Source organism: Schistocerca nitens, chromosome 6 (assembly GCF_023898315.1).
Source record: "Schistocerca nitens isolate TAMUIC-IGC-003100 chromosome 6, iqSchNite1.1, whole genome shotgun sequence".
NCBI classification, from domain to species: Eukaryota; Metazoa; Arthropoda; class Insecta; order Orthoptera; family Acrididae; genus Schistocerca; species Schistocerca nitens.
This window is the reverse complement of record NC_064619.1, coordinates 474,914,556-474,986,644: the sequence shown is the minus strand read 5'-3', so window position 1 is coordinate 474,986,644 and position 72,089 is coordinate 474,914,556. Positions and strand designations below refer to the sequence as shown.

At 42.9% G+C, this 72,089-nt stretch overlaps 1 protein-coding gene across 1 annotated transcript; it reads right to left on the bottom strand.

Annotated features, from left to right (window-relative positions):
• Positions 1-20,070: 20,070 nt before the first annotated feature.
• On the bottom strand, positions 20,071-28,095 carry LOC126262775 (ejaculatory bulb-specific protein 3-like). Its single transcript, XM_049959590.1, has 2 exons — positions 27,867-28,095; positions 20,071-20,332 (listed from the first exon to the last, which is right to left on the bottom strand). Exons 1-2 carry the CDS (start codon positions 28,054-28,056, stop codon positions 20,148-20,150), a joined length of 375 nt encoding a protein of 124 aa, XP_049815547.1. The 5' UTR covers positions 28,057-28,095; the 3' UTR covers positions 20,071-20,147.
• Between the last annotated feature and the right edge of the window lie 43,994 nt (positions 28,096-72,089).

Genomic DNA, 72,089 nt, shown 5'->3' with positions numbered 1-72,089 from the left:
AGTAAGTCTCTCTAGACCTGCCGTGTGGCGGCGCTCGGTCTGCGATCACTGACAGTGGCGACACGCGGGTCCGACGTATACTAATGGACCGCGGCCGATTTAAAGGCTACCACCTAGCAAGTGTGGTGTCTGGCGGTGACACCACATGGTATCCTTTCAGAGTACCGCCAGAGATGTGGACTAGGGCAGAGCGGGTCACTGTATACGAAACCGGAGGGAGCGGCTATTGGCAGCTGTCTGCACGTGGCTTAGCGGTGGCGCCCTCGCTGCGCGGAATAGCCGCCGCGGAGGCGGAGCCCTCTACGGGCTGACCACGTCCATTTGTTCTCCGGCGTGTTCGACTTCCACGGCGGAAGGTACTAGAGGCTGAGCTGCAGGCCTCAGTGGCGTTACCGGTGATTTTTATTTCAATGATTTCTTTAATTACACAGTCCCAGAAGCCGTTAATGGGAGCCACGGCAGAGATTTCTGTCAAATTTGATACGGAGACTGTTTTCTAAAGCACCCACAACTAAGGCAGATTTCTCAGGCTAGCGTAGGCTATAAAACGTCTCATGCCTCTTCGTGCTTTGAGCTACAATGCGTACTGTCCGTCCGACGTAAGACTGGAGACCCTCGCAAGGGTTCTGAGACCTGATGCATCACCCGTCGGAGGTTCGAGTCCTCCCTGGGGCTTGGGTGTGTGTGTTGTCGTTAGTGTAAGTTAGTTTAAGCTAAATTAAATAGTGTGTCAGCCTAGGGACCGATGACCTTAGCAGTTTAGTCCCATACAAACGTACCACCAATTACCAAAATTTTTCCATCTCTAACTGGTGTCATTAAGCGATCGATCTGATCTAGCGTATTTTCAGCAGGCAATTTGTCTTAGGAGACACAGAGCTGCAGAACCCCCAGAAGGAAAGTTTCTTTTCCTTTTCCTCGTCGGTGGTCTTATTATGATTCTTGCTTGGAATCACATTTATTTGATGAACGTTGTAGCCGTTGTTCCTGGAAGTCTTGAGTAGGTGGTGGTAGCTCAGCACAAGGGGTAGGTTAGCAGCTTTTGTGATATCATTGCACAATGCGACAATATTTGTAACACAGCGCACTTCTGTGCCGGGTGATGCTGAATGATGGCGTGCATGTACAGATCGCGATAAATGCAAGCTAACAATTGTCGTACTCTCTGTAAAACCGAAATGGGATTCCACTGGCTTTCAACTCTTTCAGTTGATTCTCTACGTCAGGAATGACTACTACAATGTCCTCTATCCGGGGGTCTCTACGATGGTCAAATGGCGGTATGTTTGTGTGATAATCTCGTGTGAATTAATTATTAAACTCGAAATTTCGAACTTCAGATTTCTTTCTGCTGTCTTCTACTGCTACTCCAGACTGTGACTAAGAGTGAAAGATGCTTTCGACCCGTTTAGCGATTTTAAGTAGGATCAGGATTTTCTCGGGCTCTTGGCAAGATATTTTGTTAAAATATGACCGTGGAAGTCGTTGTATGCTTCGCGCTTCGGTTTCTTTACAGCCGCACAGATTTCTACCAACTTTTTCTCGTTCATTTCTAACCGGGAGTGCAACGGTCTCTACTTTCTCAGAAATTTCCCAATTTTTTTATTAAACTGTTCTGGATCTTTTCCGACTTTAATCCACTTGGTCGCCACATATTTCTCCAGAGCGTGATTCACAATCCGTTCCAACTTTGGCCATAATTCCTCTACGTCCAGCATGTTGGAACTAAATTAAGTCCGTTTAGTATCTTAGTGGGCTTGCTAATTACTGTTTATCTGCTATTTCTGACTGAGATAGCTTGCTTCATGCATTTATTAACTATGGTGACATCATGATCACTAATCCCTGTCTCTATACTGACACTGTCAAAAAGGTCAGGCCTGATTGATGCTACAGGGTCTAAAGTATTTCCATTATGTGTAAACAGTGGAGGTAACTGCTTAAAACAGTTTTCGGAAAACATGTTCAAACCTTCTTCGCACTACTTTCTGTGCGTATCACCCGGAGTAAAACTGTAGACGTGCCAGTCTGCTTAGATTATGCTCGGCGTCAAGCGCACCGATGATGCAATGAGGCATTTAACTTGCAGTGTGTGGGGGTTGTGGTTCAAACCAGAGGTTGTTCTGTAACTTTCTGCTGATGTTTTCTTATTTACCATGACCTGGACCCACTCAGTACGTTTCCTGAACGCGATACCCATGTCAGTGTTATCGGTGGTCGGATGTTGCCCTCACGACTAACCGTGAAACCGAGCGTTGCGCAGGTACTTATTTATAGCTTTGTCGGAGACCTCATATGTTTGCAATTTATTTTTGAGCTACTAAGATTCTTTGTATAGAAATTTGGAGTAGACTGATTTGGGGCACGAACGAAGAGCTTTTATGCTTCACTGACACGGGATAGAGCCACGAAGTGCTGGCCGTGTAGTAAGTAACTTACACTAAGGTCCACGCCCGCAAAGCGCAGCGTCTGACCTTGTGCTTTATTTATGGTCATGGCGTAACGGAAGCTCACTGGGAATTGTAGGCTTTTCAAGGTATTGGTACATTGTTAGGAATAAGTAGGATTATGGATACAAAGCTCACTCATCTGCTCCACGTTCCATCAGTATTTCCGCTTCTTCGATATTACTTTGGAGAGAAGTAACTTTCAGCCTGTGTGTGAAGGGGTTTGAGGACCGAGGTAATGCATGACGCACTTGATTAGAAATACCTTACGCCTCGTTTTCGGAAGCTGTTTCCAAAGAGCAAGGTAAAGCTGAAGCCACAACAAGTCCTGCCTCATCATCTACATCTTATGCTTGAGACCACATAGTGCTCAGTCCTTTAGCCGTTCTGGAGTATTTAAAAAAAGACCCGATCATTTTCTAGGCATTGTACACTACTGGCCATTAAAACTGCTACACCAGGAAGATATGCAGATGATAAACGGGTATTCACTGGACAAATATATTATACTAGAACTGAGATGTGATTACATTTTCACGCAATTTGGGTGCATAGATCCTGAGAAATCAGTACCCAGAACAACCACTGTTTATCAAGAGTAGTGAGTGGCGTATTGTGACGAGCCAGTTGCTCGGCCACCATTGACCAGACTTTTCAGTTGGTGACAGACCTGGAGAATGTGCTGGCCAGGGCAGCAGTCGAACATTTTCTGTATCCAGAAAGGCCCGTAAAGGACCTGCAACATGTGGCCGTGTACTCTCCTGCTGAAATGTAGGGTTTCGCAGGGATCAAATGAAGGGTAGAGCCACGGGTCGTAACACATCTGAAATGTAACGTCCACTGTTCAAAGTGCCGTCAATGCAAATAAGAGGTGACCGAGACGTGTAACCAATTGCACCCCATACCATCACGCCGGGTGATATGCCAGTATGGCAATAACGAATACACGCTTCCAATGTTCGTTCACCGCGATGTCGCCAAACACGGATGCGACCATCATGAAGCTGTAAACAGAACCTGGATTCATCCGAAAAAATGACGTTTTGCCATTCGTGCACCTAGGTTCGTCGTTGAGTACACCATCGCAGGCGCTCCTGTCTGTTCAAAAATGGTTCAAATGGCTCTGAGCACTATGGGACTCAACATCTTAGGTCATAACTCCCCTAGAACTTAGAACTACTTAAACCTAACTAACCTAAGGACATCACACACACCCATGCCCGAGGCAGGATTCGAACCTGCGACCGTAGCAGTCCCGCGGTTCCGGACTGCAGCGCCAGAACCGCTAGACCACCGCGGCCGGCGCTCCTGTCTCCGAGCTGATAGTCCATGCTGCTGCAAACGTCGTCGAACTGTTCGTGCAGATGGTTTTTGTCTTGCAAACGTCCCCATCTGTTGACTCAGGGATCGTGACGTGGCTGCACGATTCGTTACAGCCATGCGGATAAGATGCCTGTCCTCTTGACTGCTAGTGATACGAGGCCGTTGGGATCCAGCACGGCGTTCCGTATTACCCTCGTGATTCCACGGATTCCATATTCTGCTAACAGTCATTGGATCTCGACCAACGCGAGCAGCAATGTCGCAAAATGGTACACCGCAATCGCGATAGGCTACAACCAGACCTTTATCAAAGTCGGAAACGTGATGGTACGCATTTCTCTTGCTTACACGAGGCATCACAACAACGTTTCACCAGGCAACGCCGGTCAACTGCTGTTTGTATATTAGAAATCGGTTGGATACTTTCCTCACGTTAGCACGTTGTAGGTTTCGCCACCGGCGCCAGCCTTGTGTGAATGCTCTGAAAAGCTAATCATTTGCATATCACAGCATCTTCTTCCTGTCGGTTAAATTTCGCGTCTTTAGCACGTCATCTTCGTGGTGTAGCAATTTTAATGGCCAGAAATGTATTTATAAGCAAAACGAAATGAAAATGTAATATGTAGGCATCCAAATTACAAAGTGACTTTATAAATTTTTTTTCGTAGCAAAGATTGTAATTATAACCTATGAAAGGAAGCAAAGCAATATCATTAAGCCAAATCAGTAAATCTGTTTATCCTAGCCAAGTAAGGTCGATGTTAGTTAGTACTTTGTAACCACCGCACACGTAATAATGAAATGAATTTAAATATGAATAATGAATGTGATTCTAATTTAGTGTAACCTCAGAACAAAATTGGTCCCCATTTATAATCTCCGTACAGAAATGCATTCACATTTAATGTACCCACAAAATTCTTTTCTCATTTAATATAAGCTCGAAACAGAAAAATTCCTAAACCTCGTAATAAAAAATAAATTCAGTAACCTGGTAAAATTTGGACGACAGCAGTGCTGCGTCGTGGCCCTGTAAGATCATTCTGAATAAAAAGCAAAAATTCTTACCTCAATAAAAACGGCGAATATATCTGCTCTTACTTAACATTTTTCCGGCACAGCTCCGTGCAATGCTGGCCTATACATTTCTGATTTGTGAAAGGAAGCAACTGATTTTTTTGAAATGAATGCTTTTTAAAAAAAATTACTTTATATTACAAAAATTATTGTTAGGACATTTTTTTAAAACATTTGGATGACAGTTCAGATACATTACTAGATATGCGCGAGGCTGCTTTTTAACTTATACAATAATACTCAGGCTCCGGCATCGCTGCACCGCGACTGGCCCAGCCAACACGATACACCAGACCAGAGCAGACTAGCGACAACCGCAGACAAGCGACTAGCAACAACTTACTGCTACAGCTACACAGTTCCTATCACAGTCTAACATAGACTGTGGTTCCTACCACTGTGGTTCCTACTCAGTCAACACTACTCTCTGGTGAGCGATTCTCTTATACCTTGCATATCGCAGGCAGCGCAAACCTCTTACAACTTGTAAAGATAAGATTTCTATGCCTAGTACCGCCATTGACGTAAACTTTGGAAAATCTACTCCAAGAAAAAAAAATTGATGAAGAAAGCGAAACACCGCAAAGGAATTACCCGAATCGGGCGGAAATCTTTAGAGGTGATGTACCTCTACATACAAACAAATGATTACAATTTCATAAAAAGTGAGTGATTTTTCGAAAAGAAACAGTTTAACAAATTATACGAATCAGTAACGTGTTGTTCCATCCCTGGCCCCTATGCGAGCAATTATTCGGGTTGGCAGTGATTGATTAAGTTGTTGTATGTCCCCCTGAGAGACATAGTGCTAAATTGTGTTCAATTGGCGCTTTAGATCTTCGAAATGCTGAGCTGGTTGAAGGACCCTGCCCAAAATGCATCAGACGTTCATAACTGTGGAGACATACGGCGACCTTCCTGCCCAAGGCAGGGTTTGGCAAGGACGAAGACAAGCAGCAGAAACTCTCGCCCTGTGTGGCCGAGCATTATCTTGCTGAAACGTAAGCCCAAGATGGCTTTCAATGAAACGAGACAAATCGGGGTATCGATTACCTTCGACATACCGCTATGCTGTAAGGGTGCCGTGGACGACAACCAAAGGGTTCCCGCTATGAAAAGAAATGGCACCCCTGAAACTCTTGGTAGTCGAGCGGTATGGAGGGCGACTTTGAGGCTGGTGTCCCATCGCTGTCTCCAGACATGTCTGCGCTGCTCATCGGGGCTCAATTCGAAGTGGGGCTCATCATTGAAGACAATTCTACTCCAAAGAGATGCCAGACCGAAGACGTGTATGGAGCGTTCTTTCGACCTGGTGAATTTCTACAAGTGAGACTTCCTGTTCTCCGCGGAAGTTGTGTGATGCGGTTCGGGCGTAACAGGGAAAGGGTTAATAGCTAGTATCCATGACCAAATTGTTGATCTGCAGGTCTTGCTACTTGGTTTCCGCAATATTAAATTGATAGGAGGGTATCAAATTGAGTGTCGGGTCTTGAGGCAAAAGGCAGATACCCGGATATTGAATGAAGATCGTTCACTCATGTTGAGTTGATTGGTTTTACGTCGTACCTTCGCTCAGCTGCTGTTATAGTTCAGCGTCGTTACCGTGGCAGTTGATTGTTTCCGTAGAGACAATCTCTTCGGCGAGATTGTGACTGGTGTGCAGCTTGGATTTTGTACAGCGCTGCTGTTCCTACGAGCTCCTTGGCTTCGCTGGTTTGGTGAGTCTTCACTATTGTTTAAGCGACATATAGCGAAAGAGGGTGCTAATGAGTGTGCAGCAACCGGGACAGGAATTCTGTTGTAGCCCCTGGACAACGGACGCTATACATTAACTGCGAACGTCGTGTGGTGGTGTATGGGCATCATCAACAGGCACGGGACAAGGTCAGCATTGTCTATGTCTGATGACACTTGCTAGCGCTGAAGTGCGGCCACGTCACTTGTACCAGCGCTGTCACACGGTATTGCTATTATTCTGTTTGTCTGACTTAAGGTTAATAGCAAGCCGTGGGTCGTAAATTTTCTTCCTCCCTGTGCTCATTGCTATATGTGTCTTACAGGAACGTTTTCCACACCTGTGGCGGGACTATATCACCGATTTATTTATGTGTGCTGGTCATGCAAGACTTACTTGAGATTCTTGTCCGCATCTCGTGGTCGTGCGGTAGCGTTCTCGCTTCCCACGCCCGGGTTCCCGGGTTCGATTCCCGGCGGGGTCAGGGATTTTCTCTGCCTCGTGATGGCTGGGTGTTGTGTGCTGTCCTTAGGTTAGTTAGGTTTAAGTAGTTCTAAGTTCTAGGGGACTTATGACCACAGCAGTTGAGTCCCATAGTGCTCAGAGCCATTTGAACTTGAGATTCTTGTTCGGACTCGCTTTTCCGGCGCCACACGTGACATAAAAGTAGAGCATTGCGCCCTTTGTGGCAGTACCTGTGAAAGTATTACACACCTTATGTATCGTGGTAAAATATACTAGTAATTTCATTGGTAGTTTTCACACAAAGTGCGAGCAAAGAAATGATTGTTTGGTAATTTGGAATGAGCACAATATACATATCCTTTAGATATTAGTTGACAGTGTGCATTGAATTAAAAGTAAGAGCGTAGGAAATATTGCACCTAAATGCGTTGGCCCCTAATTCTAACTTGTATGTAGTGCAACACACTCCCCTAGACTAGTTTATTCGTTAGTTATCTAGAGTAAGTGCTGTCTATGTAAACTTAGCACGGTCGAATTGGCCTATTTCAAAATATATCTATATAATGGCGCGTTAAGCTCTTAAAGTTTTGCTGTGCAGGAAGTAACTAATTAGGCTATTGCTTTTGGACGTATAAAGCGTAGTGTGAAAGGCTGTATCGCTAAGTTGATGCGATGATGACTCGTAGTAGTTGTGTTTTGTGTTCTCCTGTGGGGATTGGTGACCAGACGTTCATCAGCTGCTAAATGTGGTGTGATAGGGAAAAGGGGGGGGGGGGGAGTGATATTAGTGTTCAAGGTCCCATCGGCAACTATGTCAATAGAGACGGAGCACAAGCTCGAATTAGGGAAGGATGGACTTGAAAAGCGGCTGTGCCCTTTCGAAGGAACCATAGTGGCATTTGCCTTCGTAGATTTAAGGAAATCACGAAAAACCTAAATTAGGACGGCTGGGCGAGGGTTCGAAGCGTCTCCACGAATGCGAGTCCAGCGTGCTAACCACTGCACGACCCCTCTCGGGTTAAAAGTGGTGTAAATTTTTATGGTATGTTAAGTGTGGAGTACTTTATGGTGGGACATTTCACGTCGACGAGGATAAACTGAATGCAGTTGGAACTTACTCGTTTTTGAGTATTTTGAAGTGAAAACCAGTTACAGAAATGTCAAGTGTTGCTATCGGTCACTTAAATTGATTTTTCATTGTTACATGATTCAAGTAACTTTCCAACTAATGATCGAATTTAGAGAATGTTTTACTTTTTCGGTTAAATGAGGAACTGTCAATTTTAGAATTTCTTTTTTGAAAGACTATATAAATTCGTTAATTGCTTGATGAGAATAACTCACAAGCTGCAAGAATATAACGAGAAAATTCCCAACTAGCAATAGGACTGACATTCATAAAAGAAAAATATGTTTACTTTCATATACAGAGTCATTATTATTATTATTATTATTACTATTATTATTATTCTTGATTGTTATAATTAATTTTTGATTGTTATAATTATCATTGTACTACGTTTATAATCTCTATTTTTTTTCTTAACATTAATACTGTATAACATGTAATATGTCCTTAATGTTCTGTAGAAACTGAAATTTGTGGAATCTGAGTATGCCTGGTTAGGTGTAAGAAAGGGCCTGAAGGCCCTAATCTTGCCAGGTAAAATAAATGCATAAATAAATAAATAAATAAATAAATACAGCATTTACGGCATTGCAAATGTAAAATCATTTCAAACTATCTTCGATACGAAGCCTGTAGTCTAGCTGTGTTATCTGACGTATTAGAAGGTTGATAACATCGTATGTGGACCCTGGTTCGTATACCGATCTCAGTTACAGGAAGGTGTCTGTGGCTCATTACTGGGAAATCGATGGTGCCCGACGTCGCCTCCCAAGCTAGTGGTCCCGCAGCCACGACGGAATCTCCACCGTAGCCTCCGTAAGTGGGTTCTTCAACAAATACTACTCAGACCAACCTTGTCAGTGCTGAAACTCCAGCCCTCCACTGCCAACCACTAAAATGTAGGTGCAGTTGGTAGCTGCAGAGCGTGGTTGTGCTTTGGAGCTGTTTGAGGTTGAGCTAGTAATTTAGAGCTAATTCGGGATACGGTCTGAATTCTTTTAGCACGTGCACACGTATTCTGCGGGATCCGCGACTGCTACGTACTCGAGGAAGCGATTACGAGGGTACAATGTGAAAACAAATGTTCTTAAACAAATCATCGGCGTGCCGGTGGTCATCCCAGCCAACTGCAGTAAGGCAGTCAGATTCGTGCTGACATCTATAAAAGCAGCTGTTGCAGAGATGCAACCTATTAGAGAAGTTTTGGTGTTGGGCCATCGCCTTAAGCCCAACCTATCAAAATAGGTTGAGAGAAGTAAGCGAGACTAGTGGAGTCTGGAAGGCAGATCAACAACTGTAACAACTGAAGGTTTTATTATGTGAATTAATGGAATGGTTAGGATCGGGTAGCGAAGGAAATGGAAGTGGAATTGAGGAGGGAGGTCGGACATCAGTCTAGTTATACTAACCCAAGTGGTTAGAAAGATTAATGTTCCTACTAAGGTGCCAAATCGGTTGGAATTAGTAATATGGGAACCTTGGGGACAGGTCAGTTATTGATGTGGTGAATTTTTTATATGCATTGGTGGATTTGCATACTCAGGGTCATGTTCTTGGCATGAGAGACCGAAATTTGTTGACCTTGATTACCACTATGTTTGACGGGGGATTGTTACAATTTCTGAAGGACGCTAAAGATCAAGTGCAGCAATGGTTTGTTAGCGACATAATACCTGGACGTAACAAACAAGAATGGGAGCTGGATGTTCATGAGATGATGGGTGATTATGTCCGCAAGACGGAAAGAAGTGTTAGGACTCTTGGATTAATTTACACGGAACGACAGGCAGTTGGACACATTGTGGAGCGTACAAGACCAGAAGTTAGGCAAAGAGCTTTCTTGTGTCGAATGTCCGAAAACCACCGACACCATATTCAAGGCTTGATGAATACGGACCAAATACGACAAGTTCAAATGGTTCAAATGGCTCTGAGCACCATGGGAACATCTGAGGTCATCAGTCCCCTAGAACTTAGAACTACTTAAACCTAACTAACCTAAGGAAATCACACACATCCATGCCCGAGGCAGGATTCGAACCTGCGATCGTAGTAGTCATGCGGTGCCGGACTGAAGCGCCTAGAACCACTCGTCTACCACGGCCCGCGACAAGTTAATTGCCAACCTGCATTCACGGTACAGACTGCGACGTGGCAAGGCACTTCGCGCAGAAGTGAGGCTAAATGTTATCAGTGCAGTGAAGGGAAACATTCGGCGATACTGTAGCCAAAGTGAAACTAATTGTGGGAGCTGACAATTAAGAAAACGGCGAAGGCCGAAGGTTATCCGTGGCATACGCACTGAAGTAGGCACCTTGTTTTACACGAACCCGTTTCTGCGCTTCTGCTTTTGGGAAGTGCAGTCTCAGCTGACCATGGGGCCTACATCAAGACACTGAGTGGGAGTTTGTGAATTTCTTGACCAATTTCAAGATTGGTCTACTCAAGGTAAGTAGAAAGCTAAGTCATTATGTGTCAAGTTTCCTGAAGTGTTTACCGAGAGGTTAGAACTTACTACAACTTATAAAGAATAAAATTGTGATTATCGATAACTTTCCTGTGAGTAAAAAACCATATCAGTTGTCACCCCACATATGAAGCAAGTTATAGAGTATATGTTACATCAGGGGATAAATCGGTGATCCTCACCTCCTTATTGCTCAGCTGTTTTTACTGTGAGGAAGCGCCAGGGAGGTGTAAGGCGGCTAGTTCATTATAGAGAACTCAACAAGACTATTCTACGTTCCGTTCCTGTCCCCGATTATCATTAATGCTCACTACTCGAGATCTGAACCAGATACCCCTCGAGCCGTTGACAGCTTGTAGCACAAACTGGAACCTATCTGATTTTAACAGCGTCCCTTTTCTGCTGTCCACAGAGGCGGCTGTTCTGCCTCACACCCAAGACACCGTGTTTGAAGAAATGAAGCTCGAGTCCATTTACCATACGTCGACGAAATGGTGGTGTACAGTGGCTCTATGGAGGGGCATCTCAAAGCTGTATTTGAGAGATTTTGTACGGTGGGACTGAGAGATTATGGAAGGCGGGACATCCATTCGAAGGGTTAACTGTTTACAGTGAGACGAAAATATCTATTATGAAGTTCCCTACCTCTTCTGATATAAGACAGGTGGCACGATTCGTCGGGATGGCGATTTTCTTCGTGAAGTTATACAAGGATTTACGCAGAAGGTGGCTTTCCATAATACAGTGGTGTTCAAATTTAAACCAACAAACCGCTATTTCCCCGTCCTGCGTCTAATTCTCGATATAATCATAAGCCTGTCAACCAGATACCCGTACGATCGTGTTCTGCACGGAAGATGACATACTGGTCCACTGACAACCATGCCAACGATGACATCAGGTCATCCTTGAAAAGAGGTAGTGTTTGCCGCGTAGTCCCACATCCACAATCTCTGGGTACACAACACAGACGGTGTGGTATGGCACAGAGGAAATAGCTACCAGACTCTCTACGGTAGAGGGCCGTAGAGAGAAAGGAATCAGGACAGTCACAAATTGATATGGCCTGGTGGCTTAATGTAAATCGTTCGGTTGTTTCTCGGATGTGGCGACAGTTCATTGAGACCGAAACCGTATCCCGGAGACCAGGGCAAGCCCGACACATGGGACTTCAAAAGGGAGGACCCTTATTTGACTGTAAGGGCACGACAGTACCGCCTTAGTACCGCACGGAAGCTGGCATGTGAGCTCGCAGCATCATCTGGATGTGTCGTATCGAGGGAAACGGAGTGCAGAAGGCTTCGGCAGAGTGGCCTTTACTGTCGGAGACCTGCTGTTGTCAATCTCTTAAGCGTCTTCACAGAAGGTAACGTTTAGATTAAAGTCATCAACTTGCCACATGGACGGTCGAACAGAGCATGTTTTCACAGATGAGTCCCGATTTCGTCTGGAGAGTGATGATGGATGAATTTGCATCTGGAGGGAACGTGTGAAAGGTATGTGCTGAGATTCGATCAGGATAGAGCCAGTGAAAAATGTCGATAGTTCCCAACCGCAAGGTTGGACGAGTAGTACATCTTCGAGTAATAAGATCTTTGACAGCTAACAGAGCTAGGTGCACGCGGTAAAAGTTTGAGTAGTGGTGAGGAGATGCGCAGAGACAGCAGACGTGTTTCGAGTCGGAGCTAGATGCCTGCAGGAGGCAGCCGGGTCGTGACCGCATCAAAGTAAGAATTGGCACTACGCACATAATAAGCTATATATTGAGCGAAACTCGGCACACACCTGGGGAAACTAGAAAGAATAATTAATAACATAGGTTTTCTTTGGTTAAATAATGTCTAAAAGCTAGATAGAAATCCCATTGTTGATGCAATAAGCGTTTTGTGAAACTTTCTCATAAATCCATGGTATAGAAGTTTTTTTTTTTAGTTTTTCACATGTGCCTTAAAATATTTTTTAGATAAAATTAGAGTTTCATCTCACACCTTATGTCGTTCTCCGCATCCTGTGCTTGCATTGAACCAAAAAGTACATTAAAGTAAAGTTCCCATAAGTAAAGCTAATAATTTCATTAATCAGAGAAATTGCACAGTTGGCAAATTATTCAGATCAGGACAGAATTTTTATTAAGTAACAAACAGGGCCAAAATGAGTAAAGTTATCTAGAATGACAATTTTATGCCATTGCACTACGGCTGAGTTGAATATATGTTTTATTATCGGCTAAACGGGAAGGAGTGCACGAGCTAAGTCCACAGACGCAGTCAGATGCAGGTTGGTGACTCTCATTTATTTTTACCACTAAACTTTCATGCAGTCAGATGTGTATTTTGAGTATTAATTTTCCAACAATATTTTCATGCAGTCAGATAAAGTTCAGTTCAGTTAAATACGCAGTCAGATGCAAGTTTTATTAAAGACTAAAGCAGTCACATGCAGTTCAGTCTAGTTTAAATAGAGAATTTTTATTAACAACACTTTCACGTGGAATGCAATTTCGGGACCTAAACATTGTGGAAAGAGGCTGATATCGAGGAGCATTCCTAATGGTGTGGGAAGGGCTTACATTTACCATTCAAACCTCTATGCATGAAATTGTACGAGTAAATCGGTAAGGTTGAACTGCTGTCAGGTATCGTGACGAGATCTTGGAACTTCATTTGCGGGTGTTGCGATATGCCCAGACTTCATATTGATGGAGGATAATGCTCGACCTCATAGAGCACAAGTGGCTGATGTTTTCTTGGAAACGCAAGATACTGCCTGCTGAGTCTCCCGATTTGAATCCCGTAGAGCATGTTTGGGATGCATTAGGGAGCCGCCGTGAATCATGTCAGCAATCACCAACCACTCTCCAAGACTAGTGAGCAACCGTGCAAGAAGAAAAGGCGTTATTGCCCCAATATGAGACTGATGACATCATTTACGGCATCCCCCATCGTTGCTAGGCCTGTAATGCTGCCAGAGGTGGTGACATCCCATACCGAGCACAATAGCCAGTTGTCTGAATGTGTGTGAAAATCCGTTAAACCGGAAAAAAGAAAATTTTTGTCTGCCGTTATGGATGTTGCAGTTGTTCACGTTTTTTTTTACATTGTTTCTACCTTACTATCACCTTTTTGTACTGTTTTGAGGCAAAAGAAAAGCAACCTTGCAAAATTTCCATTTGTTGGTTTAATTTTGGGCGCCAGTCTATATTAAGAAAGAAAGGTGTCAATCTTGAAAGGACTGAGTCTCAGAAGGTTGCTTTTTTAGACCGTAAGGACGCACATACGCAACAACGCATATCGCTTCGACAGACTTCGATAAGATCTCCACTGGTCAAATTGATGCTTTGTATAGGGACGTGGGGGCCAGTCTACTGCAACAGCATGAGAAGAGCCGTACGTCAGTTGCTTTTGCTTCATGTTCCTTAAACCATCTGGAATAGTGGTATTCAGTCTATGGATTGGAAGCTTTGACTGTGCTGTTTGCGTTAGAGTAGTTCGGGCTATATGTTGAGTACACCCATTTTGAGCTGGAAACTGACAGTCAGGCAATTAGAAGGGTTCTAGGTTGGCCCAGGACAACCGGTAGGGTGGCGAGATGTGCTCACGTATATATCCAGGTTTGGCATATTAAGGGCATGTATAATAGTGTGGTGGATGCTTTGAGACGCAAGTTTGAGGTCCGACCGCTACATGAGCAAGAGTCTGAATTGTTAGTGGAAAGTTCTGTGGATATTAATGTTATGCCATCAGGGTTCTCGGTGCTTTTTGGGAGCATAGAGAGTTCGCAGAATGAAGACCCGGAGTACTGTCGAGAAAATAAATTGAGGTGAGGATTGTTCTTTTTATTTATTAAGGAGAGGTGTTTTCTGTTTTCAAAAAGGTGGTGTGCACGGAACAAATGACGTGGTCTCTGCTGATACTGTCACCTGTCTTTTGCGGTATTTCCTCAGGTCGCATACGGGTTGACATCTGAGGGAGGAGGTGAAAGAGCGTTTCTTTTGGACCGGAATGGACACTGAAGGATTGTCAAGTGTATGCAATGAGTAAACTTGCTCAGAATATCTTAATCGGATATCTGCCTTCCAAACTAATATAGGAACCAATGACTTTGTTGGGCCGTTACTTCTTTCCAAAAGAGGTAATGTGTATTTCTTTCTTGCTGTCGATGCCTTCTCGCGATTCACCTGATTAGCCCTCACCAGAGCGGCCACGGCGCAACCAAAGGTAAATGCGATAAATGCTGGCCTGTGCAAGAGGTATTACTCGTAACTGTTACATAACAAATCAGATCTGCAATAAAAACAAATTTGATAACGTTTAAAAGGAGTTTCTGTGAGATTCAACTAGTGACAGAACACTTCTCTGTTGGTGAAATGAAATTTAATACAAAAATAGACTGATATTGACTGCTTCACCTACGAGGTCATACACTGTAATGACAATTACTTGTTACACTGTAAACTTTCAAAATTATTCTTTCTTTCGCATACTATGAATCACAAAGAAAATGTCTCAGATAGAGCGACTAGAAGACAAATAGCAGTTATAGAAGCATGCATAACTAAGGGGAACATAGAGACCGCTACAGGAAACATAAGGAGAGCTTTGGAGGAAAGAGAAGCAGCTATATGAATATCAGGAGCTCAGATGGAAAACCAGTACTAAACAAAGATGGGAAAGCTGAAATGGCTCTGAGCACAATGCGACTTAACTTCTTTGGTCATCAGTTGCCTAGAACTTAGAACTAATTAAACCTAACTAACCTAAGGACATCACACACATCCATGCCCGAGGCAGGATTCGAACCTACGACCGTAGCGGTCGCTCGACTCCAGACTGTAGCGCCTACAACCACACGGCCACTCTGGTCGGCGGGAAAGCTGAAAGGTAGAAGTGATATGTAAAGGACTTCACACAAGGGAAACCAAAGAAATTTAATAGACGGGGAAGAAAACGTAGTAGATGAAGATGAGACGGCAGATATGGTATTGCGAGTAGAATTTGACTGAGCTCTGGAGGACTTAAGTCGACTCAAGACCGCTGTAGCAGAAGTCATTCCCTCAGAACTACTGATATTCGTGGGAGAGCGAACCGTGGCTATTCCATCTGGTGTGCAAGGTGTACTAAACAGCGCAAGTACACTCAGACTTCAAGAAGAATGTAATAATACCAGTCCCACAGAAAGCAGGTGCTGATCGAACTAACAGTTTGATTAGCCACTACTGCAAAATACTAACACGAATTATATATATATAGGAATGGAGTAACTGGTAGAAGCCAACCTCAGGGAAGATCAGTTTGGATTCCAGCGAAATGTAGAAAAGCGATGCAGTATTGACCCTACAACTTACCTTAGAAGATAGATTAAGTAAACGCAAACAGTCATTTACAGCAGTTGTAGACTTAGAGTCAGCCTTTGACAATGTCGATTAGAATACACTCTTTGAAATTCTGAAGAAAGTAGGGATAAAATGTTGGAAGAGAAATGTTATACATAATTTGTATAGAAACCAGATGGCAGTTATAAAGGTTCGTGGGCATGAAAGAGAAACAAAGATTGAGTTGGGGGAGAGAGAGAGAGAGAGAGAGAGAGAGAGAGAGAGAGAGAGAGAGAAAGTTGTAGACTATCCGCAATGTTATTCAATTTATACATTGAGCATGCCGTAAAGGAAACCAAAGAACCATTTCGAGAAGGAATTATAGTTTAGGAAAAAGAGGAAAACTCTGAGATTCGTTCGTCATTGTAATTCAGCCAGAGACAGGAAAGGAGTTGGAGGAGCAGCTGAACGAAATGGATAGCATCTTGAAAGATGGATGTAAGAGGAACTCAAAAAAGCAAATCAAGGGTAACGGAATGTGATGAAGTTAAAGTAGGTGACGCTGAAGAATTAGATTAGGAAATGATACACTAAAAGTAACAGATTAGTTCTGCTGTTTGGGGATTAAAATAACTTACGATAGCCGAAGCAGAGCGGATATAAAATGTAGAATAACAATGAGAAGAAAGAGTTTCGGAAGAAGAGAAATGTGTTAACATCGAATATACCGGTAAATATAAGTTTCAGGAAGTCGTTTCTGAAGGCATTTGTTCGGAGTGCAGCCTTGTACGGAGGTGAGACGTGGACGATAAGCAATTCAGACGAGAAGAGAAAAGGAGCTTTTGAAACGTAGTGCTACAGGAGAATTCTGAAGATTAGGTGGTTAGATCTCGTAAAAGTGATGACGAACTAAATAGATTAAAGGGAAAAGAAATTTGTGACATAACTTGACAAAAAAATAAATCGGTTGATAGGACACAATCTGAGACATCAAGGAATAGTCAGTTTAGCATTTGAGGGCAGTGTGGGAGACTGACAGACGAGCACAGTAAACAGGTTCAAATGGATGTGGGTTGCAGTAGTTACTTGGAGACGAACAGACATGCACGGGATAGAATAGCGTGGAGAGCTGCATCAAACCAGTCTTCGGACTGTAGACCACAACAACAAAATGAACGGTCACTGAAGGTATCACCATCTTTGACGATTTGAGGAGACACGTATGACAAGTGATACTTCGAAAGTAGAAGCGCGAGACAATGGTAAGGCAGCGTGTCCGCCTGTGCCACGCTTGAGCGGGACAAAGCAGTCGTATATGTGCCGACCTTTGTTAGCCCTTGGTCTTCTTCAAGTGGTTCTGTTTGCTGCTTCCATGTTTTTTGCGGTGGGCAACTGATATAATAACATGCTTCGCATTTTCTTTCTGATGGTCATTCTTATTGTGTTTTGCATTTTAGCAGCTTGGTGTAATATTTCTTTGCTGCATTTTCAGATGTTTAATGTGCCTTTTCTTGTGTTCAAATTCAAGGTTAGTTGTTCAGTGACGTTGTCCGCTTTCGATGCACATGGTTAAGAATCGGGTTTTCATTAACGATTAGAAAAATATGCGTGCTGAATACATCACATCTCGTTTATTTGATTCCAGGACTTTTAACGTATCTAGCTTGGCGAATTATTTATCTTGCGTCCCTGCAGTCCAAGTGCAGCACATACAGACAAATTTACTCTTTCTTGTATCATTGATTCGAAATAATTATAAATTGGATGGCAATTCCTATGATTGATTTACATTTTTGTGTCACTGATGAATTCATGATGCGATTACTTATATGGCACCTGCAAGCATTTCATTTAAAATATGAATTCTGAACCGTATCCTGCCTTCAGCCGGAATGTTAGCCGATTTGAGGCACAACTGCTATCAGTATTAACATTTTCAGAACGGCAATGTGAAGAAACCTTTTATTGTACTCAGCATGGTATACAGGCCCGAAGGTACGCGATGGTTTGTAGATTCCGAGACTATCTGTTATTTATGTTCGTCGTGGTTACTATAGATCTTTATATTTCAGGATTTGGATATAAATGTGACATTTTATCAACCGGAGCCACACATGCTCGCTGGACACCATTCACCTGTTAGGTGTACGTTATATGCAGTCCACGACTCAGGTTATGAAATTTCTGGAAGTATATGTGATCATAAAATTCACTCGAATATTCGTTTATGTCCACAATTCTTCCCACTGAACCGAATTAACACTAACACCTTTTTAACGTGTGAAATATGGTCAAATTTGAGACTTTACTTGAGTCAAACTTTCACAGTATGTAGAGAGGAGCACTTATTCAGCAATTTTGTTTTTTAAAAAAAGGAAGTACTGTGATTTACTCAGAACGATGCACAAAATGGATTGGCTAAAAGAGTGACTAATTCTGTGGCAGTATAGGCCTACACCACTGTCACCAAATATCCATTTAACGGTTGTTTTCTGAAATCATTCGAACACCAACAATATTTCAATACTTCTACTGGATAAGTATGAAATTATAGATGTCTCACTTAGAAACGATATAGTAGCTCAACAATTTAGTAGATAAACACTTAGCGCAATATGAAAACCTTGCAGCCCTGAGTATACTGTAATTGCCGGCCGTGGTGGCCGAGCGGTTCTAGGCGCTTAGTCCGGAACCGCGCGACTGCTACGGTCGCAGGTTAGAATCCTGCCTCGGGCATGGATGTGTGTGATATCCTTAGGTTAGTTAGGTTGAAGTAGTTCTACGTTCTAGGGGACTGATGACCACACCTGTTAAGTCCCATGGTGCTCAGAGCCATTTGAACCATTTTTTATACTGTAATTTGCTACAACCGTTTATTTAGCGTCTCGAGTATTCACATTATGAGTACGGATGATACGCGACGCATTCCATGTAGATAATGTCCTAACTTCAGATATTTATCCATTGACGATGATTGTGAGGAAAGGCACCGATCTCTTAAATTTCTTTATCCCAACTGTCGCATTTTAATAATTGAAACTCAGTTTTCCAAATTTTAACATTGTTCATTAATGATAGAACTGTACAATTATCTAACAGGATCTTCAACTTTTGTAGTCCTGTCTTCCTCAGTTGCGTGTAATATTACGGTATACTGATAATTTTTACTTTATGGACCGGCTGAATACAACCGAATGAAACACAATTTTCGTGCCATACGCGTTTCGCCTTTATTTTCTGCATGGCATCTTCAGTACCCTGGGATATGTACATATTTTTGCTTTTAAGTTTGCATTTTGGTCAAGGTAAACTAAACAGGATTTTTTTAAAAATATTCCAGGCCCTTGCAGAAAATAATGGCGAAACGCGTGCGGCTCGAAAATTGTGTTTCATTCAGCTGTAATCAGACGGTCCATAAAGTAAAAATTATCAACATACCGTAATATTTACATCAGCAATTTCTTTGCGAATTCTCTTAATCAACAACTTCAGCATTCATATGCCTTCGTTCAGTCTTAGACGTCTTCATATGCTGTGATAGTCTCCTACGCACAACATACTCGAAACAGAAATTTACATTCTAGCCTGCATCTATAATTTTTACCTTGTACTACTCCTTCCGGTGACAAATTAATTATCTCGTGATGGGTGCGTTCAAAAAGCCTATTATTTCTTCTGAGTTACCCATGGACTTTTGTCATTACTATTCTTTCAAGTGCCTTTTAATAATTCTTTTGTTAACGATATGTAGGTTGTATATGACTATATGTATCTGAATAAACGTAATTTGTGATTTGTCCAATGCTTTAATTTATTGAAGTAACTTCAATGAGCTGGGACACGTACGTGTATTTTCTTCCTTGAATGCTATATGTAAGTGACGAGCATATGTATTCCACGCCAAAGTATTCGGCTGACTATTTGGGGAAACCATCGTAAACTTTAAACCATGATGGCTGGACAGTGATTTGATCTGTGGTCGTCCCCAAATCCAGCCAAAAATCTTAACCACCGCGCTACCTCGACCTGCCAAATAACGTACTCCAAATCTGCAACGTTGTTGGAGGTGGCAGGAGGGGGGGGGGGAGGATAAGGGAATAAAATTATAGCACATGGTTAACTGTATTAACTGTAAGATAACGATTTATTTGAAGAACAAGGACGACACTAGTTTAACAGACTGATAATTGGGTTCATTCAGGTTTGAGCAGCTCTGGATGTTTGCCAATGTAGGTTCCCTCGGGGTCGTACTTGGCCTGCAGAGGCTTCCAGAGGTCGTCCCTCTTCTGGATGAGGAACCTGATCACCTTGTTGGCGCCCTCCTTCTGCTTCTCGTTGCATTTGCTGCAGTCAGTCACCAGAGCGTCGGGGATGGTCGCTGAAACACACAGAAAGGTGCACACGCTTGTCGTTATCCAACATGTTGCACAAAACCTCTTACAGGATTTGTAAATTTACTATATGACGATAATACTAAATTACGTCGAAAATTAGAAATAGTAACTCAAAATTTATAAACGAAACGTTGGTTTATCTTCGTGGTGTCGTCCAAAGAGCAGGGTGCCAAAGTAAGGTTGGCACCATAGAATAGCCGCTGTATGCCGCACCGACCAATGACAAACTGCGGCATAGCCACGCGTCCTGAAACTCCTCCACGCCATCACAACGGCTCGTCTACTTACGGCTGAGCAGAGGAATGCTCGCCACAGTACTCAATCAAAGATCAAGATGACACCATAGTCTTAGATGGGCCACCAGTGTATTAAATGTTTCAGGCAGAACATTATATGAATATTATGTCAGTTATTCTTCACATGAGAGTAATGAAAATTTGTCTATATCAAGTGATAGTTTAAGATTCAGAGACAGTTGTAAATACTCAGAACATTCCTGTGAAAATGGATTGTGTAAAAGTTAAGTACATCTTGATCTCTATATTGTAATAATATGAACTAACGTTTTATATGTTATAGTTCTACTCAGTCTCCTACTGCAGCAAACCAAAGAACTCACAATTGTGACAGTGAGTGTACTTCCGTACGTCGCAACAATCTCAGTGACCTGGTTCTTTAAAAATATCCTTACTGCACTGTGTAAGCAGATAAAATTCATGGTAATCTCTGCAACTCCATCGAAAATACTATTCAGACAAGTAACAGACTTAACGGTACGGTTACAGTATCTTTGTCGTTAGGCAGCGTCACACTCGTCTTGAAACTTCTTCTATGGTCGACGTTTCGATTCCTCTCCCTGGATCATCTTCAGGATTTCACCTGTGTCCCTGAACCCAGCGACACCCGTGAGGGCCAGAAGAAGATCCCAGGAGGCGAATCGAAAAGATGAGCTTAAAAGAAATTCGAAGTGGACTAAGACGTGGCTTCACGAATTATTAGGGAAGAGCATAAACATCAAAACCAGACGAAAATGTGATTGGCATGTAAATTGCCCATCTCAACTATTCGCAAGCAAAACTGCACGTCTTAGCAGAGAGACAGTTGAGTGATAACCTGCTCACGAAATAAAAGACCTTCGGTAACGCGAATAAGCAAAATATCTATGTAATACCTACAGCTTACTCCAATTTTCCTCATAATTTTGAACGCCTTCCAACATTTTACATTACCGAAAGCTTTTTCTATGTTGATAAATACTATGAAAGTCTCACTACTTTTCTTAAGACTTCCCACCATTATCAACCGTAGCGTCAGAACTACTTTTGTGGCGCGTTTATCTTTCTGAAAGCCATACTGATCGCCATCTAACAGCTCCTCGACTTTCTTTTCTATTATTCTGTTTATTATCCACGTCAGCATCTTGGATGAATAAGCTATTGTGCAGATTGTGCGATAGTTCAAAAATGGTTCAAATGGCTCTGAGCACTATGGGACTCAACTTCTGAGGTCATCAGTCCCCTAGAACTTAGAACTACTTAAACTTATCTAACCTAATGACATCACACACGTCCATGCCCGAGGCAGAATTCGAACCTGCGACCGTAGCGTTCGCGTGATTCCAGACTGTAGCGCCTAGAACCGCTCGGCCCCCCGGCCGGCTGCGATAGTTCCCATGCTTGTCTTGAATCCGTGCAATCCCTAAGATCATCTTTATCACGTTTATTAATTTTGTATTATATGATCATCAAGTTAATCTGAGCAGATAAGAAAACTGAATAAGTCTCAAAGAAAAACTAAATGAGCAGTACGCACAAATCACTAACAGAGGCGGAAGACAGAATAAGTGATAGAAGAAATCTATCGACTGGGTTCAGACCCCAAGCTGAGGTTCGGACGCAACGTTTAACTGACATTGGATCTATGATTGGATGGTCTAGCCAGTTTAATGGTTTAAGTGAGGCAGGCGCCTACCACCTCGAAAAGGACCGTGCCTGGTATATATCTCTACAGTCTAAAATTAACAGTAAGAGCAACATCAAGGTAGCATACTTCACAGTTTCGTTACACTTTGAACACGTGTTATAAATAAATCTAACGGTCACATGCAGTCTCAGCGTTATGGAACTCGATTAAACTCAAAGTCACATCCGTTATAAGCCGTAAAACTAGGTCAGTATTTGAAACGTTGGTCTGCAAGGTTAAAACAGTTGTCCATTCAGCCTGAAAGTGGACATCTGTTTTCTGTCTGACTTCCAGTAAGCAGCGCTATTAGAAATAGTTGTCAATTTTCATAGACAACAGGTAGTATCTAGGACATCGAGTAACGACCAGATGACATTACAGATTTTATGTACTCCTGGAACAGTATCATCTCGGTTTAAGCCATAAGTGTACTATCTTACAGGCCCTAGAGTTCATGACGACATTCCCGGTAAGGGAAGAATATGGCACGTTCAAACAAGAATTTCTGAAGACATTCTCAGGAACTGTCACTGCCTTCAAGAGATACAGCTACATAACTTATCAACTGACAGCTTATGGAATAGAAATTGTAGGCAATAAGATATCTGCCCAGCACTAACTGCACGATTTGAGTGAAAATGACTGCTCTTCATGCATATCTGGCCCTTTTTTTCGGTTAGTGAGTAGGGTAATTCATCATCGTTTATGAATTTACTGAGCGCTTTTCAAGTCAGTGTCTGCGTTGCTGTGGGTGATAAGGCCCAGGGAAGTGCGTTATTGACGGGATAACGTTATTTCCAATGTTCTGACATGGAAGTCTAACACCTACTGGAAGATAGACGACATGACTGTAAAAGAGGGAACGAGAAAAAGAGATTCGAATCAAATTTCGCAATGTGATGACAGTTTTTTTGTTAGTGTGAGTGTATGGATAAGAAAACTGGTCTTCAAAGAAGAAGGCCCATAATGAACTGAAATATAACTCTTTAGATGGTTCAGATATGTTCGGAAGAGCAGATGAAATCATGAACGACTGAATAACGATAAAACAAGGTACGCTGACGATAACAAGAAAAAAAGAGTAGAAACGATGTGGTGAGAGCACACAGTGTTAATTTTTTAGGAAATGAGTCGCACGCAAAGACTGCATTAAAGTAAAGATATGTTATTTGGGCGACGAAAATCTAGTGAATCGGGAGAAAGACGCCTCTGCGTAAACATAAGAACAAGGAAAGGGCACAGAATTTTGTCTGTTATAAATGCCAATAACACAGCTATTCTTTATACATGTATGTAAAATTACTTTCTGGAGAACTTCACGTGGTTCATCAGGTCCTTGATTATTTTGGCATTCTTCGGGAATACGTTTTGCTTTGTATAAAATACATATACTACTTCGCAAATGTAAATAATAGATGTTGTCCAAACGCTTTCCCTCATACACCACTAAATTAGTGCTCCATGGCACGTTTCGAATCAGTTGTGCATTAAAGATGACATAGATTGTACTTGGAAAGTATGCAGATAGTTACATATCTCGTCAGTTAATCATATTTACGATAAATCTTTGGGCATGGAACGTTTCTTTTTGAAAACGTCATATGTGCTAGGCGGATACAACGGAGCTAGTCATATAAGATAGGGCTGGCCATACATCGCAGGGGACATAGTTCTACACAAGGATTGTCTGCTACAGCAACACGATGACCGTTTACCAGGAGAAATAATTTTTCTATCACGTTTGATGCTCTCCTGATATGTTACATACTGCTAAGGCTCTATCGACTTCCATCAAATGTTGTAGCTGAAACTATATAAATTTCGCCGAAGCACTTCTTCATTGTCTTCAATCGATGATTTTAATTATTAGTGATAAGTCTCAGGAAGGAGAAACGCGGCACTGACCAGTCTAAAATCTAGAAGGCTAGAGAGCATGCGGCCTCAAGACAACAGAGAAGTCAGTACTTCAGGACTACATCAATGGCGGGATAGCCCACCCCATGGTCATTCTAGCGATGACGGCGTCATCAGAGTGATCTGGTAATGGACCACTGTCTCGCCCACTTGTCTCTCCCTATGACAATTAACGCTGTACCAACATTATCACCTGCAGGTGATGAACAGATCCTTCGCTGAAATACAGCACAACTGTTGAGCATCATTCGATGCATCTTTCGAGATGCCGCAGAACTATCTCTAATCTGCATTTGAAAGCGTTTCTATTGTCTATTGGAAGTTTGATTTTCCTGTATAAGCTGTCTTAACGTGGTATACATCTGTTTGGTACCGGAGGAAATTTGAGTACAAGAGCGTGCAGATGATGTTCCCCACCGAGTGCTATGTTAGTAAACACCACTATTGTACTCATAATCGTTTGATTGTCTACAATAGATTTAATCAGCTAGTAAATGCAGTCTGAGGATGTGGCTAACATTACCACCGCTTTAACTGTTGCCGACAAAATACACATTTCATAAACTCCACACTTAATTACTGTTAATTTTTGTTCATTTAACGATTACTTTTCTTTAAGGTAGGTATTAATTTAAAACGTTACCTTCTAGGACAGCAACAAATGATTAAAAAGTTAGCCGATTTTTATGTCTCCATTAACAGCGTCAGTCTTATGGCAAAAGCATCTGAGGCGAAAAGTTGTAATAGGTCTAAAACACTGTCTTTACGGTTTAAGCCTTCACCAGTATTTAAGCACAAGACCTTAAACCTACTTTGTTGGTACACTATAGTAAGCGAAGGTGCTGTATTCTTGAAAGCTGAAGTGAAATGAAAGCTGAAGTGTAGGATCAGACACACTCAGTGTTAAAGCACTAATCTGACGCGTTTCGTAGGCATAACCATCAGAAATATTCACACAAAAGAATCTTCACTGCATGGAATACATTTACAAATGCTCGTTCACAAGTCCTCAGTGTACTTTCATTAACGTAAAAAAAAAAATGATAAAAACACGTGAAAGTCAATAAATATTTCGTGTTCAGCTCCATTACAACTATGCAATCTTCTTAAAATGTAGCCAATAAGCACCTTTGTTTCAGCAAAAATAGACGAGCAAATGCTGAGCGTGAACGTTAGTTGTGATCCACTGTTACAAATTCATGTTCGCCTCCACCAGATACTGCTACGTTGTAAGAAGAGGAACTAAATACAAGGGAAGTTATCACGAAATTTTTATTAACTGTTACACGTTTTTGTAACTTTTACCTTTTATACATCAATGAGAGTACTACGAGCACTTCGCGTGATATCCTGTCAGCAACGTCACAGTCCATAGTAACTGACGGAAAGTCATCGGGTAAAATACAAGTGATATCTGGCGTTGGCCAAGGAATTTTTGTATGCCCTCTGCTGTTCCTAATCTATACAAACGATTTAGGAGACAATCTGAGCAGCCCTCTTACATTTTTTGCTGATAATGCTGTCCTTTACCGACTCATAAATACGTTAGATGATCAAAACCAATAGTAAAATGATTTAGACAAGATATCTGTATGGTGCACAACGTGACAATTGATTCTAAACAATGAATAGTGTGAAGTCATCAACGTAAGTACTAAAAGGATTCTGGTAAATTTCGGTTACTCGATAGAACATACGATTCTAAAGGCTATGAATTTAATTAAATACCTAGTTATCACAATTATGAATAACTTAAATTAGTACCATCACAAGGATAATGTTCTGGAGAAAGCGAACCAAGACTGCGATTTATTGCAGCATGTCTACTGAAGAGACTGCCTGCGCTGCGCTTGTCCGCCCTCTTCTGCAGTACTGCTGCGAAGTGTGGTACAGCACGAGATAAGTTTGATGAAGTACATCCAGAAAGTTCAAAGAAGGGCAGCTCATTTGGCCTGTCGCGAAATAGGGGAGAGACTGTCACGGATAGGATACAAGAGTTGAGGTGGCAATCATGAAAAAATGCCTTTTTTCGTTGCGGCAGGATGTTTTCACGAAATTTCAGTCACCGACTTTCTCCTCCGAATTGAAAAAATGATGCTAATGAAATAAGAGAAATCGGAGCTAGAACAGAAAGATTTAAGTGTTCATTTTTTCCAGCGCTCTGTTCGAGAGTGGAGCTGTAGAGAAATGGCTGGAAGGTGGTTCGGTGACCCCTCTGTCAGGCACTATATTGCGAATTGCAAAGTAATCATGCAGATGTAAATGTAGATTACTGGATAAACGATTATAAATATATTCCAGGGAATAGAGATTTTTGTATGTAGGTACTTCTGGTGATAAAGGTAAATACTTCCCTAAAACGTTGGTTTAGTAATTGTTTACTGTGTATGGCTGAGCCTACAATTTACCCTTGAAGTTGAAAGCAGTCGGGACCTCACATCAGATCACGAAAACTTTCAAAATTAAGGTGAAGAGTTGTCAGAAAGTGCGAAGCCAACATATTTTTCCAAAACAAGTTGAGGGGTGTAGGACGTCAAACGGGCCGTCTTGGAGCAGGAGAGGCATCACAGGTCATTTTAATTTCCAGTGTCTATACTTTCACAAATAAATTCATAAAACTTTGTCAGCATCACCAGGAAGGATTCGGGATTCACACTCATTTCAGTGGAAGTTCGAAAACATAACAAAATAAATTTTTTTACGTGTGAAATTTCATGATTTTTTTTCACTTACTAATGGCTGCATTTGTTGCTATAGGTACACTTTTATTCATAAGTTAGAGAGATCCTTCGATGATTTTTGCACACCATACATACCATACTTACAGGTGTATGAAACTCTAGAATTTATTTAATTTATGAACAAACGAATGATCTGTTGTATTTTAAACTTCATATTTAGAAAAAACACATATTTTGTAGTTGATTACCTCAATTTTTACTACAGTTTTAATAGATTTGGGAAATTCTCGAGTTTCATACACCTTTAAGTATGGTTTGTGTGCTGTGAAAAATTCATCGAACCATCTCGCTTACTTATGAAGAAAAGTGTACCTGTAGCAACAAATGCTGCAATTAGTAAGTGAAAAAATGATGAAATTTCACATGTAAAAAAATTACTTCGTTATGTTTTCGAACTTCCACTGCTATGAGTGTGAATTGTGAATCCTTCCTGGTCATGCTGACAAAGTTTTATGAATTTATTTGTAAAAGTATAGACAGTGGAAATTAAAATGTCCTGTGGTGACTCTCCTGCTCCAAGTCGGCACGTTTGACGTCCTATCCCCCTTAACAACTTTTAGAATAGACATGTACCGTAAGTGCAATATAACTTTATACTATGCTCGAGGTGTGCTGGAATCGAAGAAAGGAAGTCGGCCTATTCCTTTGCTCCCAGCACATTCTGGCAAAGTGCTAAATTAATTTGGCCGTCTAGCACTACTTTTCTTCGCGTGGTCTACCAACAGCATGAGCGTCAACTGCAGAAATGCCTATTGATATGAAACTGCAGAGCGTTAATAGAGATCAAAAAAAGATATACATAGACAAATGGACCAGAGATCTAACCCCGCGGAACACCCAATTGTAGTTAATAATGCAGTATCGTAGACATGGGAGAGCGCTATTACAACACTCTAGTCACCTTTGAGTTCCTTGCCGTCTGGAGTGCAGCTGCTGTCGGCGTCGGAGACGATACACTCGTGGTACTTCTTGAGAAGGCGCTCGTTGTTCAGAATCTCGTCCAAGTCGATGTTATCGTACTTGGTGGTGTAAGCCGCTGCCGACGCGACCACGGCCGCCAGGGCCACGAGAACAAGGGTGAGGGCCTGCATGTCTGAGCGTTGCGTGCAAGAGCGAGTCCACGGACTTGGAGCCGCTGCTGCTCTTTATAAGCCGTCCGTCACACACACACACACACACGCGAGAGCGAGAGAGACGCAGAAAGAGAGAGATGGTAGGTGGGCGCAGAGTGTGGTGGAACGTGTCCTCTCCTCTTCTGCTTCTCCTCTCCCTTCCATTCCTCCCTCATTTCCTGCTCCTTCAGTATTCTCCCCCCACTCCCTCCCCTACTTGGCAATATTACAGCGCCACTTACAAGCTGCTGACGTATCTGCACAACATAACTGCCCGACATTGCTGACTGCATTATAAACCAGTTCCACTAAATTATGGAAACGCCTGGCTAGATGCCGTCATCAGTGGGTAATCTGCTATCGCATTCTGCATGCCAAGACCACACAACAGCAAGAATTAGTAGTAGCTGCAATATCCACAAACTTCGTATGAATTTCAGCTTGCATCAGCGAAGTCAGATGATTCGTTAAAATTTTACTACTTTATGTCACAATGGTGTGTCACTTCCGAGGAGTTGCTGCAGTTACGTAATTTTCGATGGTGTTTAACGTAAGAGATCTATTAAATAATCCACTTTTTTTAAAGCTTGTCTCATAAACGCAAATAGCAAAGGCACTAGCGAAACTAACGAATTAATTGTCTCGTAAAAGCTTGATCAAACTCAAGTTCCTGCGAGTTTTTTTATTACTTCATTACATTATTTGCTTTTGAATGGTTGAAATCCCATGTTGGAATTTTTATGTTTAAAACAATTGAAACAATTCAATTGCACTATCAGACCACACTGTTCGAATGTTCTAGTCGTTCTAGTTTTATTCGAGTGTAATAGAGAAATAAGAGGAAAGCATAGTTCATTTGGAACATTCTGGAGATGAACTCATTGTGCCAAATGCATAATGTATAGGTACGTGTACATTAAAGTCACTTCCCATTATCTAACCAGCTCGGTTCACTTTTCCAAGCAGTTCAGTGTTTGGCTCTACATATCGTCACTCATCGAACAAAAGAAGAGATGTGACAGGAAATTGAGTTCAGAAAACCTCTTATTTCCTCTCCTGAAGTCCCGTCGTCCATGGACTAGGGTAACGTCTCTGGCTACTAATAAAAAAATCAAAGGAAACGTACTGGGCAAAGGGTTCGAACCTCCTCACTGCTTAAATTTTGAATAAAACGAACTCCCGACGTAAAGAAGTTATCCATTTTCTGCCAACAGCCTTGTCAAAGAGGGTGGAGTAACGGATAGAGGTTGGGAGCACTCACTTGCCCTTAGGGAGGTACACTGCTCCTAAAAGTCGGAAAAATGCCCAATGATCAACGGCTGAGAACTGCAAAGGCATGGAACTAGCTGACTTAACGACATAATGCGTATCATAGGATACGTGGTCTGTAACTGAAGTGTCATGATGATCTCTCCTTTGCCAAAAGATTCCAGATTAGTTCCCCAGTGGAATTTCTCGGAGGGGACTGTAAGTGGTAGGTGAATATGAGAAAGAGATTTAATAACCAGCGACTGGATAACGTTTTACCAAATGGAGAATGAAATGTTAGAAGTATAAAAATAGTTGGAAAGATAGAAAAGCTAAAAAGGAAATGCAAAAGCTCAGTGTAGATCAAGTGGGGGTCAGCGAAGTGATATGGAAACAAGATAAGAATTTCTGGCAGACAAATATAGGGTAATATCAATAGCAGCAGAAAACGATGTAACGGGAGCAGGATTCGATATGAATAGGAAAGTAGGGCGTAGCGTGTGCTACAGTAAACAATTCAGTGATATATTTGTTCTAATTTCATTAGACAGCGAATATTTCAGGTATATATGTCAACGTCACAAGCAACCCATCAAAAGGCTAAGAAGAGGAGCATACTAAACATTTAACTCGGTATGTAAACGGAGATAAAAAATAATAAAAATCATGGAGGATTGGAACGCGTTGGTTGGGGAAGGAGTAGAATAAGGGTTACGGGAAAAATGGATTTGGCTGTAGGAATGAAAGAGTAGGAAGAAGAATTAAGGTTTGTAATAAATTTCTGATGGTAACAGTGAATACTCTGTTCAAGAATCCGGCCCCACGGAGCTTTTCAGCTGGTCATGGTCAGCCAGGGCTTCCGAAATCAGATACTGGGCAGGAAGGCTTTCCAAAGTGCAGAAAAGCATTCAGATCACAATTTAGTGACATCTAGAGTAGCGTGAAATTGAGGAGAATCATCTGGAAGAATCAATGCGAAAAGAAGTGAGATACTGAAGTACAAGGAATGATGAGGCGCGGTTGATGTTCGCTAAGATACAAGATTGTTAGGACATATGTCAGTAAAACTATAGGCGAAGACAGAGATTGAAATACAGCTAACAAATAATTGAGGACGAAGGGTGCAAGTGATATTCTGGCATGAATAGTTAACGCAAAAGAGTTAGAAGAGAAATGACCCAAAAATATAAAAAATAAAAATAAATAAAATGCAAAACAAAAATTTCTGAATCAGTTCTTCTGAGAATAATTTCTTTTTCCGTTTTCTCCACTCCTTCCTGCAACCATAGCTTTTTCGGATTCTTCGCATCTTTCCTGCAACCATACCGCCTTGGTTGATCTGCACTTACTTTTTATTTCATTCGTTATTGAATTATATTGCCGTATTCCTCTCTTTCCCTAAACCTTTCTGTACTTTCTTCTTTTGTTGACCTGTTGAAGTATTTTATCGGTTGCTCAAGATTTCTTCACAGTTACCTTCCTTTTACATATTTATCTAACATCGGTGATTGCTCTGTTTTAGAGATGTCCACTCTTTATCAACTGCACTGTCTGATCTGCTATTCGATATTGCAATAATTACTTCCGTAGCGAATACGTCTCATTATTCCTCGGTACTTTAGTATCACACTTCCTTGCGCATTGACTGCTACGGACGATGCTCTTAAATTTCAGTCTACTCTTCAACATTACAAAATTGTGATGCGAGTCCATACGTAGCCCTGGGTACGCCTTACAGTATTCCGGACTCTGTCTGACCTTGATGGAATCCATCTGGAACCGCCCCGTGAGTCCATGTCTTTTCCCTTTATTTCCTCCTCTTGTGATTCTTGAATGGAGTATTCGCTATTATCATATGAATATTATTGCAGAACTCAGTTGGTCTTCCTTCTCCGTCAATCGTAGCGCCAAGCCCATATTCTCCTGTAACCGTTACTTCCATTTCTTCCCCTACAGCCGCGTTCCAATCCCGCATGACTACTTGATTTTCATCTCCATTTACATATTGTATAACTAGTTCAGTACCCTCATATACTTTCACTACCACCTCAACCCTGCTTGCGACGTTGACATACATATCTGACTCACCTTTGTCGGCATTCGATAGTTGTCGAATCTGTTGAGAATAACCCTGTAGCTGAACAGTCCACAGTATCTCGCTCTCTACCCTCGTTTCCTATTCGTAAATAATCTTATTCCCAGCATACAGTTTTATGCTGCTGTTGATATTGCCCTATATTCGTCTGACCAAAAATGATTTCTTTTTTTTTTTCACTTCAGTGGTCCCCACTACATCTAAATTGAGCCTTTGCATTTCTTTTTTCAGGTATTCTAGGTTTCCTACTACGTTCAATCTTCTGACATTTCAAGCTCAGACTCTGGTTTCACTTCGTTGGTTATTGGACATTTTTCTCATGGTCATCTCCCATGTGGCAGTCTCCTTCCGGTGTTCCGAATGGGCCATTAGTCCGGAATCATTTGCCATGGGGAGATCCTCATGACTTTCTTTTAATTACAGAGCACGTATTCTGTGGATACACATTATGTGCCTTTAGTGCAGTGATTCCTACTGCCTTTCGCATCCTCATACAGTTATCATTTATGGCCCTTCAACCTTTTAAGGGCAGTTTCTCATCCAAAGGGCAAGAGAGTGCTCTGAAAAGCCGTTCACTCCTTCGCCCTCTTTGGACAAGATGTTGGTGGGACGACAGAGACTTCTTGTGACTGACGTCATCAGCCGTCATTGCTGATGACCTCTGTGAAAATTTAAGCAGTGGGGAGGTAGAACCCGGGATCTAGGACGCATTTTTTATTAGTAATCACAGACGCGAGTCCTGGACCACGGCATGTATAAAAGTTTAAACAAACTTTTGTGAAATTAAAAGCAAAGGTCCAATGAAAATTCTTCTGTTAAACGTAGAAAAGAGAGCGGATAGATGGGAAGAGTACACGAAGGCCTTTACTAGGGGGAAGGCTAATCTGATGAAGTCAAAGAGAAGAAATTGGAGTCGATATGGAGGACATAGGGGATCCAGGATTATAATCAGAATTTAAAATACACTCCTGGAAATGGAAAAAAGAACACATTGACACCGGTGTGTCAGACCCACCATACTTGCTCCGGACACTGCGAGAGGGCTGTACAAGCAATGATCACACGCACGGCACAACGGACACACCAGGAACCGCGGTGTTGGCCGTCGAATGGCGCTAACTGCGCAGCATTTGTGCACCGCCGCCGTCAGTGTCAGCCAATTTGCCGTGGCATACGGAGCTCCATCGCAGTCTTTAACACTGGTAGCATGCCGCGACAGCGTGGACGTGAACCGTATGTGCAGTTGACGGACTTTGGGCGAGGGCGTATAGTGGGCATGCGGGAGGCCGGGTGGACGTACCGCCGAATTGCTCAACACGTGGGGCGTGAGGTCTCCACAGTACATCGATGTTGTCGCCAGTGGTCGGCGGAAGGTGCACGTGCCCGTCGACCTGGGACCGGACCGCAGCGACGCACGGATGCACGCCAAGACCGTAGGATCCTACGCAGTGCCGTAGGGGACCGCACCGCCACTTCCCAGCAAATTAGGGACACTGTTGCTCCTGGGGTATCGGCGAGGACCATTCGCAACCGTCTCCATGAAGCTGGGCTACGGTCCCGCACACCGTTAGGCCGTCTTCCGCTCACGCCCCAACATCGTGCAGCCCGCCTCCAGTGGTGTCGCGACAGGCGTGAATGGAGGGACGAATGGAGACGTGTCGTCTTCAGCGATGAGAGTCGCTTCTGCCTTGGTGCCAATGATGGTCGTATGCGTGTTTGGCGCCGTGCAGGTGAGCGCCACAATCAGGACTGCATACGACCGAGGCACACAGGGCCAACACCCGGCATCATGGTGTGGGGAGCGATCTCCTACACTGGCCGTACACCACTGGTGATCGTCGAGGGGACACTGAATAGTGCACGGTACATCCAAACCGTCATCGAACCCATCGTTCTACCATTCCTAGACCGGCAAGGGAACTTGCTGTTCCAACAGGACAATGCACGTCCGCATGTATCCCGTGCCACCCAACGTGCTCTACAAGGTGTAAGTCAACTACCATGGCCAGCAAGATCTCCGGATCTGTCCCCCATTGAGCATGTTTGGGACTGGATGAAGCGTCGTCTCACGCGGTCTGCACGTCCAGCACGAACGCTGGTCCAACTGAGGCGCCAGGTGGAAATGGCATGGCAAGCCGTTCCACAGGACTACATCCAGCATCTCTACGATCGTCTCCATGGGAGAATAGCAGCCTGCATTGCTGCGAAAGGTGGATATACACTGTACTAGTGCCGACATTGTGCATGCTCTGTTGCCTGTGTCTATGTGCCTGTGGTTCTGTCAGTGTGATCATGTGATGTATCTGACCCCAGGAATGTGTCAATAAAGTTTCCCCTTCCTGGGACAATGAATTCACGGTGTTCTTATTTCAATTTCCAGGAGTGTAGTTTAGGCAGATTTAAGCTCAAATAATGCAGGAGTGATAGATAACATTCAATGGTAATTTCTAAAGTTTTTAGCATATGTGGCAGCCAACTGACTAGTCAAGCTGCTGTGTAGAATCTAATAAGACTGGCGACGTACCTTCACATTTTCTGAGAAATATCATCTACACATTTACGAAGATTGCAACAGCTGGTAAGTGTGAAAATTATCGTACAATCAGAGTAATTGCTCATGCATCCAAACTGCTGACAAGAATAGTATACAGTAGAACGGAGAAGAAGGCCGAGAATCAGTAGATGGTTATCAAATTGGCTTTAGGAACGGCGATGGAAGCAAGGGTGAAGGAAAACCAGGACATACAGGGTTTGTCGACCCGGAAAATGTAAAGTGGTGCAAGATGTTCGAAATTCCGCGAAAAATAGGCCTAAGCTTTGGGGAAAGACGAGTAATATACAATACGTACAAGAACCAAGAGTGAACAATAAGTTTAGAAGACAAAGGAGGAGTGTACTCAGATTAAGAAGAGTGTAAGACACGGATCGTTCGCCCCTATTGCTCAATCTATACATCGAACTAACAATGACGGAAATAGAAGAAATGTCGAAGAGTGGGATCAAAATTGAGGATGAAAGGATATCAATGGTAAGATTCACTCACGGTATAGCTATCCTCAGTGAACGTGAAGAAGGCTTATAGAATCTGTTGGATGGAATGAACAGACTAACAAGTATGGAATATGGATTGAAAATTAAGTAGACATAGTTAAGGAATCTTGCTGCCTTGGAAGCAAAATTACACAGGACAGATTAAGCAAGGATGACATAAAAAGCTGTCTGGCACCGACAAAGGGAGCATTCCTGGCTAAGAGAAGTTTGCTGGTATCAGACATAGGCATTAATTTGAGGAAGAAGTTTCTTAGAATATACGATTGGAACACAGCATTGTATGACAGTGAGTCATGGACAGTAGGACAACCTGAACAGAAGATAATCGAAGCGCTTGAGATGGCGTTGACCGGTTGACCGATAAGATAAAGAATGAAGACGTTCTCAGCAAAACCGGCAAAGAAAACAACACGCGGAAAACAATGAGAAGAAAAAGAGGCGGGATGATAGACCATGTGTTACGACATCAGCGATTAACCTCTATGATACCTGGGAGCTATAATGGGTGAAAACTGCAAGGGAAGACAGAGATTTAAATACACTCAGCAAATGACTGTGGACGTATGGTGCAAGTGCTACCCTGAAATGAAGAGGTAATCGCAGGAGAAGAAATCTTAGCGTGCCGCACCAAATCAGTCGGAAGTCTGATGACTCAAAAAAAGATAAAGAAGTGGTTCGTGAAGTAATTCTGTAGAAGAACCTCATTTATATTATTATTTTTACACGTTTGATTTTCTACCCCTAGAGGAAGACTGGACTGTTCAGGTTGTGATACAGTATAGAAAACAACTCTTTTGAGCCAACTACCAGACTAGCTGCTAATGAGGCAGGAGATGTTCCAGTCGTTAATGTTTGAGTCGTGACTGCCCATTGCAGCATTTGCCTTACGAACAAGGGAAACCTCTCGGAAATCTCATTACCAACAGTTCGTATTGGGTTAGTATTGTACCTGCCGCGGGATATATCATAACAACATTCTTGACCTATTTTAGTATAAGACAAATTAAAGTAGTACTGGAAAAGTAATTTTTGAGAACTTCTCTCTTGGAGTACAGCAGTTTTTTATTGCTTAAACATGAACGTGAACAGTCACGAGTGCAAGGAACTTCTTTTCTATGTGGTTATCGATTTCGATCCGTTTTAGACTTCAGACCTCACACCATCACACCATGTTAGTGGCTGTGAACGGAGCAGGCGTCAAGACTCCACGAACTGCAAATGCTAACTGGTATGAAGTCTGAAGAATGGTCAGAAACAGGTCTAAACCGGTAACCTCAAAAAAAGAAATTTTTGCGGTTTTGACTGTTCATGTTGATGTTTAGATACTAGAAAAGTTGATATGCGCCTATCTGATCTGTTACGATTTTGGAAGAACAGTGCGATGTTATTTAGTTATAAATAGTTACAATTTGTCATGAGCTATTTTGTGTAATAATTATAGTGAAAAACACGCAACATTTCTCAGGAATTAGCTACATTGCAAAAAAAAAAAAAAAAAAGGCATACTTTACGAAGAAGCTACACTTGATGAAGGAGTAAAACGCTTCCAAACCCATAGTCGAACTAACACAAAATAACATCGATTTTATGCAGAATGATTTATCTGTCAAAAGTATACATGTTACCCAATTTGATAAAACGCAGAATGTTTGTAAGAACATGGTGCGCAAAAATATTCCAATGTATCAGGAGTTTCACAGCAGTAACTCATAAAAGAAAAGTGCTTGTATTTATTATTAATAAAGAGGACTGGCAAAAATAGGGAAGACTAAAAAAACACGTTGTCATCCTTAATACAGTATAGGAAAACTGTTCGCTTTCAAAACAGCTTCCTTTCGTCCCGGAGCAGATAAATACAGTTACTGTTTGGTTTTCAAGGGAATGTTATACCATTCCTCCTACAAAATAGTGCCAGGATCAGGTACCGATAATGGAGGCGGATAGCCGTCACGTCGCCGGCCGGGGTGGCCGAGCGGTTTTAGGCGCTAGTCTGACCGCAGAAGTTAAGTCCCACAGTGCTCAGAGCCATTTGAATAGCCGTCACGTACCCTTCTGTCCAAAGTAGATCCCAAAGAGTCACCGAGCGGTTCTAGGCGCTTCAGTCTGGAACCGCGCGCCCGCTACGGTCACAGGTTCGAATCCTGCCTCGGGCATGGATGTCTGTGATGTCCTTAGGTTAGTTATGTTTAAGTAGTTCTAAGTTCTAGGGGACTGATGACCTAAGATGTTAAGTCCCATAGTGCTCAGCGCCAAAGAGTCAATGATATTGAGAACTGGTGACTGTGGGGCCAAGGGGACATGAGAAAATTCGTACCGGTGCTTGCAAGACCAATCATGGACGGAGCGAGCAATGTGAACAGGATCCTGTCGCCCTGCCACACTGCCTCACCACTGGGGAACAAACATTGTACCATGGTGTGGACGTGACCTGCCAAAATGGTCGCATAATTCCTCACAGTAATGCGACCTTCCTTAGTACCCCTGAGGACCAGGGAAAACCCCTCGAGAAATTAACTCGGACAGAAGTTGTGAAACAAGTCTCATCCTACCAAATTAATTGTCTCCAGTGCTGCGTAATCCAAGTTTTATGATTTAGGCGCCTCATTTTTCTGTTAACGGGAATTTTCGTCACTGATGTATGGTTCTGGAATGTCAGATTGCCCTACAGTTCCCAGCTCCTGATGCTGACGGCGGTCGTGAGTGCAGTGACTTCTGCAGCTGTCGTTCTCTTATTATTTGTCACACCCTTCTTCAGTGACCGTCCGTCACGATCACTCAGCACATATTTTCATCTTCGTTCTGACTTAGCTGATAATGTTTCTTCGCTTTGCCTGTGTACTATATAAATATTCGATATGACCCCTCTTCAAGTACCAAACATTCCAGCTACTATGGTTACACACCACAGAACTGCAGAAACGCCTTAACAAATCTGTATTTGCAATTCGAGTGTTAGCAGACATAGGCGACATAAAAATGAGAAAGCTTACATGCTTTGCCTACTTTCATTCCATAATGTCATATGGTATAATATTTTGGGGTAACTGTTCAAGTCAAACAAAAGTTTTCAGAGTCTATAAGTGTGTAATACGTATTATTTGAGAGTAAATTCACGGACGTCCTGTAGAAACCTCTTCAAAGAACTGGGTATACTAAATACTGCCTCTCAGTATATTTACTCCTTAATGAAATTTGTGCTAAATAATATATCTCTCTTTCCAACAAACAGATCAGTTCATATATACAATACCAGGCACAAAAATGATCTGCACCAGGACTTAAAAGCACTTACTTTAGTTCAAAAAGGGGTCCACTACTCAGGAACATTCATCTTCAATAATTTGCAAGCAAACATAAAAAATTTAGTTACAAATAAAGACCAGTTTAAAAGGAGCCCGAATGAACTTACTAGTGGCCAACCCCTTCTACTCCATCGACGAATTTTTTAATAGAAAGAAATGATGTATTGTATGTACACATACTACTGGTATTGTTATTTCAGCTTAAAAAAATAAAAAATTGACATGTTCCACATCTACAAGGATCTCCTCAGCAGGGATCTATGGAACGAAAAACTAATCTAATATAAGCTCTTTCCGTCCGATCAGGCCTCGGAAGGCCCACTGGTACCGTCCCACAGCCGTGTCACTCTCAGCCCATCGGCGTCACTAAGTGTTTGGGAGGGGATGCAGTCATCACTCCGATCTCCCGGTCGTTGTCAGTTTTCGTGACCGGAGCCGCTACTTCTCGATCAAGTAGCTCCTCAGTTGGTCTCAAAAGGGCTGAGTGCACCCGGCTTGCCAAAAGCTCTCGGCAGACCCGGGCGGTTACCCATCCAAGTCCTGGCCAAGCCCGACAACCCTTACTTTCGGTGATCTGATGGGAACCAGTATTACCACTGTGGCAAGACTGTTGGCCGCGACCAGACGAGCACCAATAATTGCACCTTTGTTGAATTCATTTACCTCAGATAAAATGCACTCACAGCATCACAGAACACTCTTCTGATCATGACTGACATTTGTAACGCATTGAGGACATTGCGCCGGTGCCATTCGTTGTCCAGTACAACGGCGCAATCTGCAAGCTTGGCTGGCATATGCATTTATGTTCAAGTATGTATTTCTCGCGATGTTTCCATATTTTTGCCCAACACAGTACCTAGGTTGCAGCTGCTGAACTCTATACCGCTACATGAAAAAAGAAGTTGAATTTATCTCAGTGCGTATTTGGAATCGTGGCACTGGGAAATGTATTCGTTACTGGATCTTTGCACCACTTTGGCACTGCTTAAAACCCCCATATTTATTTTCATCTTATCAACGTGTCTTTGGCTTTATAAATATCGGTTATATGATTTTCCATATTTGAAAGAGTTTAACTGGCAATAGTTTGAAAGTCTCTTTATATGACTAGCATTGTAGTAATTAAGACTGAGTTTGGTTTAAAAAAAATGGTTCAAATGGCTCTGAGCACTATCGGACTCTACATCTTAGGTCATAAGTCCCCTAGAACTTAGAACTACTTAAACCTAACTAACCTAAGGACATCACACACACCCATGCCCGAGGCAGGATTCGAACCTGCGACCGTAGCAGCCCCGCGGTTCCGAACTGCAGCGCCAGAACCGCACGGCCACCGCGGCCGGCTTGAGTTTGGTGTTTTTGTATCAACATAAAAGTTTTCTTAAAATGTTCGAAAAGTTTTTAATATAGATTTCGATATTCTTGCTTGCGAATGCTGTAGGTTCTATCAGCACCAGAATTATTTATGAATAATAGTTTCAGCAGACGTTTGCTCGTTAAGGAGCTAACAAGTCAAATGTAAAACGCTGATCAGTATTAGCGCCGCTGAAATATTAAATTCGTGAAGCACGAGGAAGACAAGATCAGAAACTGGTTTTTGTCATTTATTTCCTTTCTACTTTTTTTTCGTTATCGGCACGGGACAGTGGATAACAGAGACGAATACACCTTCTGTACCCATCTGTAACTCCCGACATTGTCGTTAACATCCAGTGTCAAGATTTTTTAAAATTCTGTACAAGCTTTTTAATAACAAATACACAAGGAGAACACCTGTTCATTATAGACAAGTCTGTCAATATTGATAACGATTTTATCGAGCTCTAGTATTACGAAGACTCCTACTATTCCAAGATTTTTTCCCACTTATTAACGTTATGTCTATTACTCAAAAGCGGAAACACTGGAATTTTATTTCTGCTGTATAGAGTTGAGTGCTAACAACTTTTATTAAGAATTCAATGCTTTTATATATTTTGACAAATTTTATAAACATACGTATTAAATGCATATGGTAAACTAGAGATACATTCATGTGCGGCTTTGTCTGTGTATTGAGTCTGTGTATGAACATACAGACTTCACTGCGCGGTCAAGAGTGACTATGACTGCGCATTTCTGTTAATTTTATTGCACATTGTGTTGTGACTTGGCAAGACAGCCAAGCCACTGTGAGGTAGCCGAAAGGCACGCGTTTAAGCTCACGCAGGCTGGCGTGAGGTCTGGAACAGTTAAAGGAATAGAGCCTAGCAAAAAAGGTACGTAGCTTCTGGAATACTTAACTTTAATCCATAATTGGTGAACATCGGTCTGACGGTACATGCATCACAAGATAAATAGCAAATGATAATGGCGCCTTGCTAGGTCGTAGCAAATGACGTAGCTGAAGGCTATGCTAACTATCGTCTCGGCAAATGAGAGCGTAATTTGTCAGTGAACCATCGCTAGCAAAGTCGGCTGTACAACTGGGGCGAGTGCTAGGAAGTCTCTCTAGACCTGCCGTGTGGCGGCGCTCGGTCTGCAATCACTGACAGTGGCGACACGCGGGTCCGACGTATACTAACGGACCGCGGCCGATTGAAAGGCTACCACCTAGCAAGTGTGGTGTCTGGCGGTGACACCACACATTGTTATGTGGGTGCAGTGTGTCACTTCATTTGCAAAAGGTTGCGCATAACAGTATAGGACTCGTATGCAAATTCCTGAGCCGGCCGAAGTGGCCGTGCGGTTAAAGGCGCTGCAGTCTGGAACCGCAAGACCGCTACGGTCGCAGGTTCGAATCCTCCCTCGGGCATGGATGTTTGTGATGTCCATAGGTTAGTTAGGTTTAACTAGTTCTAAGTTCTAGGGGACTAATGACCTCAGCAGTTGAGTCCCATAGTGCTCAGAGCCATTTGAACCATTTTTGCAAATTCCTGAAACTGAAAACACTTCAGTGCTCCAACTGCTGACCTGAATCTACTGGAGCATTTTCGCAAAGTTTTTGCGAGCGCTTTTCTGCTCAACATCCATTTGCAGATTTGCCGCTCGGAGAGCAGCTTTGCGAGGAATGCCTATCAAGATCACACAAACCACCATTAACCTCGCCACACGTCACTGCGTGTGTTGCATTCTAATAGTCTTTGATATGTCCTCCCATCCACCTGATAATGGAGGCACATTCCGTACAATCAGACTCCAGATGCTATCCGATATCACACACCCACATCTGCACATCGTGTTTTGCGACTGAAGAAATCATAACACCAACGGTATTTGGGCTCAACAGTCTGAACATATACATATACAATTTCTATAATTCTAAATACAAAAAACGAGAAACCCACCGCTTAAATAAACACTAAAATGCTAACGGAGAACAAAATAGCATCAAGCGAAGCTGTAAAATAAACATTTAAAAAAAATATTCGCTAATAATACTATTTGTAAACACCTTTTCCTTCATTTGGACGGTATGTGGAAGAACATTACATGGAATAAGGGGAAATAGGTAGATCGAACACTTGAAAAATTTTGGGTCGAGGAGACAAAGAAAAACGAAATGCCAGACGAGATTTCAATGTTTTTTGGACCGACTCAGTAATCGATAACACTTTCTTCTACCATATTCTCAGTTTGTCGTTAGTTTCTTTTTTCACATTGTTGCCCAGAAAAGGACCATAGTACTATTGCTTGGCAGCGAACTACAAAGCTTAAAAGAATTCGTTATGTAGAAACTAACCAGTCATAGTGCACTAGACAGTGTAAATGGAAGATAGCAAGAATGCTCCAGACTGACATGAACTTCATTATCATCATTCAGAGTCAGAAGAATAATACTTGAACATTTTGTACAAGCAACCATTTCTCCTAGACCGCACCCATGAGTGGAGTGGAAGGATGCATAACACAACCGGTATTTCCCTCTGGTCGAAATTTCAGCCATTCACAGAGATACAAGATAACTCGGTACGTGATAATCCACAAATTATTGGATTTACACAACTATACACGACCTCTGGGTTTGAGTCAGAAAGAGGCCTTTATATGTTCCTGAGGAATCTTCCACATTGTTTACGTGTCGATTCACCAGTTTTAACAATCTAAGGAAAAGGAACATATACAGCCATCCTTACCATTTTATTTATTATGTGGCTACCAGTTTCTGTGCTTCAGTACATCATTTTCAGTCCTTAATTGACGCTGAAGGGGTTAATTTCAATCGTGTACACGATTCACCTGCGACCAGTATCTATTGACTGGCTTTCGCGGACTGCCTGTAACACCGCGCTCTGTCACCAGTCATCAAGTACCAACTGATTCTGACCTTATTTCGGTCTCTGTAAGGCAACAGATTGAGCCAGAAAAAAGTTTTTAAAACCTAAACACATGAACAACCGACAAATCCAATGGGTTAGCACAATGGTTAGAAGCAAAAATAGGACGTAGTAGGGTAAATCAAAGAAGTACACGGTAAATGCATCATTACAGATGTAATTTTTCCCCGTCTGCCTGATAGGTCGACTTTGCATGAACCAAGCATATAACATACTCTAGCCATATAGAGGATATATTAATGAAGTCCTAGTCGCTATGTTAGCTACAGACAGTATTCTAGCAACTGCACCATGCAGTGTTTCTGACCCACGTCTTAGCCACTACTTACTGTTCTATATATCTACAACTGCATCAATATTCCGCAAACCACCTGACAGAGGGAGTCGGACGGTGCTCGTGATACCGCTATCTAATCCCCACTCCCTATTCCATTCACGAATGGCGCGTGTAAGGATGATTGTTGGTAAACCTTAGTATTAGCTGTAGCTTCTCGTATTTTCTCGTCGTGGTCACTTCGCGAGACGCATGTGGGAAAGGGTGATATGTTGTCAAGTCTTCCCAGAACGTACTCCCTCGTAGTTTCAATAGTAAAACAATCCGTGTTGCATAACGCCTCTCTCTTAGCGGCTGACACCGGAGTTTGTTGTGCAGCTCTACGCTCTCGCGTCGACTAAGTGACTCTGTGATGAAAGGCACTGCCCTCTATTGGATCTTCCCTATCTCCTCTATCGCTCCATTGTGGTAACTGTCGAAGAGTGATGAGCAATACTCAACAAGTGATGAAGAATTTGTTCTGCCAGCGACTTATTTTGTGGATGAATTATCCTTAATGTTTTTCCTATGTGCCTCAAAAAAATGGTTCAAATGGCTCTGAGCACTATGGGACTCAACTACTGAGGTCATTAGTCCCCTAGAACTTAGAACTAGTTAAACCTAACTAACCTAAGGGCATCACAAACATCCACGCCCGAGGCAGGATTCGAACCTGCGACCGTAGCGGTCTTGCGGTTCCGGACTGCAGCGCCTTTAACCGCACGGCCACTTCGGCCGGCTATGTGCCTCAGTCTAGCATCTGATTTTCCTACTATTTGTCTTATGTAGTCATTACACTTAATGTCACCCCGGATGATTATTTCTAGATGTTTTACGGCATATACTGTTTCTAGTAATTTGTCATCAATGGTGAGGTTGCACAGTAATGGACTACTCTCCAATGTGTGTGAAGTATGCTACATTTATTTACGTTCAGTCACTGTACCATTCATCAATCCTCTGCAGGTCCTACAAATCGAAACACGGTCCTCTGGCGTTGCTGTTTTCTTGTAGACAACCGCGTCATCTGCAAACTGCCTTACGGAACTTGGACATTTTCTACTAGATCATTTACATAGATGTTGCCGAAATAGAGAGTGTTGTTGATATCCGGTTTTCACAGAATGGCTTAGTAGTCAGGAGTTCGTATTGCTAGCCAATAAACAGATTTTTAGTAATACTTAAAAAGTGATTTTCTTGTGTCAACGTGCGCTTTTTAAATGGAATAATGCCTATTGACATTAAAAAAGTAGGGTAAATTAGAATATTAGTGGTGTTTGTTGGGGCGTTTTAGTGCGAGTCGTTCACGAGATATTGTACTTTGAAAAGTTCCCACGCCAACACTTGTACAGTACTTGTGGTAGCAAATAATAAAGAACAACGGAAGTGAATACACTAGTTATGTGGCTTCTGACCAGTAGCGAAACAACTTATCATCACAAGTTGCGTTCAAAATGACCACCGGCTGCTCCAATAAATGCTTCCTTGTTGGTACCACAGGTTCCTTTTAGACTACAGAGAAACGTCTTGTGACACCCAAGGAAGGTCGTCTGTTAGGAGGCTGTGATACATGTGCGAGTTCAGAGTTCCGTCTATGAAAAACGGGCCTATGAGATGATGGTTTACTATCCCACGCCACACTTTTACATCCCATGGACGCTGACGTTCCACCTGATGAAGCCAACAATGATCGTCAACAGATCAACAGCGCATGTTTCGGCGTGATTGGCAAATGTGGCTTTACCACTAAACAAGATACATGATACATTTGGAGTATCCTGGCTTAATGTCCATGTACAGAAGTTAACACAATTCTCATAAACGTTTCCATGCCGCTCTTGACAGACAGAGATGTGGTTGGGGTAGAATCTATATGGATGGAGAATGCGGTGTACACTTGATTTATGCCAGTACCTCGTGCGATTGCGCGGAAGTTAACATACGAATCAACTGCAGCAGCATCAAGAACAATAATTTCCCCCTCTTCTGTCGTCACATGTTTCTTTCTATTCAAAAATGGCTCAAATGGCTCTGAGCACTATGGGACTCAACATCTGAGGTCATCAGTCCCCTAGAACTTAGAACTACTTAAACCTAACTAACCTAAGGACGTCACACACATCCATGCCCGAGGCAGGATTCGAACCTGCGACCGTAGCGGTCACGCGGTTCCAGACTGAAGCGCCTAGAACCGCTCGGCCACGCCGGCCGGCTTTCTTTCTATTACCATGTCCAGGTATTTCACTACCACTTTCACGTAACTAGTTGAAGAGGCTGATAAATAATTACCAAGGTGGTTGATGTCTATTTGGATATCTTGTCGCTTACACCGTACGTGAACTTACTGCGTTCTTCCTACATTCTCCACACACTATGAGCACGGCGGTTTATCTGCATTAGTAAATCCTATCGCCCACTCACGACCTACTGCTTGGACCGTCACACTCTAACTGGTTAGCAAGTCGCAAGGCACTCAAGGAACACACAAGCATACTGTAAGCAAACATAGCAAAATTTACCTAGGAAATGCGCAGGTTGAATGGCACAGACAAATCTCATTGTGCAAACTTCTCAAAATACGATACCTCGTAAACGACTCGCACTGGCATCCTGCAGACAACACTGATATTCTAATTTACCCTCTTTTAGTTTGTTAGTGTCAATAGGCATTGTTCCATTTAAAATGTGTGTATTAGCACAAAAAATACACTTTCTAAGAATTATTACAATCTGTTGATTGGCTAACAATACGAACCCCTGACGAACAATCTATTCCGTGAAACCTGAACACCAATTGCACTTTCCATTTCCGCAATATCTGCGGTGCAAATTTTAAGTGCTTCACCCTGTATGTTGTGAAAAGAACGGTTGTATCACCTTTCCTTGCAGTACCTTTACATCTGTCGATTTTGTTCTGTTGAAAGCGACGCAATGGGTTCTTTCTGCAAGGAGTTTTTGAATCGGCCGAGCTGATCCGAGACTCGTATTTTTTTTCATTAAATGGCGGCGCGGGAAGGTGTTAAATTCCTTCCTGAAGTATAGGAACATGGCATCAAACTGACCGTTGATGTCTACAGCACTATGTGTCCCGTGAAGGAACAGAGAGGGATGAGTTTCCCGAGATATCGGTTTGGATCTATGCTGATTTTTATGCCAGAGATTTCCATTCGCCGAAAAAGTCATAGTTCCTGAGCATGAAACGTGTGCAATAATTCTGCAATACATTGACGTCAGCAATGGAGTGCTATAATTATATGAATCAGTCCTATGCATCTTCTTGGAAATGGGAATAGCCTATGCTTTTTCTCAGTCGCTAGATACCCCTCGTTGTTCCAGTGACCTACGATAAACTGCTGCTCGAAAGGGAACAAATTATTTTGCATAATCTGTTTAGAGCCTCACAGGGGTTTCATCTGGACCTCATGCCTTTGCAGCACTAAGCGACTGTAGTTGGTTTTCTATTCTACCATAATCTATCTCAAAATCTGCCATTTACGATCGTACGATGATTGAAAGGGAGCACTACATTACGAACTTCCGCGGTGAAAGAATTTCGGAAGGCCGAATTCACTTTTTAGGATTTCTCTCTGTAATCTTCCGTTTCGGTGCCAGTATATACGTTTTTGAACCGCTTACTTATTCTACGTACACTCCTGGAAATGGAAAGAAGAACACATTGACACCGGTGTGTCAGACCCACCATACTTGCTCCGGACACTGCGAGAGGGCTGTACAAGCAATGATTACACGCACGGCACAGCGGACACACCAGGAACCGCGGTGTTGGCCGTCGAATGGCGCTAGCTGCGCAGCATTTGTGCACCGCCGCCGTCAGTGTCAGCCAGTTTGCCGTGGCATACGGAGCTCCATCGCAGTCTTTAACACTGGTAGCATGCCGCGACAGCGTGGACGTGAACCGTATGTGCAGTTGACGGACTTTGAGCGAGGGCGTATAGTGGGCATGCGGGAGGCCGGGTGGACGTACCGCCGAATTGCTCAACACGTGGGGCGTGAGGTCTCCACAGTACATCGATTTTGTCGCCAGTGGTCGGCGGAAGGTGCGCGTGCCCGTCGACCTGGGACCGGACCGCAGCGACGCACGGATGCACGCCAAGACCGTAGGATCCTACGCAGTGCCGTAGGGGACCGCACCGCCACTTCCCAGCAAATCAGGGACACTGTTGCTCCTGGGGTATCGGCGAGGACCATTCGCAACCGTCTCCATGAAGCTGGGCTACGGTCCCGCACACCGTTAGGCCGTCTTCCGCTCACGCCCCAACATCGTGCAGCCCGCCTCCAGTGGTGTCGCGACAGGCGTGAATGGAGGGACGAATGGAGACGTGTCGTCTTCAGCGATGAGAGTCGCTTCTGCCTTGGTGCCAATGATGGTCGTATGCGTGTTTGGCGCCGTGCAGGTGAGCGCCACAATCAGGACTGCATACGACCGAGGCACACAGGGCCAACACCCGGCATCATGGTGTGGGGAGCGATCTCCTACACTGGCCGTACACCACTGGTGATCGTCGAGGGGACACTGAATAGTGCACGGTACATCCAAACCGTCATCGAACCCATCGTTCTACCATTCCTAGACCGGCAAGGGAACTTGCTGTTCCAACAGGACAATGCACGTCCGCATGTATCCCGTGCCACCCAACGTGCTCTAGAAGGTGTAAGTCAACTACCCTGGCCAGCACGATCTCCGGATCTGTCCCCCCATTGAGCATGTTTGGGACTGGATGAAGCGTCGTCTCACGCGGTCTGCACGTCCAGCACGAACGCTGGTCCAACTGAGGCGCCAGGTGGAAATGGCATGGCAAGCCGTTCCACAGGACTACATCCAGCATCTCTACGATCGTCTCCATGGGAGAATAGCAGCCTGCATTGCTGCGAAAGGTGGATATACACTGTACTAGTGCCGACATTGTGCATGCTCTGTTGCCTGTGTCTATGTGCCTGTGGTTCTGTCAGTGTGATCATGTGATGTATCTGACCCCAGGAATGTGTCAATAAAGTTTCCTCTTCCTGGGACAATGAATTCACGGTGTTCTTATTTCAATTTCCAGGAGTGTATATTCAGAACCTCTTAGGATTATTATTCAGATCGGATGGCAAAATTCTACTTTCCGAGTCATTTAACGCTTCTCTCATTGCTCTCCTTGCGCTTATTTTTCGAATCGTTCAGCTTTTGTTTGTCGGCTAGGCTTTGACTTCTCTTGAATCTATGATAAAGCCCTCCGTGTTTACATAGAGGTTACATAACACGAATATTAAACCACGAAGGGTCTTTCACAACCTATATGACAAAAAAAATTGCTCGGATCATACTTATCTAAGACATACTGAACTATGCTTTTGAAATTCTTCTATGTATGGTTTAGATCTTCGTTCTCGGCACTGCATATCTGATGCTGATTATTCAGATACTGTGCAGTATGTATTCTATCACTCTTGCTAAACAAAAATGTTTTCCTGCTTTTTTAACGTTCTTTATAATGCTCATACTCATAATTCCTAACACAATCTTTGTAATCATTGATCTCTGCGTTAACTGATTCGATAAGTTCAGATCTGTTTGTTGCTAGGAGCTCTAAGAAGTTATCTTCAAGACTTTGTTCTCTACCTATCTGCCCGAAGTAACTTTCGGAGAAGACATTCAGGACAATGTCATGTGAATGTCGGTTGTGGTGCCAGTTTCGATCGCATGACTTTCCCATTCTGTCTCTCGCAAGTTGAAGTTATCCTCTATTAAAATGGTATGATCAGGAAACATTTCCAATAAATTCTGCAAATTTTCTTTGAAATGGTCTACCACTATAGCTCCCGACGCGCTGATGCTATAAAAGCACCCGGTTACCAGTTTTGATTGCATTGTTTGGGGGAGAACACCAGACAGCGAGGTCATAAGTCTCATCGGATTAGGGAAGGACGGGGTAGGAAGTCGGCCGTGCCCTTTGAAAGGTCCTACCGCTCTTGAACAAGGTAAATTTTTAGAGGCCTATTTTTATGATGGCCGTTCAGACTCTGATAAAAGTGGACATGGCTTCGGGAGGTATGCGCAGAACAGGATTGAGGTGCCGTTGTTCCGAGAACTCCTTTGCATTTGCCGGGGGCAATTTAGGTAAATCACGGAAAACCTAAATCAGAATGGCCGGACGTGGGATTGAACTGTCGTCCTTCCGAATGCGAGTCAAGTGTCCTAGACACTGCGCCACCTTGCTCGGTACCTGTTTTGACTAATCTTTGATGTTTAACTTTACCCAAATTAATTCACAGTCGGAATCCATGATAACCCAAGTAGATATTAACGAACTATTTACTGCAATAAGTACACTACCACCCTTGATGTCTAATCTATCCTTATGATAAATATTACACTGTGTTGACCAAACCGAGCGGTTCTAGGCGCTACAGTCTGAAACCGCGCGGCCGCTGCGGTCGCAGGTTCGAATCCTGCCTCGTCCAGGGATGTGTGTGATGTCCTTAGGTTAGTTAGGTTTAAGTACTTCTAAGTTCTAGGGGACTGATGACCTCAGAAGTTAAGTACCATAGTGCTCAGAGCCATTTGAACCATTTGTTGACCAAAATCAAAATTCTGCCTCCTTGGATGGTTCTTCAAGCTTAGGATGAAATTAAGGTCCTATGGCTCTTGAACAAGGTAAATTTGTAGAGGCTGATCTCTACCCTATTTTTATGATGGCCGTTCAGACTCTGATAAAAGTGGACATGGCTTCGGGAGGTATGCGCAGAACAGGATTGAGGTGCCGTTGTTCCGAGAATAACTTTGTGTGGACGATGCATGGCTGGGTTTCTCTGTCTGACAAACGCAGCGTCTCCGTTTCTACTGCCCCCACCCCCCACCCCTCACCCCTAGCCCACCCTCCTGTGGCGTACGAAAACTTCGCATCTTTTCGGCTATTGTACAGTCTTACTGCTGCACTGCAGTGAATAAAAGATTTCGACACCAGCAGTTCGTTTTCCGACTCATCCTTGTCACAGCGCTATTGGCCATTTCCCTTAACTACGTACTTCCACATCAACACAGTTCATTGTATTAACATGACCACCTCTATCTCTTCAGTAGATAACTATGATTATGCCCTGCCTGAACAAGCTAAATTTCACACTACCCCATTTGACGACGAGCTGTTGATTCACCCACTTTCCCAAACTTATGTCTCTTCACAGCGATTTGCGTTTGATTTTCTCTGTCATGTGAGAGAGGGTATTGTAATTGTTTCTCTGCTGTATTAACCATTCACTGACTAAGAAAAGTCACCCACCCACCCACCCACGCACACATACACACACACACACACACACATATATATATATATATATATATATATATATATATATATATATATATATATGTGTGTGTGTGTGTGTGTGTGTGTGTGTGTGTGTGTATATATCCCCCCCCCCCCCATTAACCATGGACCTTGCCGTTGGTGGGGAGGCTTGCGTGCCACAGCGATACAGATAGCCGTACCGTAGGTACAGCCACAACGGAGGGGTATCTGTTGAGAGGCCAGACAAACGTGTGGTTCCTGAAGAGGGGCAGCAGCCTTTTCAGTAGTTGCAAGGGCAACAGTGCGGATGATTGACTGATCTGGCCTTGTAACAATAACCAAAACGGCCTGGCTGTGCTGGTACTGCGAACGGCTGAAAGCAAGGGGAAACTACGGCCGTAATTTTTCCCGAGGGCATGCAGCTTTACTGTATGATTAAATGATGATGGCGTCCTCTTGGGTAAAATATTCCGGAGGTAAAATAGTCCCCCATTCGGATCTCCGGGCGGGGACTACTCAAGAGGATGTCGTTATCAGGAGAAAGACAACTGGCGTTCTACGGATCGGAGCGTGGAATGTCAGATCTCTTAATCGGGCAGGTAGGTTAGAAAATTTAAAAAGGGAAATGGATAGGTTAAAGTTAGATATAGTGGGAATTAGTGAAGTTCGGTGGCAGGAGGAACAAGACTTCTGGTCAGGTGACTACAGGGTTATCAACACAAAGTCAAATAGGGGTAATGCAGGAGTAGGTTTAATAATGAATAGGAAAATAGGAATGCGGGTAAGCTACTACAAACAGCATAGTGAACGCATTATTGTGGCCAAGATAGATACGAAGCACACACCTACTACAGTAGTACAAGTTTATATGCCAACTAGCTCTGCAGATGACGAAGAAATTGAAGAAATGTATGATGAAATAAAAGAAATTATTCAGATAGTGAAGGGAGACGAAAATTTAATAGTCATGGGTGACTGGAATTCGAGTGTAGGAAAAGGGAGAGAAGGAAACGTAGTAGGTGAATATGGATTGGGCCTAAGAAATGAAAGAGGAAGCCGCCTGATAGAATTTTGCACAGAGCACAACTTAATCATAGCTAACACTTGGTTTAAGAATCATGATAGAAGGTTGTATACATGGAAGAACCCTGGAGATACTAAAAGGTATCAGATAGATTATATAATGGTAAGACAGAGATTTAGGAACCAGGTTTTAAATCGTAAGACATTTCCAGGGGCAGATGTGGACTCTGACCACAATCTATTGGTTATGACCTGTAGATTAAAGCTGAAGAAACTGCAAAAAGGTGGGCATTTAAGGAGATGGGACCTGGATAAACTGAAAGAACCAAAGGTTGTACAGAGTTTCAGGGAGAGCATAAGGGAACAATTGACAGGAATGGGGGAAATAAATACAGTAGAAGAGGAATGGGTAGCTTTCAGGGATGAAGTAGTGAAGGCAGCAGAGGATCAAATAGGTAAAAAGACGAGGGCTAGTAGAAGTCCTTGGGTAACAGAAGAAATATTGAATTTAATTGATGAAAGGAGAAAATATAAAAATGCAGTAAATGAAGCAGGCAAAAAGGAATACAAACGTCTCAAAAATGAGATCGACAGGAAGTGCAAAATGGCTAAGCAGGCATGGCTAGAGGACAAATGTAAGGATGTAGAGGCTTATCTCACTAGGGGTAAGATAGATACCGCCTACAGGAAAATTAAAGAGACCTTTGGAGATAAGAGAACCACTTGTATGAACATCAAGAGCTCAGATGGAAACCCAGTTCTAAGCAAAGAAGGGAAAGCAGAAAGGTGGAAGGAGTATATAGAGGGTCTATACAAGGGCGATGTACTTGAGGACAATATTATGGAAATGGAAGAGGATGTAGATGAAGATGAAATGGGAGATACGATACTGCGTGAAGAGTTTGACAGAGCACTGAAAGATCTGAGTCGAAACAAGGCTCCCGGAGTAGACAACATTCCATTGGAACTACTGACGGCCTTGGGAGAGCCAGTCCTGACAAAACTCTACCATCTGGTGAGCAAGATGTATGAAACGGGTGAAATGCCCTCAGACTTCAAGAAGAATATAATAATTCCAATCCCAAAGAAAGCAGGTGTTGACAGATGTGAAAATTACCGGACAATCAGTTTAATAAGCCACAGCTGCAAAATACTAACACGAATTCTTTACAGACGAATGGAAAAACTAGTAGAAGCCGGCCTCGGGGAAGATCAGTTTGGATTCCGCAGAAATACTGGAACACGTGAGGCAATACTGACCTTACGACTTATCTTAGAAGAAAGATTAAGGAAAGGCAAACCTACGTTTCTAGCATTTGTAGACTTAGAGAAAGCTTTTGACAATGTTGGCTGGAATACTCTCTTTCAAATTCTGAAGGTGGCAGGGGTAAAATACAGGGAGCGAAAGGCTATTTACAATTTGTACAGGCACCAGATGGCAGTTATAAGAGTCGAGGGACATAAAAGGGAAGCAGCGGTTGGGAAGGGAGTAAGACAGGGTTGTAGCCTCTCCCCGATGTTATTCAATCTGTATATTGAGCAAGCAGTAAAGGAAACAAAAGAAGAATTCGGAGTAGGTATTAAAATCCATGGAGAAGAAATAAAAACTTTGAGGTTCGCCGATGACATTGTAATTCCGTCAGAGACAGCAAAGGACTTGGAAGAGCAGTTGAACGGAATGGATGGTGTCTTGAAGGGAGGATATAAGATGAACATCAACAAAAGCAAAACGAGGATAATGGAATGTAGTCGAATTAAGTCGGGTGATGCTGAGGGAATTAGATTAGGAAATGAGACACTTAAAGTAGTAAAGGAGTTTTGCTATTTAGGGAGCAAAATAACTGATGATGGTCGAAGTAGAGAGGATATAAAATGTAGACTGGCAATGGCAAGGAAAGCGTTTCTGAAGAAGAGAAATTTGTTAACATCGAGTATAGATTTAAGTGTCGGGAAGTCGTTTCTGAAAGTATTTGTATGGAGTGTAGCCATGTATGGAAGTGAAACATGGACGGTAAATAGTTTGGACAAGAAGAGAATAGAAGCTTTTGAAATGTGGTGCTACAGAAGAATGCTGAAGATTAGATGGGTAGATCACATAACTAATGAGGAAGTATTGAATAGGATTGGGGAGAAGAGAAGTTTGTGGCACAACTTGACCAGAAGAAGGGATGGGTTGGTAGGACATGTTCTGAGGCATCAAGGGATCACCAATTTAGTATTGGAGGGCATCGTGGAGGGTAAAAATCGTAGGGGGAGACCAAGATTCAGAAGGATATAGGTTGCAGTAGGTACTGGGAGATGAAGAAGCTTGCACATGATAGAGTAGCATGGAGAGCTGCATCAAACCAGTCTCAGGACTGAAGACCACAACAACAACAACAACATATATATATATATATATATATATATATATATATATATATATATATATATATGCACGCAGACCCACGCATACACATCAGTAAGTCTGTGAACCCCTGTATCACAGCAAGTCTGACTAACCTTGCCAGCTACAATTAAGTAGCCAAACCCCACTGACCGCTCTGATGACGACGTTGGCCTGCTACAACATCTTGACTGCTGTGGTTTGCAGAGGAGTCGTCGTCAGTGCCCAGCAACACCGGTAACTTCCCTACAGCTAACAATCCATGCACACCTGCCTGAACTGTAGCAGTTAGCAGTATAAATCAGCCAACAGCCTGGTCACCTGTCCAGCCAGTCAAAAACATTTTCTAACGTTTTGTGAGAAAACGCATTTTAACTGTCAGCTGTTTTTGTTTGAACAGTAATATCTAGCGGTGTCTGAAGTGGACCATCTTCATAGGATGTCTCCCATCTTTTGGGCAGCATACCAATCCCGTGGTGAAAGTAGAGGGCATCTTTTGAAGTGATACATGGATCGATCCAATTTTCTTCACAAGACCGAACATACTGGTCAGCCGCGCCGTGTGCTATTGATCAAGTCAGAGGGAGCAATGGCTGACGGTTTGTCTTTCAGCGTTCGGCTCAAACGGTTATGTAACTGTTTCTGTCGGCTTCAGTAGCTTCGAAAACCTATCCGACGTCAAAATCACTGTTCTTGAAGCGTTGCAACGTTTCTCTGAACGTTCTTTCACTAACAGGTGCCTTACCATAAATCTCACCCAGAGTTTTATGTTAAGGCACAAAATTAAAACTTCCCGCAAATGTCGAGAACTGGGCCCATAAGCTGACATATTTAATCAAGAATAACTTTATGAAGCAGTCACAATTGTATGACACTTAAGACCTACCCACATGTATCGCCACTTGCCGCTGCTGCCAACTACTGGAAAACGGTGGGAGCCAAGTCGTAGACCTAATATTTTAATCGCGTTTATATTTTCAAAGTCTCTCAATAACAGATTTTTAGATCATGACTAATAGCACCTCCCTCGGGCATGGGTGTGCGTGTTTGTCCTTAGGATAATTTAGGTTAAGTAGTGTGTAAGCTTAGGGACTGATAACCTTAGCAGTTAAGTCCCATAAGACTTCGCACACATTTGAACATTTTTTTTTGACTAATAGCAGCGTTGTTCCCATTGAAACGCACAAAATGAATTATTGCATGTTACTACAATTTACCAGTGAGCTGCACCATTTCGTTTCGGATCTTCTAGCATGCTACAGTAACGTGTCGTGGAGATTGAGTGTGTATCAGGATTGCCGACATGTTACCTGGAAACAAAGAATTAAGCATGCAGATTTGTTTTTTTGAGCTATGAATTAAAACTGCATGATGGCCCATAGTAGATCTGGTGCCTTAGCAAGTATCCCGCATTAATGTGTGTGAGTGTGTGCTGCGTGTGTGAGTGTGTGCGTGCGCGCGCGCGCGCCTGTGTGTGTGTGTGTGTGTGTGTGTGTGTGTGTGTGTGTGTGTGTGTGTGTCTGTGTGTTGGTGTAGGGTCGCTGTTGAACACGGAAGAACAGTCCTTTTTTTTCTGTTTTCATCAGCCTTCAGACTGGTTTGATGCGGCCATCCTGTCTCAGCCTCTCCACCTCAAAATATACTTACATGCGGCGTCTTAGATTATCTTTTGGGTGCATTCCAATCTCTGCTTCTACTACAGTTTTTGCCCTCTCTGACTTACTCATGTACGATGGACGTTTTTCCCTGTCGTTTTAATACTCGTCTGTCGTCTTCTTCTAGTGTTTCCCACGTATTTCTTTTCTCACGTATTCGATGGAGAACATCCTTGTCTCCCATTAGTCCACCTACTTTTCAACAGTCTCCTGTGATTACACTCTCAATATTCTTCCATGATTCACTTCCATTCAGTGTGCTTCAGACGTAAGTTCTCAGAAATTTCTTTCTCAAATTAAAGTTTATGTTTGGCACCAGTAGGCTTATTTTAACGATGAATGTCTTCTTCCCTTTCCTAGTCTGTTTCTTAAATTCGATTTTTTTTCGTCCTATCTACGGTATTTTGTCTCCAACGTAGCAAAATTACTGTTTCGTCTATTACGTGGTCTCCAAGTTTGACATTAAGTTGATCTCCAAAATAAGTAATTTGTAGCACCTGTTGATATTTTGATGAAAATTGTGAAGAATGGTATTTCCATCTACTTTTGTGGGAAAATGCGAACTAATTTCTACCCATTTTGCCTCAAATTGTTGGAAAGTATTTGGGCGCTGTGTCGTAAGTCGTTGCTCAGCCTATGAACAGCTCAATCGTTTGATTTATTGTTAAAAATGCTAATTTTTATCGAGCATCCCTATATTCAATCGTGACCTATTGAGCTGCTACATCAAAGAGAAAACTCATCTGTCAGCAGGACAATTGGGGATCGACCGTGGGATCATCCCCTCCCCGCTTTGGTTCATATTGTCAGGGTGTGTAACACACGAGTAGGACTTCAACTTATGTAAAAGGGAACACACATGTCTCAGTCATTTTTGAGAAAATTTAGATGAAAAATTTTATGCGTATTTATATATTTTGTGTGGTCACAAGCACCAAAGAAGTCCGCAACCCGAGAGTGTTAAGCGAATAGTTTCTGGAGTGTTCCATGAATCAAATAGCTATAACCATGAATATCTATCCACGAATCAAATATCCATGACTCCACTCCTCCTTTCTTTTTATTCACACGTAACTGACTGCGCACACTCTCACTACTGAATGATTCAATTATTCCACTGCTGGCCATCCAAAATGCAACACCCTGAACGAAGCATCCAAACCAGGTCATATTTGCAGTATATATGTGCGGGTATTTCCACTGTTAAATGCAGAGGAGTGAGCAGATAGGAATACATTGAAAGCCTCTATGAGGGTGAAGATTTGTCTGATGTGATAGAAGAAGAAACAGGAGTCGAGTTAGAAGAGATAGGGGATCCATTATTAGAATCGGAATTTAAAAGAGCTTTGGAGGACTTACAGTCAAATAAGGCAGAAGGGATAGATAACATTCCACCAGAATTTCTAAAATCATTGGGGGAAGTGGCAACAAAACGACTATTCTCGTTGGTGTGTAGAATATATGAGTCTGGCGACATACCATCTGACTTTCGGAAAAGCATCATCCACACAATTCCGAAGACGGCAAGAGCTGACAAGTGCGAGAATTATCGCACAATCAGCTTAACAGCTCATGCCTCGAAGCTGCCTACAAGAATAATATACAGAAGAATGGAAAAGAAAATTGAGAATGCGCTAGGTGACGATCAGTTTGGTTTTAGGAAAAGTAAAGGGACGAGAGAGGCAATTCTGACGTTACGGCTAATAATGAAGCAAGGCTAAAGAAAAATCAAGACACTTTCATAGGATTTGTCGACCTGGAAAAAGCGTTCGACAGTATAAAATGGTGCAAGCTGTTCGAAATTCTGAAAAAAAGTAGGGGTAAGCTATAGGGAGAGACGGGTCATATACAATATGTACAACAACCAAGAGGGAATAATAAGAGTGGACGATCAAGAACGAAGTGCTCGTATTAAGAAGGGTGTAAGACAAGGCAGTAGCCTTTCGCCCCTACTCTTCAATCTGTACATCGAGGAAGCAATGATGGAAATAAAAGAAAGGTTCAGGAGTGGAATTAAAATACAAGGTGAAAGGATATCATTGATACGATTCGCTGATGACATTGCTATCCTGAGTGAAAGTGAAGAAGAATTAAATGATCTGCTGAACGGAATGAACAGTCTAATGAGTACACAGTTTGGTTTGAGAGTAAATCGGAGAAAGACGAAGGTAATGAGAAGTAGTAGAAATGAGAACAGCGGGAAACTTAACATTAGGATTGATGGTCACGAAGTCAATGAAGTTAAGGAATTCTGCTACCTAGGCAGTAAAATAGCCAATGACGGACGGAGCAAGGAGGACATCAAAAGCAGACTCGCTATGGCAAAAAAGGCATTTCTGGCCAAGAGAAGTCTACTAATATCAAATACCGGCCTTAATTTGAGGAAGAAATTTCTGAGGATGTACGTCTGGAGTACAGCATTGTATGGTAGTGAAACATGGACTGTGGGAAAACCGGAACAGAAGAGAATCGAAGCATTTGAGATGTGGTGCTATAGACGAATGTTGAAAATTAGGTGGACTGATAAGGTAAGGAATGAGGAGGTTCTACGCAGAATCGGAGAGGAAAGGAATATGTGGAAAACACTGATAAGGAGAAGGGACAGGATGATAGGACATCTGATAAGACATGAGGGAATGACTTCCATGGTACTAGAGGGAGCTGTAGAGGGCAAAAACTGTAGAGGAAGACAGAGATTGGAATACGTCAGGCAAATAATTGAGGACGTAGGTTGCAAGTGCTACTGTGAGATGAAGAGGTTAGCACAGGAAAGGAATTCGTGGCGGGCCGCATCAAACCAATCAGTAGACTGATGACCAAAAAAAAAACTCTTAGAACGTGTGCTTCTCATTAGCCAGTATGCCGCTGCTCTGTGGTGGATAGTGATGTCAATGGGGCAGGTCCCCAGAACCGCTCGCAAGGCATCTATTGATGCCAAAAGCTCTCGACGATCTGTGTAGTGTGCTCCTCTGTCCTCACCTCATTCTGTTTATGTAGCTCACTAGAAGCAGAAGGTGTTCATGTTGGTGTGTCGAATGTATGAGACTGGCGATATACCATCAGACTTTCGGTAAACTTATCATCTCACAGTTCCGAAGTTGTAAGAGCCGACGAGTGCGAGAATTATGTGCGGCTACCAGAGGTGCACGTGATTAGCATTTCTGCGCAGGCGCACATCACAACATCACAGGCGGCAGTTACGCCACCTGCAAGTGCTATGTAAGGGGGGGAGGGGGGGGGGGGACAGACGGCCATGTCGACGAACCGGAATCGTTCTTTCGTTTGGTTATTTTCAGTAAGCAACTTCAATATACCTCGAAGAAGACAGCGAGCGTCTTTCGAACACGCTTCGGAGTTCGACCGAGGAAGAATAATTGCCTATACTGACTGCGGATTATCCTTCAGAGAAACTGGTGATGGTGTCGGAGTCAAGCAACTGTGGCGCGGATCTGTAATCGCTAGGTGCAGGAGGGAACGACGAACCAGCGGGACCGATTGCACTCATGTCGTTGTGCCACTACAGGTGGCGACAGGCATTAGCATGCCAGTGATGGATCGCTCCGCCACATCACGAACCATATCACAACAAATTCGGTCTGTTGCCCAACAAACAGTGTTCACGCTTACCATTGGACTCTGTTTTGCTCTAGAGCAGACTGTCCACCAGGCGTCTATGTCTGCGGTTTCCGCTGAGTCAATGCCACAGGCATTTACGATGGCAATGGTGCTACGAGTGACGGACATGGACAACCGAATGGAACGACACTGTTTTTACCGACGAATCCCGATCACCGCGATAGTCGGATTAGAGTCTGGAGACACCGTGGTGATAGACTGTTGAACTGTTTCCCTGTGCATCGGTATACTGTATACTGGTCCTGCAGCGAGCATTGTACTCGTATTATAGTTTGAGGTGGTAATGTGTTGTATTCCACTCTGAGAACCCCCTCCCCCCCTCCGCATTGCTGGTATATTAACAACCAGCGTTACATCTCTGAAGTGTTGGAGCCTGTTGTCCTCCCCTACTTTCGGAGCTTGTGGATGGCCGCATTGCAAAGAATAATCCACGATCGCACATGGCATGCAATATTCAAGGATTCTTTGTCGCCCATCGGATTGAATTGCCACCTTGGCTTTCCAGTTCTCCCAATCTCTCACATATCGAAAACGTCTGGTCGGTGACTGGGGAACGACTGGCTCGAGTTACACCACCGCTGCTACACCAGATCGTCTCTGGCAATACGTGGAAGCAGCACGGACTGCTATATCCCAACAACACATCCAGAGCCACTTTCAGTGCGGTAGCAGCGGCTATAGCAGGCATTGGTGGCAACAGTCACTACTCAAAATGGCTCTAAACACTATGGGACTTAACATCTGAGGTCATCAGTCCCCTAGACTTAGAACTACTTAAACCTAACTAACCTAAGGACAGCACACACATCCATGCCCGAGGCTGGATTCGAACTTGCGACCGTATCAGCAGCACGATTCCGGACTGAAGCGCCTAGAACCGCTCAGCCACTAAAGGCCGGCACACTCAGTACTGATTTCATCTTTTCACTTCACATGCGGTTATATTTACAATCATGTGATCTTTGAACAACGTGTTATCTCCCAAAACAGTCTGGCTATGGTACCTCCGGTCCTTCTCGGTGTTGCATTTTGGGTGGCCAGCAGTGTATTTTCGCCGCAGTGGTAACACCGAAGCTGAGCGCTGTCGTGCTGGGCTAGCACTTGGATGGGTGACCATCCGGTCTGCCGAGCGCTGTTGGCAAGCGGGGTGCATTCAGCCCTTGTGAGGCAAACTGAGGAGCTAGTTGATTGAGAACTAGTGGTTCCGGTCTCTGAAACTGACATAAGGCCGGGAGAGCGGTGTTCTGACAACTTGCCCTTCCATATCCGCATCCAGTGAAGCCTGTGGGATGAGTATGACACGGCGGCTGGTCGGTACCGTCAGGCCTTCATGGCCTGTTCGGGAGGAGTTTAGTTTTTCTTAACAGTATATTTTCACAATCCTTGTCCTGAAAAAGGGAGAAAAAAGTTTCGTAAAGAGACTGGAAAGAAATAGATACACAACAACTTCCAATAAATCAGTATAGTCATTTTATTTATATTATTTTATACAAATGCGTGGCAAGTATAACATGTAACCTATCAAGCAGTATACGGATTAGAATGATAGTGAACATGGAAACATGGGAAACAATAATGATTGTGACGTACAGCACTTGTAATGAAAGCCTAATCTTTGTATCTGCATGGTTTTGTCAATATGTGCATTGCAAAACTAACTTGGGCTACTTTTGAAGGCGGTGCTTGGTCATCACATAATTTCACGACGTGTAACGCATATCTGTTGTTAGAATTACGCGGTAATAAAATTAAAAAAAACGTATTTGATGCGAGAACTGATCCACAGACCTAGCGCTTTTAAAACAAAGCGCTTATTGGCTTGGCTGCTGAATCCTTGTTTGCTACCATGTGAAGTACATAAGCTCGCGTATAATGTTCAAACTCTATTTTCTCGAAAACGGTTGAGAGTTGCGTCTTGCTACTTACATATGCTGAAGTCCTGCTCGTACCCTACACATTGTGTCAATGTGAATCAAATCGGCGAGGGAAAGATTATACCATTCCCATGTAAGCGTGTCATGTGACTTAGTTATCAGGTATGGTATTTAACATCGTGCTGGCCCTTGGCTTTTGATACGTCTCCGCCTCTACAGCACATCGTAGGTACCTCGGTTCAAATGGTTCAGATGGCTCTGAGCACTATGGGACTTAACATCGGTGGTCATCAGCCCCCTAGAACTTAGAACTACTTAAACTCATCTAAGGACATCACACACATCCATGCCCGGGGCAGGATTCCAACCTGCGACCGTAGCAGTCGCGCGGTTCCGGACTGAGCGCCTAGAACCACTCGGGCACCGCAGCCGGCCACTCTATTCAAGGAGAACCACCCCCACCAGTATTTACCGTTGCAGGAGACAGCTTGTTAATAATACTGGTCGGTTTCTTAAAGAGCCTTTGACTATAAAAACTATTTGTTCATAAAATCCAATACTGCAACTTCTGTCATGTTGCCGCTTTCACGTGGAGCATTGCGAAAATTGCCCTTCAGCATATGTCATAAATATCTGACATGTATGTCTACTAGCATCATGTCTATATTCTGAGCAACTGGTACTGACCATACGATCTAAAGTGAAATAGTCAATTTTAGGAATGAATAGTCTTTTTATAAAATTCGGTATTATTGTAAACCACAGGCATGAAAAACAATCACAGAAGTGTGATTGTTGACTGCCATAAACCGAAGCAACATATGGATGATCAACTGTGCAACACATCATTCTTCAGTTCAATGTTGGGCAACTATCTCCGCGTTGTATAGAACAGGAAACATCGCCTCGAAGATGTGCGTCTGTTGCCTGAACGTCACGTCGCCCAGAGATTGCCTCTGGGACAGAAACACTACCATTGCCCCCATTGGGCACACCAATCGGAGGCTTGGTATGAGTATGTAGAAGTGTTTTCGTACTTGCGTGGTGAAACGTGGGATTTACGAAAGGTATAGAAACTTACTGTTTACCATGTGCATCCAATTTTTTGACTGAAGAAACTTTTCGGTCACCTGACCTGTGCCTACAGCAAGACGATGCACTATCGTCGTGTAACACGCTCCTCCTGCTGTATCATTCAACTTATTGGGTAACCAGGACGTGGTATATTGAAACTGCGCTGAGATATTGATTCCTTTTTTGTTGGATCATCATTAATCCAACTAAATGTCACCTTCTTGCTTAAAGAAAACTTCTAATTCTGGACTTGGACAATATGTCTCAATAGCTAAGAGGTGAGCCGGCCGGAGTGACCGTGCGGTTCTACGCGCTACAGTCTGGAACCGAGCCACCGCTACGGTACGGTTGCAGGTTCGAATCCTGCCTCGGGCATGGATGTGTGTGACGTCCTTAGGTTAGTTAGGTTTAATTAGTTCTAAGTTCTAGGCGACTGATGATCTCAGCAGTTAAGTAGCATAGCGCTCAGAGCCATTTGAACCTGCCAGCTAAGAGGTGAGTACGACAGTAATTTTAAGCATTGATTTATATAAACTGATATCCTTCACAAAATCAGTGTATAGCTTAAAGTGAAACGTAGTGTAGCTAAACACAAGTTTTGCTAGGGCGCTGATTCGTTGACAGAAATAATTTTTTGAGCCTTTGATCTAACAAAACAGTTGCTATCTATCACATGAACCGTTATCCAGCTGGAATCGACAGGTTCATTACCAGACGGCTATTCACGCTTCACATTACATTTAGCTTGTGCTGTACATCCTACGTTGACAGAATTGGCGAAAGTTTCCTTAGTGCGTTGGTACACCACAGCAAAAAACGTAGTAAGAATATGACTCCCTAATAGAAAATGGAACTCAACATAGACTGAACACTACATAAAGCCTTTCTAAAAACAAGAGATAGTTTTCTGTTACATGGAACATCTAGCGTTTTTGTAGCGATGTCGACTGCTTTGTGAAAAGCTGCCAAAGTACGACAAGCAGTCAACGGTGCATTATATACACTAGTGTCCAAAGCCAAAGCCATAAACCATTACTTCCCCGATTTGTGTCTAATTCACGATGTAACCATACAAACTGTCAACTGACGTCAGTACGATCGTGTTCTGTACGGAAGGTGGGAATTTAAGGAGATGGGACCTGGATAAACTGAAAGAACCAGAGGTTTTACAGAGTTTCAGGTAGAGCATAAGGGAACAATTGACAGGAATGGTGAAAAGAAGTACAGTAGAAGAAGAATGAGTAGCTCTGAGAGATGAAGTAGTGGAGACAGCAGAGGATCAAGTAGGTAAAAAGACGAGGGCTAGTAGAAATCCTTGGGTAACAGAAGAAATATTGAACTTAATTGACGAAAGGAGAAAATACAAAAATGCAGTAAATGAAGCAGGCAAAAAGGAATACAGACGTCTAAAAAATGAGATTGACAGGAAGTGCAAAATGGCTAAGCAGGGATGGCTAGAGGACAATTGTAAGGATGTAGAGACTTATTAGGGGTAAGATAGATACTGCCTACAGGACAATTAAAGAGACTTTGGAGAAAGGAGAACCACTTGTATGAATATCAAGAGCTCAGATGGAAACTCAGTTCTAAGCAAAGAAGGGAAAGCAGAAAGGTGGAAGGAGTATATAGAGGGTCTATACAAGGGCGATGTACTTGAGGACAATATTATGGAAATGGAAGAGGATGTAGATGAAGATGAAATGGGAGATAAGATACTGCGTGAAGAGTTTGACAGAGCACTGAAAGACCTAAGTCGAAACAAGGCCCCGGGAGTAGACAACATTCCATTAGAACTACTGATGGCCTTGGGAGAGCCAGTCCTGACAAAACTCTACCATCTGGTGAGCAAGATGTATGATGCTGGCGAAATACCCTCAGACTTCAAGAAGAATATAATAATTCCAATCCCAAAGAAAGCAGGCGTTCACAGATGTGAAAATCATCGAACTATCAGTTTAATAAGTCACAGCTGCAAAATACTAACGCGAATTCTTTACAGACGAATGGAAAAACCAGTAGAAGCTGACCTCGGGGAAGATCAGTTTGGATTCCGTAGAAATATTGGAACACGTGAGGCAATACTGACCTTACGACTCATCTTCGAAGAAAGATTAAGGAAAGGCAAACCTACGTTTCTAGCATTTGTAGACTTAGAGAAAGCTTTTGACAATGTTGACTGGAACACTCTCTTTCAAATTCTAAAGGTGGCAGAGGTAAAATACAGGGCGCGAAAGGCTATGTGTATAGAAACCAGATGGCAGTTGTAAGGGTCGAGGGACATGAAAGGGAAGGAGTGGTTGGGAAGGGAGTGAGACAGGGTTGTAGCCTGTCCCCGATGTTATTCAATCTGTATATTGAGCAAGCAGTAAAGGAAACAAAAGAAAAATTCGGAGTAGGTATTAAAATCCATGGAGAAGAAATAAAAAACTTTGAGGCTCGCTGATGACATTGTAATTCTGTCAGAGACAGCAAAGGACTTGGAAGAGCAGTTGAACGGAATGGACAGTGCCTTGAAAGGAGGATAGATTTAAGTGTCAGGAAGTCGTTTCTGAAAGTATTTGTATGGAGTGTAGCCATATATGGAAGTGAAACGTGGGCGATAAATAGTTTGGACAAGAAGAGAATAGGAGCTTTCGAAATGTGGTGCTACAGAAGAATGCTGAAGATTAGATGGGTAGATTACGTAACTAATGATGAAGAATTGAATAGAATTGGGGAGAAGAGGAGTATGTGGCACAACTTGACAAAAAGAAGGGACCGGTTAGTAGGACATGTTCTGAGTCATCAAGGGATAACAAATTTAGCATTGGAGGGCAGGATGGAGGGTAAAAATCGTAGAGGGAGACCAAGAGATGAATACACTAAGCAGATTCAGAAGGATGTGGGTTGCAGTAAGTACTGGGAGATGAAGAAGCTTGCACAGGATAGGGTAGCATGGAGAGCTGCATCAAACCAGTCTCAGGACTGAAGACCACGACAACAACACGGAAGATGGCATTCCGGTCAGCGGACAACCATGACAACGATGACGTCAGGGCACCTATTAAACTGGGTAGTGTTTTGCTGATAGTCCCACATCCGCAATCGCTGTGTATGCGGTTACAGACGGTGTAGTGGCATAGAGAATACGCCTACCAGTCTCGCTGAGGTGGGAGGCCATACCAAGAATGGAAAGAGGACAGTCGCAAGCTGGTGTGACCCGATGGCTTAATGTGAATCGTTCGTTGTTTCTCGGTTGTGGCGACGTTTTGTAGAGACCGAAGGTGGATCCCGAAGACCAGGCCAGGGTCGACCACTTGTAACATCAGAAAGAGAGGACTGTTCTTTGACCGTCAGGGCACGGTGGTACCGCCTTGGAAGTGTTGTACCCAGAGAAACGGCATACAGAAGGCTTCGACTGAGTGGCCTTTATTATTGGACACCTGCTGTATGTGTACCTCTGACGCGTTTCCACAGAAGGGAACGTCTGGTGTGGAGTCGTCAATATACCACCTGGACTGTCCTTTTCACAGATGACTCCCGATTTCCTCTGGAGAGTGCTTCTCCACGGACTATCATCTGAAGGAACACGATTTCGGGAGCCAAACACTGTGGAAAGAGACCGATATCGAGGAGGTTCCCTATTGGTGTGGGCAGGGCTTATGTTGACAGCTCGAACACCTCCTCGTGAAATTGTACGAGTAAATCGGCAAGGTTTAACTGCTGTCAGGTATTGTGACCAGATCTTCGGACCTCATGTGCGGATTTCACGAGGTGTTGTGGACTCAGACTTCGTACTGAAGGACGATAATGCTCGACCTCTTAGAGCCCGGGTGACAGACTTTTTTTTTTTGTTTTGAAAACGGAAGATGCAGCACTCATAGCGTGGTCTCAAAAATTTCCGATTGTTGCTTTAATTGTGGACACCAGTGTATAGACTGTAAGGTTTTCAATGTAAATCACAGAAAATTAAGTTAGTTTTATTAAATGTTGTTAATGTTTCCGCTCATTGTTGGGTGCAATTACTGTTTAGTACTACTCCGATGAAATTTCGCCGCAACGAAAATAAGCCAACACTGCATGTACAGCAAGAGATAAATGAAACTATTTGAACATGAAAGGCCGCCTGAGGATGAACATGCCGGTCTGAAACCGGTAGCGGCGCCACTTACTTGTAATAAATATCATTATTAACAGCGGCTGGTTGTTGTTTGTACGTTACTGTAAGAACTACGTGTGAAAGGTATTTATACAGAGCCACGGTCTAACCATGCTAATTTCGACAAAATTGCTGTGATACGTTTTTCACTGTAATGACTGCCACCCCTAAGTAGTTAATTCTAGTCTATTATAGTTCCTCCTCCACAGTCTTGCTCATCATTACACTGAGGAAGAATCGGTAATAGATTAGGTACCCATAAATTTCGGGAAATATCCAAAGTTATCGCTACAGCACGTTTCAACTACTTTTGTTCTGATGGTGAAGATTTCCGCTCGTTCTGGGACAACCAGAGAGGCCAGTCATATTAATTTACTGTCGCACTGGATTTTCCTTTTTCCGTGCACGGGGCTCAGCGCAGCGACGGCGGACTGCAGGAGCAGGTTCCCACAGCCAGGGGCGAGCACCGCCTCCAAGGCCGGCGGGCCGGCAGGCCGGCTTGGCTGAGCCGCTCCATCCGACCAGCGTTGTCTCTCTGGCGTCACCCGCAAAACGAGGACCGAGAAGAAAACAAACTGGTGCGGCGATTGGGGCTGCTCCGAAACCCGAAGACGTCGAGCAGCAACCACAGCCTGCGGTGGCCCTTCCACGAGATACAGGCCAGGTCAACATTGTAATTCACTCCTGTGTTTCTCCACGGCCGGGAAAATCCACAGCGTTTCCTACCATCTCCATACCCGACTTTCTGTCCTCTAGTGACATTCGCAAGTCCACGTGGCAGCGACATTCGAATCTGCTGCAGATATCCATACATGAACCTTTGGCCTGCACTGAAGTGGGTATTAAACTGAGCGCGAGCAGCACAAGGGATCGAATGTCCGATGTGTACCATCACTTAAACTCATGCTGTGGATAAACAATAACATTGTTAATTACTGCACAAACAGCGCTTTTCGTGATCATGGAATAGATTGAACTTACATTTACCAAGAAACAGTAAACATAAAACTCAAAACAACATTTGCCAACAGGGAATAAAACTGTACAACAAACAGCCTGAGGAAAGTAAATAGATAATTAAAATGAACTTAGTTAGTTAGTACCCGATACGCAAAATCGTTATACAGGGTGTTTCCGTAAGAGCGTGCAAAGATGTAACAGGACTTAGAGAACGCTTCACTGAACAATTTGAGCTAGCGAACCAGGGGTCGAAGAAGCCAACTTACGGAGATATGGAAGCAAACTTGTCTACCTCTTTGTCTAGCATTTCTGTTTTGCAGCTTATTTACAAGTAACAGGCGTACATGTTTACAAGCACTGTGCTATTTATTTACATGCACATTCTTTATTTCCAGCAAGGAAACAAGGTGGACGAGTCTGATTACCAGAAGTTACTTTACTTGTCCGCAAGGTGGCTCTGTTCACTCGTATTTACATTGTCCCATGACAGAACGTGCTATGAATCAACGACGGACCCATTCATTTCTCAGTGCTATTCAGAGTCGTAAAGTACAATACGATGGATCAGCACTGGTACCGTATTTCCTGGTCACTGCATTGGAAGCGGAGGTCCTTTTTCATGATCTGCGAGGTCAGCTGATATGAATCCCCTTGATTATTTCCTTTGGCGATTACTAAAGTCACTTGTTTATGAGACCTCAGGGGATACGGAGGTGGTATTAGTTACCATAAGTGTAGCTGCCTACACCAGGGATCCAGAATGAGATTTTCACTCTGCAGCGGAGTGTGCGCTGATATGAAACTTCCTGGTAGATCAAAACTGTGTGCCGGACCGAGACTCGAACTCGGGACCTTTGCCTTTCGCGGGCAACAGCTCTGCCAACTGAGCTACCCATGCACGACTCACGCCCCGTCCTCACAGCTTTACTTCTGCCCGTGAAAGGAAGGCAAAGGTCCCGAGTTCGAGTCTCAGTGCGGCACACAGTTTTGATCTGCCAGGAAGTTTCACATCAGGGATATTTGTCAGGGTGTGTCAGAATCTCGTTCTCCGATGTCTTGTATGCATTGAGGTTGATGGCCGTAAGTTTCAGCATATTTTGTAAAACATAGTACAGATGGTACGCTCATTGTGGCAGTTATGGTACTTGCAGTTAACTGTAACTGATGTAAATAAAAAAGTAGACAGTAATGTGATTTTATTCCTATTATCTCCCTAAGCTGGATTCTCCCACCCCAGGTTCCCTACCTCAAATTGTTCAGTGGAGCAACCTCTAAGTCCTGTTAAATTTTTGCACGCTCTTACGAAACACCTTCTATTCAGTGAAGTATTAATTAATTAACGCTGACGCTGGCCGGAGTCGCCGAGCGGTTCTAGGTGCTACAGTTTGGAGCCGCGCGACCGCTACAGTCGCAGGTTCGAATCCTGCCTCGGGCATGGATGTGTGTGATAACCTTAGGATAGTTAGGTTTAAGTAGTTCTACGTTCTAGGGGACTGATGACCACAGCAGTTAAGTCCCATAGTGCTCAGAGCCATTTGAACCAATTAACACTGACTATTGGTTTGGTAAAAACTGCAACGTAAGTAAATAATCATAACGTTACTGAAACATCTGTCATTTACATAACACTTCCACACAGTATTCTTTCCCTTCTTTTTTCCCTTTTCTTTTATATTTACTATAGTGTCTGTTAAACATTACTCTTGAAGCTATGCAATGAATAATACTAACAGCATTTCCTCTTTCTGGGCTCAAATGTCACTCATTATGGATGGATGCTGACTCAGTTTTCCAGACTAGAAAATGATTTACTCTTGCGATATACACAATGTAAACGAAGTTATGGTCCTCACTCAGCCGAAAGTATGTGCAATGTTACATTATAAAATAATGTGTATATAGTCTGTGTAGAGTGTTCAGTGATAGGAAATGAGAAATGAATGAGCAGTGTAGCAGTAGCTGTTTGCATTATTAAATAACTTCTTTGCAAAACAGTGTTGTACACCAATAACAAACTGAATGAAGTACCACTGTCTTAAACAGACTGGCCTTGTATACTGGATCGTGAAGGTTGCAGTTTTCATGTACTTATCATGATTTATGTGTTCCGTGGTTTCCCTAAATTACTGCATAAGAATAGCAGGATGATTCGCACCAGAAGGTTATGGCCGAATACCTGTAACATTCTTGTCAAACCAGACATGTACGTATGTAAATGTCTCACTGTGTACTTCCGGATTCAGAATCGAGTTGTTTCCATTTTCCTACTAGAAAAGTGCCAAAATGGAAACAGCTCGGTAGCACACACGGTAGTACACAATTATTCAGACACACCTAGGAAACCTGAGGTATCAAAAAAAATTTCAAATGTGTCTGAAATCTTATGGGACTTAACTGCTAAGGTCATCAGTCCCTAAGCTTACACACTACTTAACCTAAACTATCCTAAGGACAAACACACACACCCATGCCCGAGGGAGGACTTCAACCTCCGCCGAGACCAGCGGCACAGTCCATGACTCCAGCGCCCTAGTCCGCTCGGCTAATCCCGCGCGGCCCTCAGGTATCAAATGAATGTGCCTACAAATGTTAGTTGTGTAATATTTTTTGTTCTTAAATTGTAACACCATAACATGTGCAGTATCCTTGTAAAAATAAACTACAGATGAATAAAACTACTACCACTACAAAGCAATTTGATGTTGAAAAAACATTTTAAGCATTTATAACAAGAATATTACCCTGATTGTCTCGTGCTAAATGTACTACAAATTGAGAATGTTTTGAGCAGACGCGTTTCGATTTATTCGTAAAACATTATCGGTAGCGATCGCTGTTTATTGCTTTACTAAGAAAACTAAAGACGTCTGGTGAAAAACTTTCTTACTTTGCAGAACTCTCAGAAAGGGTAATGCAGAATAATACTTGTTGTATAATGGGTGCTGTAGAAGATAGCTATCCATTCGAACATGAACAACTGACTTCAGGGTCTTTGACACCTATTCGAAAAAGAACAACTGACTTCTGGTACTCTGGCTGGCTTCTTTAACATTAGGCCCTCAACTGACCATTTTTACTTCGGTTTGTTACCAATTTTCAGTACCGTTGTCCCATTTCCATCACTGTCTTGATACTAGCTTCTTTTTAAAGATTTATTATTTAGTGCTACGTATTATGTGCCTATTTCAAATTTAAATCTTCGTCGCCTTCTCTACGCTACCAAGGTTTGTCTCCGATCGCGGAAAATTATGTCGGCATCATTTTTCTAAATGTGCATTTCATTAATGGAAAATACATGGCCGACTATGTCCCGTATTTTATACCTTTTGGTATCTGTCGCCTTTCATACTTTTCTACCCACATCACACATTGGCAATTGTCCAAGGAAGCCTTCGAGGCCCTCTCCTGTTTTCACTCCATCTATACGATTTAGGAGTCTCTATGGGCTGCTCTCTTTGATTATTGGCAGATAATGTTATCGTGTACCGAAAAGTAGCCACCAGAAGATCAAAACCAATTACGAAGTGATTTAGAGAAGATAGGTGCATGGTGCAAATAGTGGAACTAGACTATAAACAAAAGTGTGAAGTCCTCCATGTGAGTATGAAAAATATTCCGTTATATTTTGATTACACGATAAAGACCGCAAATTTAGAGATTGTTGATCCAAATAAGTACATACGGATTACAGTTGCGAATAACTCAAACTGAAACCATAACGCAAGAAATGTAGTAGGAAGTCAAACCAAAGGCTACATTTTACTTGCAGGACATGTAGAATATGCAACAGATCTACTAATGGAGTGATTAAATTGTTCTTTCCGTCCTCTTCTGGAGTACTGATGCGCAGTATGAAATATTACCCACTAGGATTGACGGAGGACATCGAAAGCGTTCAAAGAAGAGCAGCGCTTTTCGTATTATCGCGAGATAGTGAAGTGTGTGTCGCGGATATGATAAGCGAGTTCGGATGGTAATCACTAACATAAAGGTGTATTTCATTGCAGCGAGATCCTTTTACGAAGTTTCGGTCAACAACTTTCTCCTCTGAATGCGAAAATATTTTATTGATATCCACCTATATAGAGAGAAATAACCATAGAAATAAAGTAAGATAAAACAGTGCTATCACGGAAAGACGGAGGTATCCACTTTGCCGTCATGCTATTCGAGAGCGGAACGGTCGAGGAATAGTATGAATGTACTTCTATGAATTCTCTGCCAAATCCGTAAGTGTGAAATGCTGAGTGGTCATTTGGGTATAATGCGATCTGCGAGACATATTTTAAAAAAAAAATGGTATTTCCCGTGACAGATGTTGCTTCACTGGCGATGCTGAAACTTTCTTTGCTGTTGTCTTCTGCACTTTCTGGTCTTGGAGTAATAATGATTCAACCAACACTCCACCAGGTGCTCGAATCTGTCTCATTCCTCATTTACCTGGCGTTGCCTTTCGTCGCCGGATTTGCTTCGGAGTGAGCAAGCATGAGGCCTTCTGGGTGACGATACATTAATCTTTTATTGTGAGTCGCTGTCCCCACTGGCGACAGTCACGAAGCATCAGGATTTCCATATCCGGTAATTCCTTTCTCCTGACTGAGATGTCGTGGTCCATTTTCCACTATCGACAGCGTAAGTTGGAAGTTCCTACTCCTAAGGACAGCCTACTTACGCGACAATGAAGCTTATCAAGAGCGTCTTGCGTTCTTTTTTGTGCTCAAAAGCAGGAAAAGAACCTTCCGTATTCCATCTTCTCAAGTAAATGCTCCATCTAGGATCTTAGTGATATGCTAATGAGGAGGTACTCAATAGAACTGAGGGATAAAGGAATTTCTAGCACAACTTGACTAAAGGAAGGGAGCGGTTGATAAAGCGCCTCCCGAGGCGTCAAGGAATAGTCAGAGTAAGAGAATGTGGGGTGGAGGGGAGGGAGTGGTAGTTGGAATGGAAGAGGTGGAAATTGTAGTGGGAGACCTAGGCATGAATACAGGAAGCAGATTCAAAAGGATGATGGTTGTAGTTGTTCTTCGAAGATGAGGCATACACAGGGTAGACGAGCCTGGAGAGCAGCTTCAAACCAATTTCTCGACTGAAGACCAAAACAACAACAATAATAACTTTTCTATTAAAGAACAGTGAGAAAAATTTATGGTTCAATCACTAAATGTTAGTTCACTAAATTCAGATCCATTTTTCTTGCTGCAATTTAATGTTTACTAATGTTTCAGACGCGTTTCGTCTTTTATAATATAGCGGTTTCAATGGATTTTATCAGCGATAACGCCGTTTTCTTTTTACATGAGATATTTATAGACTCTGACAACTCCATGGCATGATTTTTACAAGAATAAAATTTATCGCAGATAGTTATCCGATACACATTCAACACTCTGCTGCCCTCCCCCCCCCCCCCCTCCCGACCCCCTCAATGGCCATAACATCATCCTCTCGGTGTCTTCACACGATGTTAGCATATTTCTAGTATACATACTATCACACACACACACACACACACACACACACACACACAGAGAGAGAGAGAGAGAGAGAGAGAGAGAGAGGAACAGTCTTTAGGTTGGCAATCAATGATAGCACCAATAAAGATAGAAACATAAAATTAAAAGCGTTATGAGAGGAATCGCTCAC

Excerpts from the sequence above, each read along its gene's own strand:
- LOC126262775 (XM_049959590.1), bottom strand. The coding sequence starts at position 28,056 with ATGCAGGCCCTCACCCTTGTTCTCGTGGCCCTGGCGGCCGTGGTCGCG. Across the intron at positions 20,333-27,866 it reads AGACGGCAAGGAACTCAAAG|CGACCATCCCCGACGCTCTG; the intron begins GTGACTAGAGTG and ends TGTGTGTTTCAG.